General features: G+C 44.5%; 3 protein-coding genes across 6 annotated transcripts; 1 reads left to right on the top strand and 2 right to left on the bottom strand.

The window, feature by feature from the left end:
* Positions 1-41,899: 41,899 nt before the first annotated feature.
* On the bottom strand, positions 41,900-44,096 carry ndufa11 (NADH:ubiquinone oxidoreductase subunit A11). Of its 2 annotated transcripts, none has more exons than XM_034584086.1 (4): positions 43,937-44,096; positions 43,267-43,359; positions 42,426-42,548; positions 41,900-42,093 (listed from the first exon to the last, which is right to left on the bottom strand). In XM_034584086.1, exons 1-4 carry the CDS (start codon positions 44,013-44,015, stop codon positions 41,981-41,983), a joined length of 408 nt encoding a protein of 135 aa, XP_034439977.1. In that variant the 5' UTR covers positions 44,016-44,096; the 3' UTR covers positions 41,900-41,980. The 2 variants fall into 2 exon arrangements, with proteins under 2 accessions (XP_034439977.1, XP_034439978.1); XM_034584087.1 differs by lacking the exon at positions 41,900-42,093 and adding an exon at positions 42,244-42,275 and having other exon boundaries at positions 42,381-42,548.
* On the bottom strand, positions 43,538-48,839 carry mrpl55 (mitochondrial ribosomal protein L55). Its single transcript, XM_034584088.1, has 4 exons — positions 48,682-48,839; positions 48,247-48,436; positions 45,084-45,938; positions 43,538-43,548 (listed from the first exon to the last, which is right to left on the bottom strand). Exons 1-3 carry the CDS (start codon positions 48,717-48,719, stop codon positions 45,789-45,791), a joined length of 378 nt encoding a protein of 125 aa, XP_034439979.1. The 5' UTR covers positions 48,720-48,839; the 3' UTR covers positions 43,538-43,548; positions 45,084-45,788.
* A 2,053-nt stretch (positions 48,840-50,892) lies between these two features.
* ctns (cystinosin, lysosomal cystine transporter) lies at positions 50,893-58,029 on the top strand. 3 transcript variants are annotated; one of them, XM_034584074.1, is made up of 11 exons: positions 50,893-50,920; positions 51,920-52,022; positions 52,311-52,389; positions 53,079-53,169; positions 53,408-53,511; positions 54,469-54,606; positions 55,475-55,574; positions 56,101-56,220; positions 56,663-56,833; positions 57,149-57,266; positions 57,452-58,029. In XM_034584074.1, exons 2-11 carry the CDS (start codon positions 51,947-51,949, stop codon positions 57,595-57,597), a joined length of 1,143 nt encoding a protein of 380 aa, XP_034439965.1. In that variant the 5' UTR covers positions 50,893-50,920; positions 51,920-51,946; the 3' UTR covers positions 57,598-58,029. The 3 variants fall into 3 exon arrangements, with proteins under 3 accessions (XP_034439965.1, XP_034439963.1, XP_034439964.1); XM_034584072.1 differs by having other exon boundaries at positions 50,898-51,051; XM_034584073.1 differs by lacking the exon at positions 50,893-50,920 and adding an exon at positions 51,554-51,641.
* The last annotated feature ends 2,919 nt before the right edge of the window (positions 58,030-60,948 follow it).

The raw sequence follows: 60,948 nt of genomic DNA on the forward strand, positions 1-60,948 counted from the left end.
AGGAGAAAAGATCGAAGCAGACAACATCATCAGAGGTCAGCAAAGAAAAGGAGAACTCAGCATCATCAGACAGCAACTCCAGGGAGAAGATTGCAAAGATGCTGGCAGCAGACAGATGTAAAATGTATGTCAGTGTTCTCTTGGACCAGCTCATCACACGAAGCTATAATAAGGCAAAGGTGACCCGGACTGATGTCGACATAACAGACACAAGTCATCATCTGCTGGAGAGAATATGGGCCGAGGTCAAAGACATTGACTCAACTTTCAACCCCAACACAATCCTTGACAAGGTCATTTTCAAGGAGTTGTGTAAGAAGTGGCCTTGTCCAGAGATGCTATTGGTTTCCTTTCTTTTAAGAGATCCAGAACTTGAGATATCAATTATCTCCTCTTTGAAAAGACGCCTGTGCAAAAAGCCTGGCGTCTTCTCCTCTTTCAGAGCAGGCTTCTCTTCCTTCTTCCGGAGATAAAAGGTGGATGATGTTTTTCCGATAGCTTCACTTTCAAATTTAAATATGTTTTCTCCATGTGCTCCTGTTATCCCCACATTTATAATAATGAATAAAATGTATAAAATGGAATTATTTGCTCTCAGTATTTATTCCACTCAGACTTAAGTCTTGTTGTGGCTTTTCTCCAGGTGCTCCGGTTCCCTCCCATATTTAAAACAATTATTAAAAGATTCAAAATCGAATAATTTGTTCTCAGGATTTATTCCACTGGGACTAAAGTTTTGCTGTTTTACAAGCTGAAAATTCACTGTTTCACAGGTGCAAGTTTAGTTTCTTCCTTTAATTCATCAGCCATCAGCACCTTCACCTGAACTTAGCTCCAACAAGCTGTATAAGGCAGAGTAGAGTGACCTCATTATGGCTGGTGATCAAATAGCGATAGTAAGCCTCTAACTGTCAGATATTTTCAGAATAAGACACAGTTGCTGCTGACTATCACCGTAAATCAATACAGTGTTACTTGATTGTGTTTGTCTTAATTTTGAAGGAAATTTCAGATCTCAACTAATTCAATTTTGGAGTTAAATTTCTCCAGGAAGATGGAAATATTACAACTGCAACATATTTTTTATATCTCACTTATGTAAAAAGCAACAAGAGTTTATATGATTTAATATATAGGATAAGATGTAGAATATCCCTTGTACGTCTGAAGGTCTTCTGCACAAATTACCACAAAAAAAACATTAGATGTTAGCAGGTGTTAGGGGCCACCAGCGGATGTTAGGGACATAACTTCAGTTGTGCACCTTAGCGTCATCAAGTGTTTTGACCTTCTGATCAATGATACAGGCCGAACTTGAGGGTACACTGAGGATAAAGGTAAATCTGACTGGCTGCTGGGTATTATGGTAGTACTATGAAAGCCATGTGGCTGCTCAGTAGATCAGACATCATTACCCCTTTAGCCTTTTTAAACTAAACTCTGTACCATTTTAGAACATAGGACAAGATGGAGAATATTCCTTGTACGTTCGACCGCAGCAATTAATGCCTATTGCCAGTTGATGTTAGCGGATGTTAGTGACCACCAGCGGATGTTAGGGACATATCTTCAGTTGTGTACCTTAGCGTCATCAGGTGTTTAGGCCTTTTAATCACAAGACATCCTCTTTTAAGGCAGGCCCACCACAGGTTGATCAGACCTGGGTGCATGTCCCTAGTGTAGCCAGATGCGCGCTCCCTCCCTACCGCTGCGGGGTGCTCTACCTGTTATAATGGCGCACCAGTCATTAGGCGACGTCAGGCGTCCCGTATTTAAGGAGGCAGCCGTGTTTGGCTCGCCCTCCTTCCGTTTCCGCTCCTCTCCGGTGGGTCTTGGATAGCGTGGAGGAGCTACTTCTGTAGCCGCGGCGGAGTTTGGTCGTGGTTGTGCAACAGCCAGCGCCTCCCCTAAATATCCCCCCTCATACGCAGCGTGACTGACTGCTGGCGTGGGATCGCTCCGCCGGGGGACCTTCGGGGTGCAGTTGCGGGTCTGCTTTCTGGACTCATCCACGGCTGGGGGAGACTCCCACCCTCCAGGTTGCTGTGACGGTGCATTGGCTTGCAGGGTGAGGACCTGCTCCTTCGTCGGCCGCCATTGGCCACCACGCCTCAGACGGACCTGCTGTTTTGGCTTTTACTGGAAATTGCACTGTCCTAAACCACACTTGTAATGAACTGTTGCGGCTGATAAGAGCACGGCTCCACAGTTGAAGACTGCCTGGCTCAGGACCAAGGAAGTGTGTTCTTAAAAAGTATTGTCTCATGCACTGTGGCTCTCCACGCTACACCTTCATGGCGCGTGGAGTGATCACCACGGAGGGACGCATAGTTTTTAGCAACCTTTAAATCCCATTTACATTCTTTATATTGGTTGGTATTTTGTTGTTGTTTTGTTGTTCTGTTTTGTTTTGTTGTTTCAATTCGGACATGTTTTAATTATCCTTTTATTGTTGGTCAGGTGCTGTGGGCCTGAGGCGGTGACCCAATTCCTGGTGGCAGGGTTTTCTTCACAACCCGTTTTGTTGGTTTGCTGTGTCACGGGTGGCGAGTTTATTAATCCTTCCCCTTTTTCTTTGGTTGTCGTTGCCGTGGTAAGTCCCAGCCCTGTCCCTGTGTTGCTCATGTCAAATGTGTTTTATTGCATGTTAATTTGTGTTCTGTTTGTTTGTTTCATTTTGCTTGTTGATTTATGCATTTATTTGAGTTACATTAAAGTTATTTTTTTTTACTAGTTAAACACGTCTCTTGCCCCGTGATTTAAACGAACCTGTGCTGTTGCACTTACAATACTTGAGTTATTTCCTGGAGGTGAAATTCCCCAGGTGGCGTTGTGGCAACCTCTCACTATCCCCACTTTCCCACCACACTACATTCTGGCGTTGTTGGCAGGATATCACAGTTAAAGGGGCAGAGACGTGTTTTAGTTTTTTTTTCTCCTGTTATTTTGTTTAACTATTTATTGATGGGCGTCTTCTCTGTGGGTTGAGTGTTGTGTGTGTGTGTGTGTGTGTGCGTGTGTGTGTGTGTGTGTGTGTGTGTGTGTGTGTGTGTGTGTGTGTGTGTGTGTGTGTGTGTATATAAAGCCAGAACAGCAGTGTTTAGTCTGATTTAATTCAACGTACCATTTTGTCAGGCTTTGGTGCCGTTTCACCTTGTCAGTATGGAGGAGGAGATTCAGCAGCTCAGGGAGCTTGTGTTACAGCTTAAGGCAGATAACGAACAACTTCGGCAGGCACGTGCTGCATCTCCGTTGGACCCCGGTGGGGCTGTTTTCTTTCCCTCTGCTGCAGCTAGTCAGGCGCCGACCGCTGTCACAGAGCGACTGGTTGTGGTTCCTACAGACCGTAAGTGTCCCATGTTTAATGGCAAGGCAGGCATAGGAATAGCTGAGTGGATAGAGGAGATACAGGCATGTGTGCGTGCTCGCCATCTTTTTGCTGTGGACCAGGCCTTTTTTATGTTTGATCATTTGGAGGGAGAGGCAAAGGAGGAGATTAAGTTTCACCCTAGTGCGGAGCGGCGAGACCCAGTCCAGGTTCTTGCCATCTTAAAGGAGCTATATGGTTGTGCTCAGTCGTATGTGACCTTGCAGCAGGCTTTCTTTTCTCGGCGCCAACTCGAAGGAGAGACGTTGCAAGAGTTTTCCTTAGCTCTCATGGCTTCAATGGCACGGGTTAAGCAGTGTGCACCTGATGGGATGCCTAATTCAGATGTCCTCCTCAGGGATCAGTTCACTGAGCATGTTCTTGACAGCTCCCTTCGCCGGGAACTCAAGCAACTAGTCAGACGCCAGCCTACTGTCACCTTGTTGGAGCTTCGTGGTGAGGCAATTAGGTGGGAGAGGGAAGGTCTTCCAGGGGGTGATAGCTCCTCCTTGCCATCAGCTTATGGTCTCCAATATGGAGTGCAGGGTCGCTTTCAACCCGCCCCTCATGTTACTCCACCGGGGCCAGGTTTGAGTGAGTTGATTGACCTTATGAAGTGTCAACAGGAGCAGCTTAACCAGCTCACCCAGACAGTAGCCTCTCTGCAGGCCCCTCGCTCCCAAGGTCAGACTTTTCGTGGTGGTCCTTTAATCTGTAGAAGGTGCCAGCAGCCTGGACATTTTGCTCGGGAGTGTGATGGTGAGCGGGCTTCGTTTCGACGCCTTGCTAATTCAGTAGCTGGGTCGAACCAACGCACCACCGTACCGTCCCATTCCTCCCGCCAATCAGAAAACTGAAGCCCATTGAGCTGCAGAGTCACAGCACAGTTGGGGAGTCCACAGGCTCACGGGAAGGTGTAACAGCTGACTTAATTGCTGCTTGTCCAAACATTAATGTCTTGATTGGAGGAGTCACTGCTTTATGCTTGGTGGACACTGGTTCCATGGTGTCCACAGTTACTGAAAGCTTCTTTCTGGAGCAGTTTGAACCTTGGGGCCACGATCGCCTTCGGTCTTGTCACTGGCTACAGCTGCGAGCAGCGAATGGTCTAGCAATTCCATATATAGGCTACTTGGAGCTTGATGTGGAACTATGTGGCAAGGTGATGCCCCGTTGTGGGATTCTTGTTGTCAAAACCCCCCCTGGTTTTGTGTCTTCTGTCCCTGGCATCTTGGGGATGAACGTGATACGCAAATGCTATCGAGAGCTCTTCGGCGCATTCGGGCCCTCTCTTTTTGATTCACCCTCGGTGACGCAGGCGCCTGGTCCCGTTATTGCGGCCTTGCAGCAGTGCCATCAGTCTGCCGCCCAGGCTCCAGGGGGCCACACTGGCAGTGTGAGAGTCCGAGGCAAGCGAGCGGTGCGCATACCTGGAGGGGTGATGAAACTGGTTGCTAGTACCTGTCCAGAACAGTTCACTAGACAAAGTGCTCTGTTTGCTAGTTTCACCATGCCTTATACAGGTTGTCCGGGGTACAGTGTACATCCCAGTGGTCAATGTTGGGACCACCGAGGTTCTCCTTTACCCACGGACTACTCTGGGCGTCTTGAATGCCGCCCAGGTTGTCAGCCTGCCTGCAGGTGTAACTGAGGAGAGGTCAACCTTGGCAACTGTCTCCTCCCATACAATTGCCCCCTCAGTGTCAGATAGGTTAGAGTCACTAGATCTGTCTGAATTGACTGAGCATGAGCAAGCCAGTGTAAACTCTAATACGCAAGTATCAATCCATCTTTTCAACCCATGAAGGCGACTTGGGCTGCACCAACCTCCTCTCCCATGACATACCTCTGCTCGATGATGTCCCTGTCCGGCAGAGGTACCGGCGTATCCCTCCTCAGAGTACGAAGCAGTGAAGGTTCACATTAATCAGCTGCTGGAGTCCCGGGTCATTAGGGAGAGCAGTAGTCCATATGCATCACCCATAGTATTGGTAAGGAAAAAGGATGGGAACCTGCGCTTGTGCGTGGATTATCGCCTCCTTAACAGAAAGGATGCATTTCCTCTGCCTCGCATCGAGGAGAGCTTGGATGCACTCTCTGGGGCTTGTTGGTTTTCCACCCTTGATCTGGCCAGGGTTACAACCAGGTCCCTATGGCAGAACAGGACGGACCCAAAACTGCATTCTGTACACCATTTGGCCTTTTCGAGTTCAATTGCATGCCTTTGGCTTGTGTAATGCCCCAAGCACTTTCCAGCGTCTCAGGCAGAGGATGTTTGGTAACGAGCAGGGTCAGTCCTTGCTACTTTATCTGGATGATATTATTGTCTTCTCCTCCTCTGTTGAACAACATCTGCAGAGGCTGGAAATAGTGCTTGGTCGGCTCCAAAAGGAAGGCCTAAAGCAAAGCTCGAAAAGTGTGCATTCTTTCGACGGGAGGTTGGTTACTTGGGGCATGTCATCACAAGCCAGGGAGTCTCCACAGACCCCAAGAAAATCGAGGCTGTGGCTAATTGGCAGCGCCCCCCGTCACATATCGGAGCTGCGCTCCTTTTTGGGTTTCGCAAGCTACTACCGTCGCTTTGTAGAGGGTTTTGCAAAGCTGGCTGGCCCGCTGCATAAACTAGTGGCCGAGCTGGCAGTTACCAAGTCCAAGAAGGGACCAGGCCAAACTTTGGGTGCTGCATGGACACCTCAGTGTGAGGCGAGCTTTGAGGCCTTGAAATCAAAGTTGGTCTCGTCCCCAGTGCTAATATATGCTGACTTTTCGCGGCCTTTCATTTTAGAAAATTGACGCCAGCTATAGTGGGCTTGGTGGCTGTCCTCTCACAGCAGACTGACAATGGCGTGAAACCTGTGGCCTATGCAAGCAGAGGCCTTCGGCCCACCGAGCGCAACATGTCGAACTATAGTTCCATGAAGCTGGAATTCCTTGCACTCAAGTGGGCCATGACGGAGAAGTTCCAGGAGTATTGTTGGGGCATAAGTGCCTTGTCTATACCGACAACAACCCGTTGAGCTATATCCAATCAGCTAAATTGGGGGCCACAGAGCAACGATGGGCTGCTCAGTTGGCCGACTTTGACTTTGCCATCAAGTATCGTTCAGGTCACAGCAACAGGAACGCTGATGCGCTCTCACGGCAGTATGTTTCTGGCTCCAATTTAGTTGCTCATGTCTTGCCTGGCACTTCAGTCCCCCTAGGCTTTCAGCAAGGGCCACACCCAGATCGGTGATGTCTGCAACTCAGTCCCTTGTCTCAGCTCTTCCATCCCACTCTACATGGATGCATTCAATGTTTTGGATGGCAAGGCATTGGTAGCAGTTCACTTAGTTTCTAGTGTTGCTGCAAGGCATTATCGGTTGTGTATCAACGTATACCTACCTTAGGAGATACTTATTTTACAACCAGTGAGGATGTGCCTGACCCTAGCGTAATAATGTTAGTTAGTTGTCTCTATATGAATCCATTCATGACACAAAATGACTCGAGTGAAACTGATCTGACTTAAATGATCTTATTATTTACAACCGTAGACCATACAACAATTGACAGTCTGAAATAAAAGGATATCAAACTGAACAAATTTAACTTTTAAACATTCTTTAGTTTTCAACATGATTCTAAGCTGACTTCATGTTATCATTTGATGCAGTGTTAACCTTTAAACTCTGATGTTGGAACAACATACTGCAAATGTGAAGAGGAAAAATCGGACATTAGCTTTAGAGAACAAACAAATTCAGATTAAGAGAGCCAATGAAATACATTGTTTTATTTACATGGAAACATAACATTTTATAAGTTTTAGATCTTTTTCAGAAAGGCACTTGATCAAATTCTTGTTGCAAATTATCAACAAGATTAGGAAAATTCTATTTGGTAAAAGGCACAAAAAAAAAAAAACACACGAGGAAAAGACATGGAGGGTGTAAACAAACATGAACAGACCATTTTCAAACTTTGAATCACAGACAAAATGGCAATCACGACTCTATCCCAACACAGTGATGAAAAGTTGTCTTTCTGATGATGGTTTAAGAACTTCAATGTAAAGTTAAAGGTGCGAGGAGTATTAAAGGGCCCTCGTTCCTTGGATAGATCAGCAACATGTAGGTGAAACAATGGATTCTACTTCTAATCTACAAAACGTCTGCTTTGTAAATGCATTTTTACTTTGACGAACTTGTCCCAGGGCTTTCATCTGATCAACTTCAAATTGAGATAAGTGTCATCACAACAAGATGGAGATAAAAACTAACTCCAAAGATCGATTTTTCATCACACAGTGTGACCGTAGCGTGGCATCAAAGTTTGATTACACGCCATCAAAACACGAGGTTCTGTATCTCGACATACAAGGGTCCAATCGACTCCAAACTAGACATGTAAAACAAAAGTCCCGGCCTGATGACATCTACACAGAAATGTTGACTTAAAATCACAGCGCCCTCTGGTGGAAACAAGAAATGTCTTGTTTTTGGAACGTCTTACACTTGGAGGTATTCCTCCTCACCCACTGCTCGCAGCCATGTCAAACTGTATCAAATGGGTCTCAAGACATTGATAATGTAGGCATAACATTACTGTGACTTTTCGTCAAACGCCATAATAGTGGCGTGGCGTCAAAGTTCATCAACTCGCCGTGACACACGAAATTACTATAACTTCGGTGTTGGAGGTTCAACCTCCCTCAAACTACATTTGTGTAACAACAGCCCCCCCCCCCTGCAGACACTCAGATGGTTTTAAGGAATGGGCGTGGCAAAATAACTGACTAGCTCCCCCTCGGTGCTTGCGAGGTTGCATTTAGGCCATGAATTGTCCTTTTTCCATTTTGCCGTGGAATATGGGCTGCCACATATGGAGTGGTGTATGCTGGAAGCCTGTCCACATCCTCCGCTGCAACAAGGTCGGAGTCTGGATAGAGGTTAGGGACGGCTGGAGCTGCTGCCTGCGCCCTCTGCAGCGGTAGCAGCTGAGTGTCCGACTGGTCATCAGGCTGCACCACTGCTGGCTGTGGGTGTTCTCTTGGTGGAGCTGAGTCCAGATCAGGGGTGTAGTCGGAGACACTGAGACTGAGATTAGTTCAGTCCCTGATATTCACTTCAGTTAAACAACATTCATACGCTCCCCAATCCGGCACATTGCAGTTTAGTTTTGAGTTGCTATAACTGATTTAAACTCAGACTTCCCATGCTCGGAAAAACCACAGTCATCCTCTCTATTCTTAAACCTATTTCTCAAATAGGTTGTCTCAGCAGTTGTGAACCCGACTCTTATTTTTTATCAATTTAATCTCTGGTAATGTAATTATTTTTCCATCTTTAAATCTAAATGTGGATGCTTAGGATACTGAATACCTGGCCAATAGAATGTAGAAACCTTAAAGGTTTAGTGTGTAGAATGTACAGGCAGCATAATGTTCCCCATGTGTTCAGTGTGAACCTGCTCTTCAGCTTTTAGTTAGTTACTGGTTGGTACATATGCCACTACTGATATTTCTGTGAAGAGCTCGTATTGTTCAGGTTTTAACTTCTTGGCTTGTGCGATGCTGCGCTAAATCAACTTGCAACACAATCAGAATCAGATTTAGTGTCACTTCTATAATATTCACTCAGCATAAACAGGAATGATGAAGAAGAAAATGCCTTTCTCCACAGATCAGTCATACATAGTGTGGCATCACAAGGGGACAGGTTGTGGAGGGGCGCTACATCCTCACCCAGGATCAGTGCCCACAACCCAAAATGGCCGTCGGGCTAGAGACTACAGCTCCCAGACTGCCTCATCGTGCACCCAGCTGCAGGTGCTTAAGGCCCCTAATTGAGGCAGGGCTGGGAAACTGAATAAAGGGCAGAGGGGAGAGCACCACGAGAGAGGAGTTGGGCCCGGAGTAGGAGAGAGGACGCCTACATGGAGGAACAGCTACCGAGGACCTTGCAGGGTTGGATTACTTTTGTTTGGTGAAGAAATCACTTTCTCCTCCGGGACGCTTTATGTTTATTCATGGACTTTTTTAAATTTTTTTATTTAAAGGAACTGCCAGTGGGACGGACCAATAAACCTTTATTTTTCATTTATACTGTCTGATGGTGTCTGTTTTATGCTCTCTTTTGCACTGCCCCACCCTAGGGACAACCCGTGACACTACAGGTGGTGGAGAATGTGGGCACCGGGGCCGAAGTGCTGATGATTGAGAGTGAAGATGTGGAGGACTTGACACAAGTTTTTTCAGGACTTCAAACACCAGGCCACCAATCCAAATGGAGCCACTGATGCAGATGCTGTTGAGAGCCAGAGGGCCCAGCAAGAAATCAGCGGTGCCCTGTTGCAACAGCAAGTAAGGGCTAATGACCTGAAGGAGCAGGAGCTCCAGCAGGTGCCAAAATCGAGACCCAGGGCAGCTGATTTCATCCCTAAACTAGGGGTGACAGACGATGTGGAAGCATACCTTCATGCCTTTGAAGCTACTGCAGCTCGAGAAGAGTGGCCGAGGAGACAGTGGGTTGGGCTTCTGGCGCCTTTCCTATCCGGTGAGGCACTTAAAGCGTTTCAAGATGTAGAGGCCGATATTGCCCATGACTACGACCAGTTGAAGGGAGAGATTTTGAGTCGCCAGGGGCTCACTAAATTTAGCATGGCTCAACGTTTTCATAACTGGTCTTTCCTAAGTGGAGAGACGCCCCGGTCCCAAATGCATGTGTAGCGTGGTGGGAAAGCGGGGATAGTGAGAGGTTGCCACAACGCCACCTGGGGAATTTCACCTCCAGGAAATAACTCAAATATTGTAAGTGCAACAGCACAGGTTCGTTTAAATCACGGGGCAAGAGACGTGTTTAACTAGTAAAAAAGAACTTTAATGTAACTCAAATAAATGCATAAACCAACAAGCAAAATGAAACAAACAAACAGAACACAAATTAACATGCAATAAAACACATTTGACATGAGCAACACAGGGACAGGGCTGGGACTTACCACGGCGACGACAACCAAAGAAAAAGGGGAAGGATTAATAAACTCGCCACCCGTGACACAGCAAACCAACAAAACGGGTTGTGAAGAAAACCCCGCCACCAGGAATTGGGTCGCCGCCTCAGGCCCACAGCACCTGACCAACAATAAAAGGATAATTAAAACATGTCCGGATTGAAACAACAAAACAAAACAGAACAACAAAACAACAACAAAATACCAACCAATATAAAATGTAAATGGGATTTAAAGGTTGCTAAAAACTAGGCGTCCCTCCGTGGTGATCACTCCACGCGCCGTGAAGGTGTAGCGTGGAGAGCCACAGTGCATGAGACAATACTTTTTAGGAATGACACACTTCCTTGGTCCTGAGCCAGGCAGTCTTCAACTGTGGAGCCGTGCTCTTATCAGCAGCAACAGTTCATTAAAAGTGTGGTTTAGGACAGTGCAATTTCCAGTAAAAGCCAAAACAGCAGGTCCGTCTGAGGCGTGGTGGCCAATGACGGCCGACGAAGGAGCAGGGCCTCTAGGAAGGCGAAATAAACAAATTTAATAATTAATATGACAACATAACCGAATTTGGTGAATAATGGGGCCATACGCACCACCCTGCAAGCCAAGGCACCGTCACAGCAACCCGGAGGGTGGGAGTCTCCCACAGCTGTGGATGAGTCCAGCTGTAGCATGATATAAACAGTCAGCTGGGGTAGGATAAGCAAGAGACGGCAGACAACGTTACTTACAAAGCAGACCCGCAACTGCACCCCGAAGGTCCGGCGGCGGTGCGATCCCACGCCAGCAGTCAGTCACGCTGCGTATGAGGGGGGATATTTAGGGGAGGCGCTGGCTGTTGCACAACCACGACCAAACTCCGCCGCGGCTACAGAAGTAGCTCTTCCACGCTATCCAAGACCCACCGAGAGGAGCGGAAACGGAAGGAGGGCGAGCCAAACACGGCCGCCTCCTTAAATACGGGACGCCTGACGTCACCTAATGACTGGTGCGCCATTATAACAGGTAGAGCGCCCCGCAGCGGCAGGGAGGGAGCGCGCATCTGGCTACACATGAGTTGATAAGAGTGACGAAAAGGTGGCTAGAACCGGACAAACACAGCCCCGCAGACATTATAGAGACCCTGGTTATGGACAGGTATCTACGGGGTCTGCCTTATGAGGCCAAACGGGTAATCAGCCACCAAAAGTTAACGACGGCCACAGAGTTGGTAGAAGCGGTAGAGCAGTACCAGGCGGCCGAGGACATGCTCCGCCCACCCCTAAAAACCCCGTGGCTTCCCTCCCTGCCCGGCCACGTGTGCATCGCCAAAGTGGTCTTACACCGGCCAACCCTCACTCTAACCCACCCTTCAGAGGCAGTAGTCAACCTGGTCAGCACCGGGTGGTTCAGAACCCGGAGGTCCGCCAGTGCTATCGCTGTGGCGAATTGGGCCACATCTCGTGGCAGTGCGAAAGGCTAGCCGAGTCCGCCAGTGGACCACATGTCCACTTTGCTGCCCTGCTGGGGGAAAGTAGGGACAGGCGACCCACGTGCCCCTGTAAAAGTGAATCAGCGGGATGTAGAAGCCTTGCTCGACTCTGGAAGTGCCAGGACCCTGATCCAGGAGGCCGTCTTGGAGGCATCTTCCCTGGCTCAAGGCAACCTCGTCCCGGTGGTTTGTGTCCACGGAGACACCCATGAGTACCCAACCACCGTAGTGAAACTCACCACAACTAAGGGCACGTTTAATGTTGAGGTGGGAGTAATCCGGTCCCTTCCAGTCCCAGTCCTGATTGGGCGGGACTGCCCGGCCTTCCGGATGCTGTGGAGGGAAGCACTAAAGAAGCTCAGTCGAGAGCCACGGGAACGTAAGTCAAACAATTCTGAAATAAATAAATCATGGGTTAACGTTGTCAATCCCTGCCTTTACACCCCAGGGTCAGTCCAAGCCTTGGCAGAAGCCTCTAGTGGAGCTGAATCGGACGACTCCGAGCCACCACCTGGGCCAAGTGAGGATGTCTCTGATGGCCCTCAGGAACTGCCGCCCCTTAAAGGACAGTATGGAACAGCGCAGTTACAGGACCCAACCCTGGGAAATGCCTTAAGAAATGTCCAGGTCCTAGAGGGAACGTTGGTGGGAACCCGGTTGACTCCTTCCTACCCTCATTTTTCAGTGAAAAATGGCCTCTTGTATCAGGTAACAAGAAGTAAGGACCTAGTTGTTGAGCAACTACTTGTGCCCCGACCTCACCGCCCCACCGTTCTGCAGTTAGCCCACACACACTTGCTCACTTGGGGGTAGAGAAAACTAAAGAGAGGGTGTTACAGAGGTTTTTTTGGCCAGGAGTCCACAAGGAGGTAGAGAACTACTGCCGCAGTTGCCCAGATTGCCAGATAACCGCACCAAAACCAACTTACCGGAACCCCCTTATCCCTTTACCCATCATAGAAACCCCCTTTGAACGGTGGGTGGATATTGTGGGTCCACTGCCCAAGAGTGCCCGTGGACACCAGTACATCTTGGTCATAGTAGACTACACCACCCATTATCCGGAAGCTGTCCCCTTAAGAAAGGCAAATGCTAAACAAATAGCAAAGGAACTGTTCCTCTTCAGCAGCCGGGTAGGGATTCCAAAGGAGATTCTTACCGACCAAGGGACCCCCTTTATGTCCTTTATGAGTCACCAAGGAGTTGTGTGCGCTTTTGCACGTGAAACAGGTGAGAACCTCGGTGTACCACCCCAAGACGGATGGGTTAGTGGAGAGGTTTAACAAGACCCTGAAAGCCATGCTGAGGAAGGCCATCGACAAAGACGGAAGAAACTGGGACCTGCTGCTACCCTACCTGCGTTTGCGGTAAGAAAGTTCCTCAGGCTTCCACTGGTTTCTCACCCTTTGACCTGTTGTATTCTCACAAACCCAGGGGCCTTCTAGACATAGCCAAGGAGACGTGGAAGGAACAACCCTGTCCCCATCGTACCATGATTGAACACGTGGGGGCGATGCGAGACAGGATGGCAGCAGTGTTTCCCATTGTGAAGGAGAGCACATGGAGAGGCTCAGAGGGATTCAGAGGGCAGCTTATAACCGAGCAGGCTCAACCCCGGGAATTCAACCCTGGAGACAGAGTCCTAGTCCTGTCCCCACCGTGGAATGTAAGTTATTGCCACTTGGCAGGGACCATATGAAGTAATTGAAAAGGTTGGGGAAGTCAATTATAAGTAAGGCAACCGGGGAAGAGGAAAGGTGAGCAAATCTACCATATTAACCTCTTAAAGAAATGGCATGATCGAGAGGCGTTGTTCAATTGTCTTCCCCCCAGAGAGTTGAAAGATCCTGCCCGGGACGAAGTGCAGTTTGGCCCGGACCTCTCCCCTCACCAGTTGCAGCAGGCAAAGGAGCTTGTGGAAGGTAATCAGGATGTCTTTTCATGCCTCCAGGCTGCACCCACCTGGTGCAACATGAAGTACGTACCCAGCCAGGAAAAAACGGTAACCAAAAGCCTTATCAGGTACCGGAGGCCCGCAAGAAGCTGATTGATGAGGTAAGGAAGATGTTTGGCATTGAACTTGATTGAGGAGTCCAAGAGTGCCTGGTCAAGCCTATCGTCCTGGCAGACAAGCCGGACAAAACTATACGTTTTTGAATTTGATGCATACCCCATGCCTCGTGTCGATGAGCTGATTGAAAAACCTGGGCCAGGCACGATTCCTAACAACCCTGGATCTTACAAAAGGGTATTGGCAGGTTCCCTGTCTGCAGAATCAAAGGAGAAGACGGCCTTTGCCAACCCCGGGAGGTCTTTGGCAGTACCGTATGATGCCCTTTGGCCTGTTTGGAGCTCCCGCCACGTTCCAGCGCTTGATGGATCAGGTACTTAAACCCCATCGAGAGTATGCATCTGCCTATTTGGATGATGTGGTGATTCAGAGCCCAGACTGGGAAAGTCACTTACCGCGGGTGCAGAAGGTCCTAGACTCCCTCCGGCAGGCAGGCTTGACAGCGAACCCCAAGAAGTGTAAGCTGGCTTTCGGGGAGACCAACTACTTGGGGTATACCATCTGGCGGGGCCTTGTCAAACCCCAGGAGGCAAAACTCTGTGCAATCCAAGACTGGCCAAAACCGGTGACCAAGAAGCAGGTGAGATCTTTTTGGGCCTTGCCAATTATTACAGAAGGTTCATCCCTGACTTCTCTATGATAGCGGCCCCTCTCACAGAACTAACGACCAAGAAACACTCCCGTATGGTGACATGGTCCCCGGCGGCAGAAGAGGCATTTGGCGACCTGAAGAGGGCCTTGTGTTCGAAAGCAGTCCTTACTGCCCCCGACTTCGGCAAGGAGTTTGTGGTCCAGGCAGATGCTTCTGAGGTGGGTCTGGGTGCGGTGCTAGCCCAGATAAAGGAAGGTGAGGAACACCCCGTTCTGTATTTGAGTCGGAAGTTGCTGCCGAGAGAGAAGAACTATGCCACAGTGGAGAAAGAGTGCTTAGCCTTAAAATGGGCCCTGGAAACCCTCAAATATTACCTGCTTGGAAGGAGGTTCACTCTGGTGACCGATCATTCACCTTTGCAATGGATGGCAAAAAACAAAGAAACCAACAGCAGGGTAACGAGGTGGTTTTTAAGCCTCCAGCCTTTTAATTTCTCTGTCATTCACAGGCCAGGACAGCGCCATGGAAACGCAGATGCCCTGTCACGCCGTGATGCCTTCTGGTCCTCATTCACCCTGCCGAGGACGTCAGGCCCGGGGAGAGGGATATGTGGCATCACAAGGGGACAGGTTGTGGAGGGGCGCTACATCCTCACCCAGGATCAGTGCCCACAATCCAAAATGGCCGCCGGGCTAGAGACTACAGCTCCCAGACTGCCTCATCCTGCACCCAGCTGCAGGTGCTTAAGGCCCCTAATTGAGGCAGGGCTGGGAAACTGAATAAAGGGCAGAGGGGAGAGCACCACTAAGAAAGAGTTGGGCCCCGCCTCTCTGAGTAGGAGAGAGGACGCCTACATGGAGGAACAGCTACCGAGGGACCTTGCAGGGTTGGATTACTTTTGTTTGGTGAAGAAACCACTTTCTCCTCCGGGACGCTTTATGTTTATTCATGGACTTTTTTTATTTTTTATTTTTTGATTTAAAGGAACTGCCAGTGGGACGGACCAATAAACCTTTATTTTTCATTTATACTGTCTGATGGTGCCTGTTTTTACGCTCTCTTTTGCACTGCCCCACCCTAGGGACAACCCGTGACACTACAATAGTAAAAACTGACATTTTGAAAAAAGCAATAGAAAACAGGACTCAGAAGTCATTTGTATTTGGAGTTGACAAAGTGCTTTGTTAAATATATGCTTAATACAAACCATAAAACAAAATCGCAGATCTCAACTTGGTGCTGACACAGATCAGACAGTGACATTCATCACTTCTCCAAATTAAAAATATGTGAATTTTATTCACAATTTATCTTAAGTCATTTGTTTTTCAACTGCAGAACAAATCCCTGACAATGCACAAAGTATTATACAATGGACATGAAGGGTAACGTATTGCATAAGGAACTAAGTGAAGCAGTTTTTTAGGTACACCAAGCTAAAACTAATACAATCCAACACCAACAGCCCTAAAACATGTCCTACCTTCATGAAATGTACAATATTTATATAATATATGGCATTTTGTATGGGACTGCATTAGTTTCCACTCAGTGTACCTAGGCATTGGTTATTAAAGTAGGCATTGCTGTATTTCAAATAAACACATTTTCAAGGTACAACTGGAATTGAAGATCTCTCACCTAAGATGGAGCACAAAAATAAGGGAGCATCAAAATTCTATGATTATATTTATATACATTTCCAAAGTTGGAGGGCCTTAAAATATGTTGGGAAAGGGACTTTGATCATGTGATCCCAGAAGATAACTGTAAAAAAACGTCTTTGTGTCATGGTATTGTCATAGATTAAACAGAGTATTTTGGACTGATTACCGCCTTCTACTGAGTTGGTGCACTGTTCCTAGAGGTACTGCAATACAAGGTCGATCCAAGTGGATTCAAGATTCAAGAGTTTATTGTCAAATGCACAACAATTACATTAAGCAGTCGCTGGCAATGAAATGCTTGGGTCACAGGCTCTCTTATAGCTTAATGCTTAATGCTTAATTCTTAATGCTCCGAATATTACAAGCAAAAAAATATTGAATAAAATAGAATATAAAAAATTTAAAATAGAAAATAAAATATATATATCTAAATATATATATACACCTAAAGAAAAAAAAACAATAGTGCAATTATGTGCAATAGTGCAAATATGCTAAGGTGCTGGTTTAGTGGAGTTATTGCAGATTGGAGGAGTTTAAAGGTCTTATGGCCTGGGGGATGAAACTGTCTCTGAGCCTAGTGGTGAGGGCCCGGATGCTGCGGTACCGTTGGCCAGACGGCATCAGGCAAAACAGTTTATGGTTTCCTTTGTTCTATTAGTCACATCATAGTCCTTTAACCCCTTTGTTTGAATTTCTTAAACCTCCTTTGCTTCAATTCCTTTAACCCCCTTTGTTTCAATTCCTTTAAACTCCTTTGCTTCAATTCCCTTTCTATTCTTTAAAGATGCTCTTTATCTCAGAAAAATAAGAAGTGAAGAATCAGTCTGCACTAACCAGCGAATTGGTAGAACGAAGAAGATAAGAGATTTTTCATGAGAATTTGGAAAACACATCTTGAACAGCGAAAATAACAATTCGTAACACACATTGAAACAAACAACAGTCGCAATGGAGATCACTCGGAGAGTGAAACAAATGGATATAAAGGTAGAGACTGTCCGCCCGTACTTCGAGTCCTTTTTTACGAAGATCACTGCAGAGCAGTGGGAGCTGTTGAAGTCATGCAAACCGGATGAAGCTACAACATTTATGTTGGCAGATCTTCTGCTGAAGTTAATGACGACCGTTTCAAATGCCATTTCAAAGCGATGTCCCGATGCACCCTTGTCTGAGGAAGAAGTTCGGTCCATTCTGGGCGACACTCTCAACGACAGTCTTCACCAGGCACAACAAAGTCTAAGAGTTTGGATAAGCTCACAGACTTGGTTGTAGAGGAGGTGACGAAGACTGTCAACTCCACCTTGTCTGCAAGCTCCACCTGTGTGAGCTCTGAGAAGCCTATACCAACCCGTCTCATTAACCCCGCTAAAGTCCAGAAGATGATCTGTTATGCCTGCGAGACGTTAAAGGCAGATGCAAAAATCCAACTCTTGCTCGAGTCTCAATCGCGCAGGCGAAGTCGGGCCATTTTCTCAGAGGAACAGGACGCTTCAGATGATCCCATTCGGATGTGTAGGACCTCTTCAAGCTCCCACTCTTCAGGAGTCAGCTCCAAGTCAGGTAGTTCCTCAGAGGGAGGTTCAACAACAAGCAGTATGGACAGTGGGAAGATGCTTGTCCAGGAAACAATCAACAATAGTTTGACTGACATCACAGACTTCTTTAATGAGTTCAATGACAGCCTCTTTCTCAATTCATCGTTTTCTCCAGAGATTGATATGGCTTTAGATGAAATTATTGAGTCAATCAATAAGGAAAGCAAAATGGAAAGGAATCTCCACAGCCAAACCTCTCAATCAGTAAAGGAATGAGGACGATCAATAGTCTTTTCATAAAGACTTTTGCCACAGCAGGGACGCTTCAAATACTGACAGGGGTCGCGAAAAAATTCAAGGAGGAGACCAAAGTCAATAGGAGGCTGACGATACAGTCATTGATGGCTAGTATTGACGCTGTGCTTCTGGAGAAGGAGAAGCCGGGAGGTGGAAATGAAAGTTCTGCATTCCAAACACTGAAAAAGCCTCCATCTGAAAAGGTTCTTGTATTCACAAAACAGCTTTCAGATCTCATCTATGCGCACATCGCACCTGGAAGGAATTCAGACATTAGTTCAGGTCCAGTGAAAAAGGTGGCTGTTCCTAAGGCACACAGGGGCATATATGCAGACATTCAGACCAGGGTGTTTTGTTTTCTGTCCTTGATAAGCTGGTGGCTGAACAACCAAGTTAACTGCCACACAAAAAGGGTGTCAGAGGCTTTTATGGCCATCGACTCACTGGAAACAAACAAGCAGTCATCATCATCAGAGGTCAGCAGCATTGAGGAGAAAACATCGAAGCAGTCAACATCATTAGAGGTCAGCAGCGGAGGGAATGAAAGACCAAAGAAGTCAACACCAGCAGTGTTCAATGGAATTGAGGAGAAAGGATCGAAGCAGACTTCATCAGAGGTCAGCAGCAGTGAGAATAAAAGATCGAAGCGGTCAACACCAGCAGTGTTCAACGGAATTGAGGAGAGAGGAACTAAGCAGACGTCATCATCAGAGGTCAGCAGCGGAGGGAAGAAAAGACCGAAGCAGTCAACACCATCAGAGTTCAACAGCATTGAGGAGAAAACATTGAAGCAGTCAACATCATCAGTGGTCAGCAGCATTGAGGAGAAAACATTGAAGCAGTCAACATCATCAGTGGTCAGCAGCATTGAGGAGAAAACATTGAAGCAGTCAACATCATCAGTGGTCAGCAGCAGTGGGAATAAAAGATCGAAGCAGTCAACACCAGCAGTGGTCAGCAGCATTGAGGAGAAAAGATCGAAGCAGACAACATCATCAGAGGTCAGCAAAGAAAAGGAGAACTCAGCATCATCAGACAGCAACTCCAGGGAGAAGATTGCAAAGATGCTGGCAGCAGACAGATGTAAAATGTATGTCAGTGTTCTCTTGGACCAGCTCATCACACGAAGCTATAATAAGGCAAAGGTGACCCGGACTGATGTCGACATAACAGACACAAGTCATCATCTGCTGGAGAGAATATGGGCCGAGGTCAAAGACATTGACTCAACTTTCAACCCCAACACAATCCTTGACAAGGTCATTTTCAAGGAGTTGTGTAAGAAGTGGCCTTGTCCAGAGATGCTATTGGTTTCCTTTCTTTTAAGAGATCCAGAACTTGAGATATCAATTATCTCCTCTTTGAAAAGACGCCTGTGCAAAAAGCCTGGCGTCTTCTCCTCTTTCAGAGCAGGCTTCTCTTCCTTCTTCCGGAGATAAAAGGTGGATGATGTTTTTCCGATAGCTTCACTTTCAAATTTAAATATGTTTTCTCCATGTGCTCCTGTTATCCCCACATTTATAATAATGAATAAAATGTATAAAATGGAATTATTTGCTCTCAGTATTTATTCCACTCAGACTTAAGTCTTGTTGTGGCTTTTCTCCAGGTGCTCCGGTTCCCTCCCATATTTAAAACAATTATTAAAAGATTCAAAATCGAATAATTTGTTCTCAGGATTTATTCCACTGGGACTAAAGTTTTGCTGTTTTACAAGCTGAAAATTCACTGTTTCACAGGTGCAAGTTTAGTTTCTTCCTTTAATTCATCAGCCATCAGCACCTTCACCTGAACTTAGCTCCAACAAGCTGTATAAGGCAGAGTAGAGTGACCTCATTATGGCTGGTGATCAAATAGCGATAGTAAGCCTCTAACTGTCAGATATTTTCAGAATAAGACACAGTTGCTGCTGACTATCACCGTAAATCAATACAGTGTTACTTGATTGTGTTTGTCTTAATTTTGAAGGAAATTTCAGATCTCAACTAATTCAATTTTGGAGTTAAATTTCTCCAGGAAGATGGAAATATTACAACTGCAACATATTTTTTATATCTCACTTATGTAAAAAGCAACAAGAGTTTATATGATTTAATATATAGGATAAGATGTAGAATATCCCTTGTACGTCTGAAGGTCTTCTGCACAAATTACCACAAAAAAAACATTAGATGTTAGCAGGTGTTAGGGGCCACCAGCGGATGTTAGGGACATAACTTCAGTTGTGCACCTTAGCGTCATCAAGTGTTTTGACCTTCTGATCAATGATACAGGCCGAACTTGAGGGTACACTGAGGATAAAGGTAAATCTGACTGGCTGCTGGGTATTATGGTAGTACTATGAAAGCCATGTGGCTGCTCAGTAGATCAGACATCATTACCCCTTTAGCCTTTTTAAACTAAACTCTGTACCATTTTAGAACATAGGACAAGATGGAGAATATTCCTTGTACGTTCGACCGCAGCAATTAATGCCTATTGCCAGTTGATGTTAGCGGATGTTAGTGACCACCAGCGGATGTTAGGGACATATCTTCAGTTGTGTACCTTAGCGTCATCAGGTGTTTAGGCCTTTTAATCACAAGACATCCTCTTTTAAGGCAGGCCCACCACAGGTTGATCAGACCTGGGTGCATGTCCCTAGTGTAGCCAGATGCGCGCTCCCTCCCTACCGCTGCGGGGTGCTCTACCTGTTATAATGGCGCACCAGTCATTAGGCGACGTCAGGCGTCCCGTATTTAAGGAGGCAGCCGTGTTTGGCTCGCCCTCCTTCCGTTTCCGCTCCTCTCCGGTGGGTCTTGGATAGCGTGGAGGAGCTACTTCTGTAGCCGCGGCGGAGTTTGGTCGTGGTTGTGCAACAGCCAGCGCCTCCCCTAAATATCCCCCCTCATACGCAGCGTGACTGACTGCTGGCGTGGGATCGCTCCGCCGGGGGACCTTCGGGGTGCAGTTGCGGGTCTGCTTTCTGGACTCATCCACGGCTGGGGGAGACTCCCACCCTCCAGGTTGCTGTGACGGTGCATTGGCTTGCAGGGTGAGGACCTGCTCCTTCGTCGGCCGCCATTGGCCACCACGCCTCAGACGGACCTGCTGTTTTGGCTTTTACTGGAAATTGCACTGTCCTAAACCACACTTGTAATGAACTGTTGCGGCTGATAAGAGCACGGCTCCACAGTTGAAGACTGCCTGGCTCAGGACCAAGGAAGTGTGTTCTTAAAAAGTATTGTCTCATGCACTGTGGCTCTCCACGCTACACCTTCATGGCGCGTGGAGTGATCACCACGGAGGGACGCATAGTTTTTAGCAACCTTTAAATCCCATTTACATTCTTTATATTGGTTGGTATTTTGTTGTTGTTTTGTTGTTCTGTTTTGTTTTGTTGTTTCAATTCGGACATGTTTTAATTATCCTTTTATTGTTGGTCAGGTGCTGTGGGCCTGAGGCGGTGACCCAATTCCTGGTGGCAGGGTTTTCTTCACAACCCGTTTTGTTGGTTTGCTGTGTCACGGGTGGCGAGTTTATTAATCCTTCCCCTTTTTCTTTGGTTGTCGTTGCCGTGGTAAGTCCCAGCCCTGTCCCTGTGTTGCTCATGTCAAATGTGTTTTATTGCATGTTAATTTGTGTTCTGTTTGTTTGTTTCATTTTGCTTGTTGATTTATGCATTTATTTGAGTTACATTAAAGTTATTTTTTTTTACTAGTTAAACACGTCTCTTGCCCCGTGATTTAAACGAACCTGTGCTGTTGCACTTACAATACTTGAGTTATTTCCTGGAGGTGAAATTCCCCAGGTGGCGTTGTGGCAACCTCTCACTATCCCCACTTTCCCACCACACTACATTCTGGCGTTGTTGGCAGGATATCACAGTTAAAGGGGCAGAGACGTGTTTTAGTTTTTTTTTCTCCTGTTATTTTGTTTAACTATTTATTGATGGGCGTCTTCTCTGTGGGTTGAGTGTTGTGTGTGTGTGTGTGTGTGTGCGTGTGTGTGTGTGTGTGTGTGTGTGTGTGTGTGTGTGTGTGTGTGTGTGTGTGTGTGTGTGTATATAAAGCCAGAACAGCAGTGTTTAGTCTGATTTAATTCAACGTACCATTTTGTCAGGCTTTGGTGCCGTTTCACCTTGTCAGTATGGAGGAGGAGATTCAGCAGCTCAGGGAGCTTGTGTTACAGCTTAAGGCAGATAACGAACAACTTCGGCAGGCACGTGCTGCATCTCCGTTGGACCCCGGTGGGGCTGTTTTCTTTCCCTCTGCTGCAGCTAGTCAGGCGCCGACCGCTGTCACAGAGCGACTGGTTGTGGTTCCTACAGACCGTAAGTGTCCCATGTTTAATGGCAAGGCAGGCATAGGAATAGCTGAGTGGATAGAGGAGATACAGGCATGTGTGCGTGCTCGCCATCTTTTTGCTGTGGACCAGGCCTTTTTTATGTTTGATCATTTGGAGGGAGAGGCAAAGGAGGAGATTAAGTTTCACCCTAGTGCGGAGCGGCGAGACCCAGTCCAGGTTCTTGCCATCTTAAAGGAGCTATATGGTTGTGCTCAGTCGTATGTGACCTTGCAGCAGGCTTTCTTTTCTCGGCGCCAACTCGAAGGAGAGACGTTGCAAGAGTTTTCCTTAGCTCTCATGGCTTCAATGGCACGGGTTAAGCAGTGTGCACCTGATGGGATGCCTAATTCAGATGTCCTCCTCAGGGATCAGTTCACTGAGCATGTTCTTGACAGCTCCCTTCGCCGGGAACTCAAGCAACTAGTCAGACGCCAGCCTACTGTCACCTTGTTGGAGCTTCGTGGTGAGGCAATTAGGTGGGAGAGGGAAGGTCTTCCAGGGGGTGATAGCTCCTCCTTGCCATCAGCTTATGGTCTCCAATATGGAGTGCAGGGTCGCTTTCAACCCGCCCCTCATGTTACTCCACCGGGGCCAGGTTTGAGTGAGTTGATTGACCTTATGAAGTGTCAACAGGAGCAGCTTAACCAGCTCACCCAGACAGTAGCCTCTCTGCAGGCCCCTCGCTCCCAAGGTCAGACTTTTCGTGGTGGTCCTTTAATCTGTAGAAGGTGCCAGCAGCCTGGACATTTTGCTCGGGAGTGTGATGGTGAGCGGGCTTCGTTTCGACGCCTTGCTAATTCAGTAGCTGGGTCGAACCAACGCACCACCGTACCGTCCCATTCCTCCCGCCAATCAGAAAACTGAAGCCCATTGAGCTGCAGAGTCACAGCACAGTTGGGGAGTCCACAGGCTCACGGGAAGGTGTAACAGCTGACTTAATTGCTGCTTGTCCAAACATTAATGTCTTGATTGGAGGAGTCACTGCTTTATGCTTGGTGGACACTGGTTCCATGGTGTCCACAGTTACTGAAAGCTTCTTTCTGGAGCAGTTTGAACCTTGGGGCCACGATCGCCTTCGGTCTTGTCACTGGCTACAGCTGCGAGCAGCGAATGGTCTAGCAATTCCATATATAGGCTACTTGGAGCTTGATGTGGAACTATGTGGCAAGGTGATGCCCCGTTGTGGGATTCTTGTTGTCAAAACCCCCCCTGGTTTTGTGTCTTCTGTCCCTGGCATCTTGGGGATGAACGTGATACGCAAATGCTATCGAGAGCTCTTCGGCGCATTCGGGCCCTCTCTTTTTGATTCACCCTCGGTGACGCAGGCGCCTGGTCCCGTTATTGCGGCCTTGCAGCAGTGCCATCAGTCTGCCGCCCAGGCTCCAGGGGGCCACACTGGCAGTGTGAGAGTCCGAGGCAAGCGAGCGGTGCGCATACCTGGAGGGGTGATGAAACTGGTTGCTAGTACCTGTCCAGAACAGTTCACTAGACAAAGTGCTCTGTTTGCTAGTTTCACCATGCCTTATACAGGTTGTCCGGGGTACAGTGTACATCCCAGTGGTCAATGTTGGGACCACCGAGGTTCTCCTTTACCCACGGACTACTCTGGGCGTCTTGAATGCCGCCCAGGTTGTCAGCCTGCCTGCAGGTGTAACTGAGGAGAGGTCAACCTTGGCAACTGTCTCCTCCCATACAATTGCCCCCTCAGTGTCAGATAGGTTAGAGTCACTAGATCTGTCTGAATTGACTGAGCATGAGCAAGCCAGTGTAAACTCTAATACGCAAGTATCAATCCATCTTTTCAACCCATGAAGGCGACTTGGGCTGCACCAACCTCCTCTCCCATGACATACCTCTGCTCGATGATGTCCCTGTCCGGCAGAGGTACCGGCGTATCCCTCCCTCAGAGTACGAAGCAGTGAAGGTTCACATTAATCAGCTGCTGGAGTCCCGGGTCATTAGGGAGAGCAGTAGTCCATATGCATCACCCATAGTATTGGTAAGGAAAAAGGATGGGAACCTGCGCTTGTGCGTGGATTATCGCCTCCTTAACAGAAAGGATGCATTTCCTCTGCCTCGCATCGAGGAGAGCTTGGATGCACTCTCTGGGGCTTGTTGGTTTTCCACCCTTGATCTGGCCAGGGGTTACAACCAGGTCCCTATGGCAGAACAGGACGGACCCAAAACTGCATTCTGTACACCATTTGGCCTTTTCGAGTTCAATTGCATGCCTTTGGCTTGTGTAATGCCCCAAGCACTTTCCAGCGTCTCAGGCAGAGGATGTTTGGTAACGAGCAGGGTCAGTCCTTGCTACTTTATCTGGATGATATTATTGTCTTCTCCTCCTCTGTTGAACAACATCTGCAGAGGCTGGAAATAGTGCTTGGTCGGCTCCAAAAGGAAGGCCTAAAAGCAAAGCTCGAAAAGTGTGCATTCTTTCGACGGGAGGTTGGTTACTTGGGGCATGTCATCACAAGCCAGGGAGTCTCCACAGACCCCAAGAAAATCGAGGCTGTGGCTAATTGGCAGCGCCCCCGTCACATATCGGAGCTGCGCTCCTTTTTGGGTTTCGCAAGCTACTACCGTCGCTTTGTAGAGGGTTTTGCAAAGCTGGCTGGCCCGCTGCATAAACTAGTGGCCGAGCTGGCAGTTACCAAGTCCAAGAAGGGACCAGGCCAAACTTTGGGTGCTGCATGGACACCTCAGTGTGAGGCGAGCTTTGAGGCCTTGAAATCAAAGTTGGTCTCGTCCCCAGTGCTAATATATGCTGACTTTTCGCGGCCTTTCATTTTAGAAATTGACGCCAGCTATAGTGGGCTTGGGGCTGTCCTCTCACAGCAGACTGACAATGGCGTGAAACCTGTGGCCTATGCAAGCAGAGGCCTTCGGCCCACCGAGCGCAACATGTCGAACTATAGTTCCATGAAGCTGGAATTCCTTGCACTCAAGTGGGCCATGACGGAGAAGTTCCAGGAGTATTTGTTGGGGCATAAGTGCCTTGTCTATACCGACAACAACCCGTTGAGCTATATCCAATCAGCTAAATTGGGGGCCACAGAGCAACGATGGGCTGCTCAGTTGGCCGACTTTGACTTTGCCATCAAGTATCGTTCAGGTCACAGCAACAGGAACGCTGATGCGCTCTCACGGCAGTATGTTTCTGGCTCCAATTTAGTTGCTCATGTCTTGCCTGGCACTTCAGTCCCCCTAGGCTTTCAGCAAGGGCCACACCCAGATCCGGTGATGTCTGCAACTCAGTCCCTTGTCTCAGCTCTTCCATCCCACTCTACATGGGATGCATTCAATGTTTTGGATGGCAAGGCATTGGTAGCAGTTCACTTAGTTTCTAGTGTTGCTGCAAGGCATTATCTGGTTGTGTATCAACGTATACCTACCTTAGGAGATACTTATTTTACAACCAGTGAGGATGTGCCTGACCCTAGCGTAATAATGTTAGTTAGTTGTCTCTATATGAATCCATTCATGACACAAAATGACTCGAGTGAAACTGATCTGACTTAAATGATCTTATTATTTTACAACCGTAGACCATACAACAATTGACAGTCTGAAATAAAAGATATCAAACTGAACAAATTTAACTTTTAACATTCTTTAGTTTTCAACATGATTCTAAGCTGACTTCATGTTATCATTTGATGCAGTGTTAACCTTTAAACTCTGATGTTGGACAACATACTGCAAATGTGAAGAGGAAAAATCGGACATTAGCTTTAGAGAACAAACAAATTCAGATTAAGAGAGCCAATGAAATACATTGTTTATTTACATGGAAACATAACATTTTATAAGTTTTAGATCTTTTTCAGAAAGGCACTTGATCAAATTCTTGTTGCAAATTATCAACAAGATTAAGGAAAATTCTATTTGGTAAAAGGCACAAAAAAAAAAAAAAACACACGAGGAAAAGACATGGAGGGTGTAAACAAACATGAACAGACCATTTTCAAACTTTGAATCACAGACAAAATGGCAATCACGACTCTATCCCAACACAGTGATGAAAAGTTGTCTTTCTGATGATGGTTTAAGAACTTCAATGTAAAGTTAAAGGTGCGAGGAGTATTAAAGGGCCCTCGTTCCTTGGATAGATCAGCACATGTAGGTGAAACAATGGATTCTACTTCTAATCTACAAAACGTCTGCTTTGTAAATGCATTTTTACTTTGACGAACTTGTCCCAGGGCTTTCATCTGATCAACTTCAAATTGAGATAAGTGTCATCACAACAAGATGGAGATAAAAACTAACTCAAAGATCGATTTTTCATCACACAGTGTGACCGTAGCGTGGCATCAAAGTTTGATTACACGCCATCAAAACACGAGGTTCTGTATCTCGGACATACAAGGTCCAATCGACTCCAAACTAGACATGTAAAACAAAAGTCCCGGCCTGATGACATCTACACAGAAATGTTGACTTAAAATCACAGCGCCCTCTGGTGGAAACAAGAAATGTCTTGTTTTTGGAACGTCTTACACTTGGAGGTATTCCTCCTCACCCACTGCTCGCAGCCATGTCAAACTGTATCAAATGGGTCTCAAGACATTGATAATGTAGGCATAACATTACTGTGACTTTTCGTCAAACGCCATAATAGTGGCGTGGCGTCAAAGTTCATCAACTCGCCGTGACACACGAAATTACTATAACTTCGGTGTTGGAGGTTCAACCTCCCTCAAACTACATTTGTGTAACAACAGCCCCCCCCCCTGCAGACACTCAGATGGTTTTAAGGAATGGGCGTGGCAAAATAACTGACTAGCTCCCCCTCGGTGCTTGCGAGGTTGCATTTAGGCCATGAATTGTCCTTTTTCCATTTTGCCGTGGAATATGGGCTGCCACATATGGAGTGGTGTATGCTGGAAGCCTGTCCACATCCTCCGCTGCAACAAGGTCGGAGTCTGGATAGAGGTTAGGGACGGCTGGAGCTGCTGCCTGCGCCCTCTGCAGCGGTAGCAGCTGAGTGTCCGACTGGTCATCAGGCTGCACCACTGCTGGCTGTGGGTGTTCTCTTGGTGGAGCTGAGTCCAGATCAGGGTGTAGTCGGAGACACTGAGACTGAGATTAGTTCAGTCCCTGATATTCACTTCAGTTAAACAACATTCATACGCTCCCCAATCCGGCACATTGCAGTTTAGTTTTGAGTTGCTATAACTGATTTAAACTCAGACTTCCCATGCTCGGAAAAACCACAGTCATCCTCTCTATTCTTAAACCTATTTTCTCAAATAGGTTGTCTCAGCAGTTGTGAACCCGACTCTTATTTTTTATCAATTTAATCTCTGGTAATGTAATTATTTTTCCATCTTTAAATCTAAATGTGGATGCTTAGGATACTGAATACCTGGCCAATAGAATGTAGAAACCTTAAAGGTTTAGTGTGTAGAATGTACAGGCAGCATAATGTTCCCCATGTGTTCAGTGTGAACCTGCTCTTCAGCTTTTAGTTAGTTACTGGTTGGTACATATGCCACTACTGATATTTCTGTGAAGAGCTCGTATTGTTCAGGTTTTAACTTCTTGGCTTGTGCGATGCTGCGCTAAATCAACTTGCAACACAATCAGAATCAGATTTAGTGTCACTTCTATAATATTCACTCAGCATAAACAGGAATGATGAAGAAGAAAATGCCTTTCTCCACAGATCAGTCATACATAGTGTGGCATCACAAGGGGACAGGTTGTGGAGGGGCGCTACATCCTCACCCAGGATCAGTGCCCACAACCCAAAATGGCCGTCGGGCTAGAGACTACAGCTCCCAGACTGCCTCATCGTGCACCCAGCTGCAGGTGCTTAAGGCCCCTAATTGAGGCAGGGCTGGGAAACTGAATAAAGGGCAGAGGGGAGAGCACCACGAGAGAGGAGTTGGGCCCGGAGTAGGAGAGAGGACGCCTACATGGAGGAACAGCTACCGAGGACCTTGCAGGGTTGGATTACTTTTGTTTGGTGAAGAAATCACTTTCTCCTCCGGGACGCTTTATGTTTATTCATGGACTTTTTTAAATTTTTTTATTTAAAGGAACTGCCAGTGGGACGGACCAATAAACCTTTATTTTTCATTTATACTGTCTGATGGTGTCTGTTTTATGCTCTCTTTTGCACTGCCCCACCCTAGGGACAACCCGTGACACTACAGGTGGTGGAGAATGTGGGCACCGGGGCCGAAGTGCTGATGATTGAGAGTGAAGATGTGGAGGACTTGACACAAGTTTTTTCAGGACTTCAAACACCAGGCCACCAATCCCAAATGGAGCCACTGATGCAGATGCTGTTGGAGAGCCAGAGGGCCCAGCAAGAAATCAGCGGTGCCCTGTTGCAACAGCAAGTAAGGGCTAATGACCTGAAGGAGCAGGAGCTCCAGCAGGTGCCAAAATCGAGACCCAGGACAGCTGATTTCATCCCTAAACTAGGGGTGACAGACGATGTGGAAGCATACCTTCATGCCTTTGAAGCTACTGCAGCTCGAGAAGAGTGGCCGAGGAGACAGTGGGTTGGGCTTCTGGCGCCTTTCCTATCCGGTGAGGCACTTAAAGCGTTTCAAGATGTAGAGGCCGATATTGCCCATGACTACGACCAGTTGAAGGGAGAGATTTTGAGTCGCCAGGGGCTCACTAAATTTAGCATGGCTCAACGTTTTCATAACTGGTCTTTCCTAAGTGGAGAGACGCCCCGGTCCCAAATGCATGTGTAGCGTGGTGGGAAAGCGGGGATAGTGAGAGGTTGCCACAACGCCACCTGGGGAATTTCACCTCCAGGAAATAACTCAAATATTGTAAGTGCAACAGCACAGGTTCGTTTAAATCACGGGGCAAGAGACGTGTTTAACTAGTAAAAAAGAACTTTAATGTAACTCAAATAAATGCATAAACCAACAAGCAAAATGAAACAAACAAACAGAACACAAATTAACATGCAATAAAACACATTTGACATGAGCAACACAGGGACAGGGCTGGGACTTACCACGGCGACGACAACCAAAGAAAAAGGGGAAGGATTAATAAACTCGCCACCCGTGACACAGCAAACCAACAAAACGGGTTGTGAAGAAAACCCCGCCACCAGGAATTGGGTCGCCGCCACAGAACAACAAAACAACAACAAAATACCAACCAATATAAAGAATGTAAATGGGATTTAAAGGTTGCTAAAAACTAGGCGTCCCTCCGTGGTGATCACTCCACGCGCCGTGAAGGTGTAGCGTGGAGAGCCACAGTGCATGAGACAATACTTTTTAGGAATGACACACTTCCTTGGTCCTGAGCCAGGCAGTCTTCAACTGTGGAGCCGTGCTCTTATCAGCAGCAACAGTTCATTAAAAGTGTGGTTTAGGACAGTGCAATTTCCAGTAAAAGCCAAAACAGCAGGTCCGTCTGAGGCGTGGTGGCCAATGACGGCCGACGAAGGAGCAGGGCCTCTAGGAAGGCGAAATAAACAAATTTAATAATTAATGTGACAACATAACCGAATTTGGTGAATAATGGGGCCATACGCACCACCCTGCAAGCCAAGGCACCGTCACAGCAACCCGGAGGGTGGGAGTCTCCCCCAGCTGTGGATGAGTCCAGCTGTAGCATGATATAAACAGTCAGCTGGGGTAGGATAAGCAAGAGACGGCAGACAACGTTACTTACAAAGCAGACCCGCAACTGCACCCCGAAGGTCCGGCGGCGGTGCGATCCCACGCCAGCAGTCAGTCACGCTGCGTATGAGGGGGGATATTTAGGGGAGGCGCTGGCTGTTGCACAACCACGACCAAACTCCGCCGCGGCTACAGAAGTAGCTCTTCTACGCTATCCAAGACCCACCAGAGAGGAGCGGAAACGGAAGGAGGGCGAGCCAAACACGGCCGCCTCCTTAAATACGGGACGCCTGACGTCACCTAATGACTGGTGCGCCATTATAACAGGTAGAGCGCCCCGCAGCGGCAGGGAGGGAGCGCGCATCTGGCTACACATGAGTTGATAAGAGTGACGAAAAGGTGGCTAGAACCGGACAAACACAGCCCCGCAGACATTATAGAGACCCTGGTTATGGACAGGTATCTATGGGGTCTGCCTTATGAGGCCAAATGGGTAATCAGCCACCAAAAGTTAACGACGGCCACAGAGTTGGTAGAAGCGGTAGAGCAGTACCAGGCGGCCGAGGACATGCTCCGCCCACCCCGTAAAAACCCCGTGGCTTCCCTCCCTGCCCGGCCACGTGTGCATCGCCAAAGTGGTCTTACACCGGCCAACCCTCACTCTAACCCACCCTTCAGAGGCAGTAGTCAACCTGGTCAGCACCGGGTGGTTCAGAACCCGGAGGTCCGCCAGTGCTATCGCTGTGGCGAATTGGGCCACATCTCGTGGCAGTGCGAAAGGCTAGCCGAGTCCGCCAGTGGACCACATGTCCACTTTGCTGCCCTGCTGGGGGAAAGTAGGGACAGGCGACCCACGTGCCCCTGTAAAAGTGAATCAGCGGGATGTAGAAGCCTTGCTCGACTCTGGAAGTGCCAGGACCCTGATCCAGGAGGCCGTCTTGGAGGCATCTTCCCTGGCTCAAGGCAACCTCGTCCCGGTGGTTTGTGTCCACGGAGACACCCATGAGTACCCAACCACCGTAGTGAAACTCACCACAACTAAGGGCACGTTTAATGTTGAGGTGGGAGTAATCCGGTCCCTTCCAGTCCCAGTCCTGATTGGGCGGGACTGCCCGGCCTTCCGGATGCTGTGGAGGGAAGCACTAAAGAAGCTCAGTCGAGAGCCATGGGAACGTAAGTCAAACAATTCTGAAATAAATAAATCATGGGTTAACGTTGTCAATCCCTGCCTTTACACCCCAGGGTCAGTCCAAGCCTTGGCAGAAGCCTCTAGTGGAGCTGAATCGGACGACTCCGAGCCACCACCTGGGCCAAGTGAGGATGTCTCTGATGGCCCTCAGGAACTGCCGCCCCTTAAAGGACAGTATGGAACAGCGCAGTTACAGGACCCAACCCTGGGAAATGCCTTAAGAAATGTCCAGGTCCTAGAGGGAACGTTGGTGGGAACCCGGTTGACTCCTTCCTACCCTCATTTTTCAGTGAAAAATGGCCTCTTGTATCCGGTAACAAGAAGTAAGGACCTAGTTGTTGAGCAACTACTTGTGCCCCGAACTCACCGCCCCACCGTTCTGCAGTTAGCCCACACACACTTGCTGGGAGCTCACTTGGGGGTAGAGAAAACTAAAGAGAGGGTGTTACAGAGGTTTTTTTGGCCAGGAGTCCACAAGGAGGTAGAGAACTACTGCCGCAGTTGCCCAGATTGCCAGATAACCGCACCAAAACCAACTTACCGGAACCCCCTTATCCCTTTACCCATCATAGAAACCCCCTTTGAACAGGTGGGCATGGATATTGTGGGTCCACTGCCCAAGAGTGCCCGTGGACACCAGTACATCTTGGTCATAGTAGACTACACCACCCATTATCCGGAAGCTGTCCCCTTAAGAAAGGCAAATGCTAAACAAATAGCAAAGGAACTGTTCCTCTTCAGCAGCCGGGTAGGGATTCCAAAGGAGATTCTTACCGACCAAGGGACCCCCTTTATGTCCTTTATGAGTCACCAAGGAGTTGTGTGCGTTTTTGCACGTGAAACAGGTGAGAACCTCGGTGTACCACCCCAAGACGGATGGGTTAGTGGAGAGGTTTAACAAGACCCTGAAAGCCATGCTGAGGAAGGCCATCGACAAAGACGGAAGAAACTGGGACCAGCTGTTACCCTACCTGCGGTAAGAGAAGTTCCTCAGGCTTCCACTGGTTTCTCACCCTTTGACCTGTTGTATTCTCACAAACCCAGGGGCCTTCTAGACATAGCCAAGGAGACGTGGGAGGAGCAACCCTGTCCCCATCGTACCATGATTGAACACGTGGGGGCGATGCGAGACAGGATGGCAGCAGTGTTTCCCATTGTGAAGGAGCACATGGAGAAGGCTCAGAGGGATCAGAGGGCAGCTTATAACCGAGCAGCTCAACCCCGGGAATTCAACCCTGGAGACAGAGTCCTAGTCCTGGTCCCCACCGTGGAATGTAAGTTCTTGGCCACTTGGCAGGGACCATATGAAGTAATTGAAAAGGTTGGGGAAGTCAATTATAAAGTAAGGCAACCGGGGAAGAGGAAAGGTGAGCAAATCTACCATATTAACCTCTTAAAGAAATGGCATGATCGAGAGGCGTTGTTCAATTGTCTTCCCCCCAGAGAGTTGAAAGATCCTGCCCGGGACGAAGTGCAGTTTGGCCCGGACCTCTCCCCTCACCAGCTGCAGCAGGCAAAGGAGCTTGTGGAAGGTAATCAGGATGTCTTTTCATGCCTCCCAGGCTGCACCCACCTGGTGCAACATGAAGTACGTACCCAGCCAGGAAAAACGGTAAACCAAAAGCTTTATCAGGTACCGGAGGCCCGCAAGAAGCTGATTGATGAGGAGGTAAGGAAGATGTTGGCATTGAACGTGATTGAGGAGTCCAAGAGTGCCTGGTCAAGCCCTATCATCCTGGCAGACAAGCCGGACAAAACTATACGTTTTTGAATTTGATGCATACCCCATGCCTCGTGTCGATGAGCTGATTGAAAACCTGGGCCAGGCACGATTCCTAACAACCCTGGATCTTACAAAAGGGTATTGGCAGGTTCCCTTGTCTGCAGAATCAAAGGAGAAGACGGCCTTTGCCACCCCGGGAGGTCTTTGGCAGTACCGTATGATGCCCTTTGGCCTGTTTGGAGCTCCCGCCACGTTCCAGCGCTTGATGGATCAGGTACTTAAACCCCATCGAGAGTATGCATCTGCCTATTTGGATGATGTGGTGATTCAGAGCCCAGACTGGGAAAGTCACTTACCGCGGGTGCAGAAGGTCCTAGACTCCCTCCGGCAGGCAGGCTTGACAGCGAACCCCAAGAAGTGTAAGCTGGCTTTCGGGGAGACCAACTACTTGGGGTATACCATCTGGCGGGGCCTTGTCAAACCCCAGGAGGCAAAACTCTGTGCAATCCAAGACTGGCCAAAACCGGTGACCAAGAAGCAGGTGAGATCTTTTTTGGGCCTTGCCAATTATTACAGAAGGTTCATCCCTGATTTCTCTATGATAGCGGCCCCTCTCACAGAACTAACGACCAAGAAACACTCCCGTATGGTGACATGGTCCCCGGCGGCAGAAGAGGCATTTGGCGACCTGAAGAGGGCCTTGTGTTCGAAAGCAGTCCTTACTGCCCCCGACTTCAGCAAGGAGTTTGTGGTCCAGGCAGATGCTTCTGAGGTGGGTCTGGGTGCGGTGCTAGCCCAGATAAAGGAAGGTGAGGAACACCCCGTTCTGTATTTGAGTCGGAAGTTGCTGCCGAGAGAGAAGAACTATGCCACAGTGGAGAAAGAGTGCTTAGCCTTAAAATGGGCCCTGGAAACCCTCAAATATTACCTGCTTGGAAGGAGGTTCACTCTGGTGACCGATCATTCACCTTTGCAATGGATGGCAAAAAACAAAGAAACCAACAGCAGGGTAACGAGGTGGTTTTTAAGCCTCCAGCCTTTTAATTTCTCTGTCATTCACAGGCCAGGACGGCGCCATGGAAACGCAGATGCCCTGTCACGCCGTGATGCCTTCTGGTCCTCATTCACCCTGCCGAGGACGTCAGGCCCGGGGAGAGGGATATGTGGCATCACAAGGGGACAGGTTGTGGAGGGGCGCTACATCCTCACCCAGGATCAGTGCCCACAATCCAAAATGGCCACCGGGCTAGAGACTACAGCTCCCAGACTGCCTCATCGTGCACCCAGCTGCAGGTGCTTAAGGCCCCTAATTGAGGCAGGGCTGGGAAACTGAATAAAGGGCAGAGGGGAGAGCACCACTAAGAAAGAGTTGGACCCCGCCTCTCTGAGTAGGAGAGAGGACGCCTACATGGAGGAACAGCTACCGAGGACCTTGCAGGGTTGGATTACTTTTGTTTGGTGAAGAAACCACTTTCTCCTCCGGGACGCTTTATGTTTATTCATGGACTTTTTTTTATTTTTTATTTTTTGATTTAAAGGAACTGCCAGTGGGACGGACCAATAAACCTTTATTTTTCATTTATACTGTCTGATGGTGCCTGTTTTACGCTCTCTTTTGCACTGCCCCACCCTAGGGACAACCCGTGACACTACAATAGTAAAAACTGACATTTTGAAAAAAGCAATAGAAAACAGGACTCAGAAGTCATTTGTATTTGGAGTTGACAAAGTGCTTTGTTAAATATATGCTTAATACAAACCATAAAACAAAATCGCAGATCTCAACTTTGGTGCTGACACAGATAAGACAGTGACATTCATCACTTCTCCAAATGAAAAATATGTGAATTTTATTCACAATTTATCTTAAGTCATTTGTTTTTCAACTGCAGAACAAATCCCTGACAATGCACAAAGTATTATACAATGGACATGAAGGGTAACGTATTGCATAAGGAACTAAGTGAAGCAGTTTTTTAGGTACACCAAGCTAAAACTAATACAATCCAACACCAACAGCCCTAAAACATGTCCTACCTTAATGAAATGTACAATATTTATATAATATATGGCATTTTGTATGGGACTGCATTAGTTCCACTCAGTGTACCTAGGCATTGGTTATTAAAGTAGGCATTGCTGTATTTCAAATAAACACATTTTCAAGGTACAACTGGAATTGAAGATCTCTCACCTAAGATGGAGCACAAAAATAAGGGAGCATCAAAATTCTATGATTATATTTATATACATTTCCAAAGTTGGAGGGCCTTAAAATATGTTGGGAAAGGGACTTTGATCATGTGATCCCAGAAGATAACTGTAAAAAAACTTCTTTGTGTCATGGTATTGTCATAGATTAAACAGAGTATTTTGGACTGATTACCGCCTTCTACTGAGTTGGTGCACTGTTCCTAGAGGTACTGCAATACAAGGTCGATCCAAGTGGATTCAAGATTCAAGAGTTTATTGTCAAATGCACAACAATTACATTAAGCAGTCGCTGGCAATGAAATGCTTGGGCCACAGGCTCTCTTATAGTTTAATGCTTAATGCTTAATTCTTAATGCTCCGAATATTACAAGCAAAAAAATATTGAATAAAATAGAATATAAAAAATTAAAAATAGAAAATAAAATATATATATCTAAATATATATATACACCTAAAGAAAAAAAACAATAGTGCAATTATGTGCAATAGTGCAAATATGCTAAGGTGCTGGTTTAGTGGAGTTATTGCAGATTGGAGGAGTTTAAAAGTCTTATGGCCTGGGGGATGAAACTGTCTCTGAGCCTGGTGGTGAGGGCCCGGATGCTGCGGTACCGTCGGCCAGACGGCAGCAGGCAAAACTGTTTATGGTTTCCTTTGTTCTATTAGTCACATCATAGTCCTTTAACCCCCTTTGTTTGAATTTCTTAAACCTCCTTTGCTTCAATTCCTTTAACCCCCTTTGCTTCAATTCCTTTAAACTCCTTTGCTTCAATTCCCTTTCTATTCTTTAAAGATGCTCTTTATCTCAGAAAAATAAGAAGTGAAGAATCAGTCTGCACTAACCAGCGAATTGGTAGAACGAAGAAGATAAGAGATTTTTCATGAGAATTTGGAAAACACATCTTGAACAGCGAAAATAACAATTCGTAACACACATTGAAACAAACAACAGTCGCAATGGAGATCACTCGGAGAGTGAAACAAATGGATATAAAGGTAGAGACTGTCCGCCCGTACTTCGAGTCCTTTTTTACGAAGATCACTGCAGAGCAGTGGGAGCTGTTGAAGTCATGCAAACCGGATGAAGCTACAACATTTATGTTGGCAGATCTTCTGCTGAAGTTAATGACGACCGTTTCAAATGCCATTGCAAAGCGATGTCCCGATGCACCCTTGTCTGAGGAAGAAGTTCGGTCCATTCTGGGCGACACTCTCAACGACAGTCTTTCACCAGGCACAACAAAGTCTAAGAGTTTGGATAAGCTCACAGACTTGGTTGTAGAGGAGGTGACGAAGACTGTCAACTCCACCTTGTCTGCAAGCTCCACCTGTGTGAGCTCTGAGAAGCCTATACCAACCCGCCTCATTAACCCCGCTAAAGTCCAGAAGATGATCTGTTATGCCTGCGAGACGTTAAAGGCAGATGCAAAAATCAAACTCTTGCTCGAGTGTCAATCGCGCAGGCGAAGTCGGGCCATTTCCTCAGAGGAACAGGACGCTTCAGATGATCCCATTCGGATGTGTAGGACCTCTTCAAGCTCCCACTCTTCAGGAGTCAGCTCCAAGTCAGGTAGTTCCTCAGAGGGAGGTTCAACAACAAGCAGTATGGACAGTGGGAAGATGCTTGTCCAGGAAACAATCAACAATAGTTTGACTGACATCACAAACTTCTTTAATGAGTTCAATGACAGCCTCTTTCTCAATTCATCGTTTTCTCCAGAGATTGATATGGCTTTAGATGAAATTATTGAGTCAATCAATAAGGAAAGCAAAAATGGAAAGGAATCTCCACAGCCAAACCTCTCAATCAGTAAAGGAATGAGGACGATCAATAGTCTTTTCATAAAGACTTTTGCCACAGCAGGGACGCTTCAAATACTGACAGGGGTCGCAAAAAAATTCAAGGAGGAGACCAAAGTCAATAGGAGGCTGACGATACAGTCATTGATGGCTAGTATTGACGCTGTGCTTCTGGAGAAGGAGAAGCCGGGAGGTGGAAATGAAAGTTCTGCATTCCAAACACTGAAAAAGCCTCCATCTGAAAAGGTTCTTGTATTCACAAAACAGCTTTCAGATCTCATCTATGCGTACATCACACCTGGAAGGAATTCAGACATTAGTTCAGGTCCAGTGAAAAAGGTGGCTGTTCCTAAGGCACACAGGGGCATATATGCAGACATTCAGACCAGGGTGTTTTGTTTTCTGTCCTTGATAAGCTGGTGGCTGAACAACCAAGTTAACTGCCACACAAAAAGGGTGTCAGAGGCTTTTATGGCCATCGACTCACTGGAAACAAACAAGCAGTCATCATCATCAGAGGTCAGCAGCATTGAGGAGAAAACATCGAAGCAGTCAACATCATTAGAGGTCAGCAGCGGAGGGAATGAAAGACCAAAGAAGTCAACACCAGCAGTGTTCAACGGAATTGAGGAGAAAGGATCGAAGCAGACTTCATCAGAGGTCAGCAGCAGTGAGAATAAAAGATCGAAGCGGTCAACACCAGCAGTGTTCAACGGAATTGAGGAGAAAGGAACTAAGCAGACGTCATCATCAGAGGTCAGCAGCGGAGGGAAGAAAAGACCGAAGCAGTCAACACCATCAGAGTTCAACAGCATTGAGGAGAAAACATTGAAGCAGTCAACATCATCAGTGGTCAGCAGCATTGAGGAGAAAACATTGAAGCAGTCAACATCATCAGTGGTCAGCAGCAGTGGGAATAAAAGATCGAAGCAGTCAACACCAGCAGTGGTCAGCAGCATTGAGGAGAAAAGATCGAAGCAGTCAACATCATCAGTGGTCAGCAGCATTGAGGAGAAAAGATCGAAGCAGTCAACATCATCAGAGGTCAGCAAAGAAAAGGAGAACTCAGCATCATCAGACAGCAACTCCAGGGAGAAGATTGCAAAGATGCTGGCAGCAGACAGATGTAAAATGTATGTCAGTGTTCTCTTGGACCAGCTCATCACACGAAGCTATAATAAGGCAAAGGTGACCCGGACTGATGTCGACATAACAGACACAAATCATCATCTGCTGGAGAGAATATGGGCCGAGGTCAAAGACATTGACTCAACTTTCAACCCCAACACAATCCTTGACAAGGTCATTTTCAAGGAGTTGTGTAAGAAGTGGCCTTGTCCAGAGATGCTATTGGTTTCCTTTCTTTTAAGAGATCCAGAACTTGAGATATCAATTATCTCCTCTTTGAAAAGACGCCTGTGCAAAAAGCCTGGCGTCTTCTCCTCTTTCAGAGCAGGCTTCTCTTCCTTCTTCCGGAGATAAAAGGTGGATGATGTTATTCCGATAGCTTCACTTTCAAATTTAAATATGTTTTCTCCATGTGCTCCTGTTATCCCCACATTTATAAGAATGAATAAAATGTATAAAATGGAATTATTTGCTCTCAGTATTTATTCCACTCAGACTTAAGTCTTGTTGTGGCTTTTCTCCAGGTGCTCCGGTTCCCTCCCATATTTAAAACAATTATTAAAAGATTCAAAATCGAATAATTTGTTCTCAGGATTTATTCCACTGAGACTAAAGTTTTGCTGTTTTACAAGCTGAAAATTCACTGTTTCACAGGTGCAAGTTTAGTTTCTTCCTTTAATTCATCAGCCATCAGCACCTTCACCTGAACTTAGCTCCAACAAGCTGTATAAGGCAGAGTAGAGTGACCTCATTATGGCTGGTGATCAAATAGCGATGGTAAGCATCTAACTGTCAGATATTTTCAGAATAAGACACAGTTGCTGCTGACTATCACCGTAAATCGATACAGTGTTACTTGATTGTGTTTGTCTTAATTTTGAAGGAAATTTGAGATCTCAACTAATTCAATTTTGGAGTTAAATTTCTGCAGGAAGATGGAAATATTACAACTGTAACATATTTTTTATATCTCACTTATGTAAAAAGCAACAAGAGTTTATATGATTTAATATATATGATAAGATGTAGAATATCCCTTGTAAACAAACATGAACAGACCATTTTCAAACTTTGAATCACACACAAAATGGCAATCACGACTCTATCCCAACACAGTGATGAAAAGCTGTATTTCTGATGATGGTTTAAGAATTTCAATGTAAAGTTAAAGGTGCGAGGAGTATTAAAGGGCCCTCGCTCCTTGGATAGATCAGCACATGTAGGTGAAACAATGGATTCTACTTCTAATCTACAAAACTTCTGCTTTGTAAATGCATTTTTAGTTTGACGAACTTGTCCCAGGGCTTTCATCTGATCAACTTCCAATTGAGATGAGTGTCATCACAACAAGATGGAGATAAAAACTAACTCAAAGATCGATTTTTCATCACACAGTGTGACCGTGGCGTGGCATCAAAGTTTGATTACACGCCATCAAAACATGAGGTTCTGTACTTCGGACATACAAGGTCCAATCGACTCCAAACTAGACATGTAAAACAAAAGTCCCGGCTTGATGACATCTACACAGAAATCATTTCTTAAAATCACAGCGCCACCTGCTGGCTACAGGAATTGACATGTTTTATACTTTGATGCACTGCTCCTGGCTGCTTAACATTATACAGCTCAAATGAGCTGAGACAAGTCATTGGATCATGGTCAGAATTGTGACATTTCCTCAAACCGTGTAAACATTGCGGTGCGGCGAAGGATCATCCTTCGCCAAAGGACACGATGTTGTCGTAACTCCAGTGTGCATAGTCCTATTACTACCAAACTTCTGTCACATGATTAGAGTCCAAGCCTGAACAGCTCTGTGTCAATATTTCCTCAGTGTCATAGCGCCACCTACTGGCAACAGGAAGTACGCTTTGTTTTACAACTATCATTCGATTTACATAAAATTTTCACAATTGATAGCGTGGACCGTAATGAGCAATTAGCAGGCAAGGATCGACATCGCTCGACAGACGCAGGAAGTGAAGCGCTTGTCCTTGCCGCAGTGCGCAAAACACATGCAACGCGGAGACGTGCGCTTGGTCATTGATTGCTCTCTCCACTAACCGCAACAGGCTTCAAAATGCCTGTGCTCGGGCCCATTAGTGCTACAACGTAGCCCTAGTTTTTTTTTATCCCAGTTGGGAAATTATTGTATCACAACAGCCTGACAAGGGCAAAATATTTCACATAGAGCAAAGCAAAAAAGGCTAGATATAAAAGACGACAAAAGAGACAAGCATGCAAAATTGCAGTATTTGTTTGAAACATGTATAAATGACATAAATAAATGACTATTAGATGTGCAGTAAAAATGAATATGAATACAATATGTGCAAGAAAAAACAAGTTCACAGTTATTGCAGGATTACTCCGAGAGTTTTGGTGTGGATAGAAACTATAAGAGGTGAGAATTGTGAGAAAAGTCCTTTTCCTCCTGAAGTCGATCACCATCTCTCTGGTCTTGGCCACATTCAGAAGCAGATGATTTCTACAGGCCAACTCCACAAAACTGTCCACCAGCGCTCTGTACTTAGCCTCCCTCCCATCACTTATACACCCAACCACTGCAGAGTATTCAGAGAACTTCTGCAAGTGGCATGACTCAGAGTTGTACTGAAAGTCAGAGGTGTACAGTGTGAAGAGGAAGGGCGACAGTACAGTCCCCTGTGATTCTCACTGTGCGACCAGCCTGATCCAGATGTGAGTGGGCTTGCTGCAGCAGGTAGATAGTTGCATCATCCACTCCCAGATGAGGCTGGTAGAAGAACTGTAGAGGGTCCAGCGATGATTTCACCTGTGGTCTGAGAGTGGCCAGGACCAGTCTCTCCAGTACCTTCATTACATGAGATGTGAGGGCAACTGGTCGATAGTCATTGAGGCCAGATGGAGTCTTCTTCTTGTGGTCTGGAACCAGGCAGGACGTGGAGAATAGCAGCGAGCTGGCTGGCACAGGTTCTCAGAACCCTAGAGCTGATACTGTCTTGTCCTGAGGCCTTGTGTTGATGAAGCCTCTCCAGCTGTCTCCTCACCTGGCCAGATATGCATTTGAAAATATGCTTTTGATTTGCTTTATCTAGAAGGTTGGTATGGCTGGTTCGCAATCATTTCAGACTTACGGTTGAAATGTTCATAAAGATGCTGCATGATGAACAGGATGAGGAAAATGAGGAGGCAATTCTTGGTCTTGATTCTGAGTCTGAAATCTCTGATGCTTACCTAGATACAGGATCAAGCTGTAGGTTGTTGTGTCTTGGAATCCAGCTCTCCTAAATAAAGAAGGTTCCTTGGATGACATAGATCTTCAGTTTTCATAGCATTCTCTCACTAACATAGACTAGTGCAGGTGGCTGTTTTCTGAAAAATCTATGTGATGTATTTTTCAAGTTTTGATCCCAATTTAAAATTATGACCAGAAGACCACACACTTAGGTCAGTAACTATCTGTTGACCGTTCAAATAGCCTATGATCTACATTTCAAGGTGCAATCTGTCCCCACAAATGTCATTATTACTATCTCTTCCACTATGTCCTGTACCAATTAAAAATGCTCAGGGACATGAATAAAGTGTTTTTTCAGTATGCTGTTTTCTAGTGGAGCACACCAGGTGGTATATCCAGGTTTCTCAAATCTGGATATCTTGTCTGATCCAGGGTGCTGAAACCAGGATAAGAATAATAACCAAAAGCCTAATCATAACCAGGATAATACTAATGAATCCGTACATGCCTTTATGATAAAATAATAATAAAAGATCTGTAAAGGCACAAACACTTAACTCCAAACAGCTATTTTATTGTAAACTTCTACATTTCTTAACTTTTCAAATTATTTAACTCCCCTAAACGGTGACGCTCCGGGATTAAACCAGTATTGTTCTCAACAACTGAGATGAAATCAAATGCACTGACTCGTTTATTTGATCTTTTTTATAATAACTTTATTTCATGAACTCTTTTTACAGCATATAGGTTATTTTACAGTGCTCTTGCTCCTCACAGTTTGGGTGGTCCGACAAGCCTCCATCCCTCCACCTTGCTGACTTTTGTGAAGAAGGCCAGTGTTCCCAGACCGAGACAAGCTGACGTACCCGTTATAGCACTGTGGGCTGGATATGGACACAAAGAGCAGACAATATGGATTCACTTAGGTAAAAGATGAAATAGATTAAAATAAACCCGTAATAACCAGTACTACTAAAAAATTATTTATAATAGTCTATTTGTGTCTAAATGGTAAATTTAGCTTGTTTGCTGGTGTGTTGAAACATTTCTTAAACAAAACAGACATCTTGCTTTCAAAGACGCAGATTGCGTGGACACGAAGTGGAGGTGAGCCTCATTGAACGCTGACCCTCATTAAATTCCATCACTCCGTTGACTATACATACTGGACATGATGTGCAGTGAGTGACTCCTCGCTGCCAGAACAGATACTTACTTCTGGCTCCCAGGAAGATCCCAGAGGTGCAGCCCCCAATGAAGTAATTAAGTGGTTCATCTGGAGCTTCACGGGCCTGAGCAGTGAGACATGTCGCCATACCAAAAATAGCCCCCATGGTGGCTGATAGAAAAGAGACAGAAACCCATGTCAGCATTATAAAGTTTGATGCATATACATGTAATATCAAACTATGAGGTACCTCCTTCCAGCTTTCATTTTAGGATAGTGCAGCAAGTCTATAAAAATAATAATAATAATAATAATAATAATAATAGACACTGTTTTAATCCATAATATTCCCACAATCACTGACCTGATAAGTAGTAGTTACAGAACAAAGCATGTGCTGATGTCAGACACATCAAGTCTTTGCAAACGATTTGTAACCAAATAGCAAATATTAGTGTCTTCTTCTTCTTTATTCCTACACTCTTCATATACAGCTCAAATTAACATTTAAAGATAAGTGTATAACCTTGGTTATTGTTTAATTTTGAATTGAGTGTGCTGAACTCCAGAACAGAAATAACGATAAAACAAGTGGAATAAAGGAACATTTACATTTGTTACTGCTGAGTTCACAGCTCAGGAGTATGATGTCGGACATTACTGGTGTAAGCAAACCAAAAAAATATCTTTAAAACATTAACATGTGACAAGCACATTTTCAAAAATAATATTAATCTCTCTAGTGTTTACATTATTGGATAATATCAGTGGATCAGCAGGAGAAATCGGTCATTTCCATGATTTTCTCCAGTGGAATTGGACCTCTTATGATCAAGAACACAACACGTAAGACTTCACAGCTCTTTACTTGACTAATATCAAAATGTACCCATGGTGACAGTTCTGCTGGTCGCGCTCTGCACTGCTGCCAACGCAGAATCAGGCTGGAATGCCACTATGTGATAGGCTGAACCCACCAGACCTGAAGAAAAACACACAAAGACAAGCATACATTAACAAGGTTGAAATCAACAATAGGTCACACAGGGCTGACTATGGGAACTATAGTCATGTAGAAAGCATCACACTGAACAGTGTCTGTGATAGACTGCTGGAGTCTTAGTCAGACTCAGTCTTACTAATTAGATCACACAACTGCACACAAATATAACTGTAAATATAACACAACTTGCATAGCTTGTGTATCAAAGGCATGAAGTGTGGAAGAGTATTTCCTCTTCTACAATGAACATGGTATTGCCATCAACGTAAAAAAAATCCAGTGCTAGAAATTCAAAGGCTTTAAAATGTCTAAATCTGATTAGACTGATTTACTTCCATAAATCTGCGACAGAGTCTGCAAACGACCAGCAACATCTGGAATAAAGACAACATTTCACCAGTTGCCATGATCACCAGTTAAACTGGAACACAAGGCTAACCTGCTAGCTTCGTTAGCCTGTACGCCAGTTCAACACTTTGCATTCACGACTCAACACGAGCGTCTACATCTACAACCTGCACGGCTCAAAACTGGTTTGATTGGTACTGATATTTACCCAGAGCTGTGCCCAGTTTGGTGGTTATCCATGTTTTTTCCACGCAGCCTGTGCCCTCTGGAACGTCCCAGTAGCCCATTTCTGCTTTAGCAAGGACACACACTTACGGAAGTTTCGCGAGGAATACACTCCTCGTATGTTTTTGTCGGCTGGCGGCCCGGTTTATGTTGTATTACCGCCACCTACTGGATGGAGTAGGAAGACTTGAATAAAGCCAGAATAAGAATAAATATACTTTTCCTTTTCCTTTACTTTTCATGGTTAGTTAAATGACTTTCTGTAATTAAAACCACATTCCTTATTTTGCTTCCTTTGGTCAATAAGTTCCCTCCATTTGTTATATGCATTAAAAATAGCCCATTTTATCTTATACTGGTTTGTACCTTTACCATGTGTGTAAGAGAGTGATGCTCTGATTTTTAATGGATGGTACTTTCTTGTAAATGTTTCCTGTTTCAGTATGTATGTGCATAATTACTTCCAGGAAGGTACAGAGATCATCCATAACCAATGAAATCTGTTGAGTCAGTGTAACCAGAAGGAAGGTGACAAGCTGCTGCCTCGGTCTTCTTTAACGGCCTGTATCAAGGCTATTTAACTTCGATAGCAAGTAGCCAAATTCAACTTTTTCCGACAGGTCCATATCCACAAATGTAGAAAAGAAGATGAATGTAGATTAACAGTATCCACTGAGACTTAACAACTCTGATTGAAGTAGCTCAGAGCAGACATGGCTTTCCATCCACAAGGATACAAGTAACCAGCCACTGGGAAAAACTAACCAGCTACAGGAGTCCAGGGGTATGCTTAAATATTGCACATTATATTTAGTTTTTTACCCAACTGTTAATATGTAGTGGTATTATTTAAAAGGGAAATTTGAAATTTAAGAATTATCATTCACTTTGTTTCAGACAGCAGAAGACAACCAAGAGACAAGATAATGTGTAAAACCATGAATAAAATGTATTCTTGAAATAAATGTATGGATCCTGTGTTATTGAAGGAACATACATTATATTATATTAGCTGTATAAAACATGATTTGGAGAACCTGCCATGACAATTAAATAGTTTGTAGAGGAGCAATATGTCTGTAGGTACCACAGTTAGACATTAAGAGGGGAGGGGCTGGTTTGTCTCATACATTATATAAGTTTATAAGAGTTTAACCAGATTTATGACAAACTAACATCATCATTCAGACTACAGACAGCTTTTGATTTAGCTTTTTCATAAATATTCGCTATTAACTTAAACAGCGCAGTGTTTGTTGTGATCACACCATGTGTGAGTGTGTGTTTGCACACATAGGCAGCCCCAGGAAGAGAAAATCAGGGAGCGGATCTGTCTGCAAAGAGAAAGACCTTAGTTTTAATATAACACACATACACACACATATCAGCCAGAGTCTTGCGGGCAATAGGAAAACTCAGAAGGGACGCAGCAGGCCCGCGGGCTGTTAGTTGCGCAGGCACTGGCCAGGCCACGAGCAGGCCCAAAAACATTTTCCAACAAGTTTGTGTATTTGATGGAAATTCATCAAATGGATACTCAGCTTTAAAATGATTTATTAACTGATCATTGCTAGAGTTTTCAGCTTCAATAGGTTGTTTTATATTTTTTAGAAGAAAAACTAGAGTCACAGTAAAACTCAATAGCAGAGTTTATCGTGCCATAAAAACGTCATTACACTGGGTTTCAGTATCCTGTTGGAAACTTCTGCAGGAATCCCTTTACTGGAATGAAAATGAACCAAATTTAAATACACTGCATACGGACACATGGAAGCTTCAAGTGAGAGTCTGATTTTTAGGGTTGTTGCCTCAGCCGTGCTTCACTGTATGAGAGGTCATTTCTTCTTCCAGAAGTGGCTATATTTATCAGCTTCGAAATCGTCTTCGTAGTGGACCGGCTTCTCTTTTTTGAGCTTCTTCACTTCCCTCTTTTTCTGTCGTGCTCGGCGCTCCTCTTCAGACAGAGTGGACAGATTGACTGGCATCTTTAAAAACACACAGAGACACAAATCAACTTACAAAACATGAACAATGGAGTAACACCCTTATAGACAAGAAGCTTATGACTTTGGTGATAGAGATGTGTAAGTTTAACATGATAAAGGATACATTTTCTTTACCAAAATATGTTTTAAGATGTGGCTGAAAATCAGACCAAATTTACACACTCACAGAACAAGAATTGCACTTTCTAAGATAGTGTCTGCAGCGTATCTTTAGCTCTGTACATCTGTTAACTTTATCACTTTACTAGAATGGCACTCAGTTAGTCCAAAATCGAATACTTCAGTCAGTCTCTCACATAAGCTGCTTTCAGACATGCAAATGTCCCTAACCCAGGAGTTTCTCTGAAGGAGATCCCCCACTGGAGTGGGAAGGTTGATGGTGCTTCTAACCCGCGACAGATGCAAAAAAGAAAAAAAAGAAAGAAAGAAAAGACAACTGTCGGTAATTATTGGTGGTAGGGCCTAGTTATTAATTTATTTTATGTTTAGTTTGCCCCTTCTTAATAGTTTCACTTTGGCACCCCCTCCACAGTCCACACATACATATAAGCGTCACTTGAGGCCCCAACAGGCATGCAGTGCACTTTCACACCCTGACCAATTCACTGGCATATAAGCAATGAACTGTGCAGTGGCGCACCAGGACAGGACCCTATGTTTTCATTGACTAGTAATAACAAATGTTTCCATCACAGTGTGGCCTCAATCAGAGTCAAACTAAAGCGCATAGAGCAGTCATTCCCAAAGTGTGGGCCGCGGCCCCCTGGTGGGCCGTGAAGCCACTGCGGGTGGGCCGTGAGAGGTCATCAGAAAATAAATAGATAAAAAAGTTTCAGATTTGTAAGTAAGCGTTGATTACCACCAAACATTTATGATTGATTTAAAAAAAAGTAATCATCACAGGTAATGAAACAAAGACAAGAGATTTAAATTCCACGTTGTTCTTATTTTATCTGACCTATATAGAAGGTGTCGTTGTTTTTGCTGACCGTCACATTAACACTTGAACGCATCATTAGCGGGTGAATCACAGGTGAGGGAGAACTTTGTTGTGAGCTGGGTCGAGCAAGATGGAGCAGAGGAAAGCTGCTGATGACGAAGGGGAATCAGGAAGTCCAACTGAATCATTCAAAACTAAAAAGAGGACTCAAGTGAGGACCTGTCGCTGGCCCAGAGGACAACCCCCAAGCCTGTGTGTGTGCTGTGCGCTGAGATGCTAGCTAACAAGACCCTGGGACCATGTAAAGTGCGCCGCCGCCATTTAGAAACTAAACATGGACAATATTTATCCAAGCTTCGAGAATCTTTTAAAAATACGCTGAGAGAGCCTTAAGTATATTTGGTTATGCCTCAAATGTGTTTGTCTTCTCCCAGATATTCTTGTTGTGCTCTGTTATACAAACAGTAAGAATATATTTTTAACAATACACTATTTGCACTTCATGTTTTTTTACATTGGTTGCTTTGCAAATTGTTACGATTAAATGTGGATGTTATTGGATTTGCACTGCATATGCCTGCGTTCATATACAATTATTTTTGCTATCAAATTAATAATATGTATGATTCTAGTCCTGTGTGTGGATCATATAGTTGTGATTAAAGGTGTGGGTGGGCCGCACACATTTTTCAGTTTTCAAATTGGGCCGCGGCATTCTTAAGTTTGGGAATGGCTGGCATAGAGGATACAACATGTGATTAAGTGAAACATTTCATCTCTCATTCTTCAGTTAAGTTAGCCAGGTCTTGTACAAGAACAAGAACTTGTTAAAGAACAGATTCATAACTCGACTTAATGCTGCTGCTGTTTGTTTTTTCCTCCTCTTGCTTTTTATTTACACATTTTAAAATTCAGTCTTGACTTTTTAGGCAGCCACGCTAGCTTCACTGAGCAGCCATGTATGCCTATACTGTCACACATGTGCGGTATGTTTATCCTGCTATAACATGACACTGAATGTGCGGACTCTCGTGGCCGACACACGCAATCAGTGAGTCTGCCCTTAAACTATTAAAATAACGATCAAGATATCATGGTGGATGCTTGATATGACACAGCCCAATGTCAGCTATCCATTCAGCCATTCTGCATACTGTTTTCCACTGTAGCATTGAGCTTGCCTATGGAGTCCCCTTTATAAGGTGCCTTAACTTGACTCATTTTCAGCACCTGCTTAAAAGAAGACAACTAACACAGTCACACTGGTACCGACAATGAGGCATTTACATGTTATTGAACAGATCAGAGCGCTGTAAAGAGAGAGTGGAGGCCAGGACCGACACTGACCATGAGGATGCGTCTGGGTTCTTTGTATCTGATGTTGACTGTGGAGCCGTCAGGACGGACCAGCATCACCGGGTACAGCCTCTCATATCTCTGCCGACCACAGCGCACCACGGACGTCCTGTTCGAGTCCAGCTGAGCTGTGTGCGTGTGGAGCGGCGACACTGTCCGCGTGACCACGGGGCAAACACACCTGCGAGTGCGCGCAGAGAGAGACAGAGAGAGTAAATGTGGGATCCGCCACTAGAGAACAAGGTTAAATAACATGCATCTCCGTTTGTGTGCTTTGTACTTGCACCAAGCACATTCACCACCAGGTTGTATGTTAGTTACTGTATGAACTGTGAGTTATTTAACATTATTCCTCTCCGTCAAATGACAGAGGCTTTGGAATGGAACAAGCCTGAGTGGACAGAGAAACATGTCTGGAGGTCTTACCGCGGTATCAGAGGAGCACACAGCCTCGTCAGAAACATGGTGACAGCTCCCAGGACTCAGTCTCCACAGTCTGCTGCTGGAGAGGAAGCCACACAGCCAGACAGGAAGCACTTCAAAGGTCAAGCCCCTGGAGTTCACTCAGTAAGTGTCCCACTGAAACTAAGTACAGCGCAGGATAGTTCCGACAATCATTCGAGTGTGGGCACAAGAAGCGCTGAATGGTCTTCTTCTTCGTTCGTTATTTTTTATCGGGTGGCATCCAACGTTAAGGTGCATTATCGCCACCTACTGTGTTGGAATGTGAGTCACAGTGCCTGTATATAGTATCAATCTAACCCTAACCCTAAGTTTCCCTCAAAAAGATGAGTTATTTTTAATTGACCAAATCCAACATTTCCAGGACTGAAAAACACATCATCAATTAACGCATTGTTTTAGCCAAATTGTCCATTCATAAAATGGACAGTTTGACTTTGTCTGATTTCGGTGGGGAACATGCTTATTGGTAAGTTAGCTCAAGAGTAAAGAAAGGTACTGTGTTTGTTAGTGGGTAAACTGAGGTGTAGGCTTGCTCATTTGTGGTTGGTGTATTGTGAAATATATGTGAAGGTAGAATTCAATGTTTGACATGTCTAAATTCTGTTCTACACTTATAATGTGAGTATACATTTTGTAACTGTGTACAGGTTTATTAACTTTGTGGGAAGTTTATTGATAATAGCTCATACCAGCATGTACCCTCATTGCTAAGGTGCCTTTTGACACTAAACATTTGCACAATAGTTTCAATTATTCACAAATGTCCTATATTAGTGACTTTAGTTAACTATATACATAACTTACGATAATCATCTAATGAACTGTTAATATTATAACTAAAGTTGTGGAATTTCATTAGTTGTCATTATCAAGATTTTTTGTTGCTGATGGGACAAGTGACGACAAATGGCATTAGCGTCTGAGACTGATGTGATATGAGTTCATGTAAAGTTGTTTAATTTCCTTGATTGTCTTTCAGATACAGAGATGTAAAAAACTACATATATATGTGGATTACTACTACTAGTGATAGCAACATAGATAATGGTATGAGAGGAGCAGTTATATGCTGTAAAGACTATAGAGGATATAGAAGAGATCACAGGGCCCCCAGCTGAGGCTACGGGTCGGGTACACTGGCAAGGACTATGGAAGCACTGGCAATCACCACTTTGACGTCAGTTGGTGCTGTGAATAAGTCAGCAGAACACCATTAGAACCTGGCAGCAGGTGGCAACGGTAGACATGACAACATTATGTTCAAACAATGGAAAAAGTGGGCATTGATTCGATCAGCATTTTTTTATAAGAAAGAGCTGGGGTATTTTCAGAGCCACCAGAGCATAATGGAGGATGTATTAAAGTCTGTATTTCTTTTCTGCTCCGGAACTTGCTCAGGTTTATCCATGTTGACTGCAACAATACAAATTCTGCTCGATTCCAGTGAGGTTCTTTGAGGTTTTGTCTGTCTCTCATAGATATTGATGAAAACAGGAGCTTCACTGGCCCAGTTCTAAGATTCTGGAACCAAACACCCCCTTTCCTGATTTATTTTATTTTTTGTATATTTGTCACACTTTGCTACAGCAACCCTAACCCTAACCCATATTTTTGTTTTGGGTGTAAATAACGTATCCTCCAACCAGTGAGGGTATGGTGATGCCAGGTTGGCATCAATCAGTCAATCAATCAATCAATCCAATTTTATTGTTAAAGCCCATAATCACAATGTGTCTATATGGCTCAACAAGGTGCAGCACCCTCTGCCCTTAACCCTCAGCAAGAGTAAGGACAAACTCTGTTAACAGGGAGGAAACCATAGAGACCCCAGAGAGAGCCAGGTGTGAGGGATCCTTCTATCAGGACGGACTGATGCTGCTTGGAACAGAGCATGTCACCTTTTTATTTACAGTCGATGTTTCACCATGAACCATAGAAGGTCTGAATACAGGCGCACTTCACAGTTAGGGGCGTCTGGTCTGACTGGAGATTTGTCAGTAGACCAACTTGATGATATTAGTGGAATATCTGTATTATTGTATCAGACACACAAAAAATACTAATGACTGTTAAAGGACCTTTCATAACTGACAGTAGAGGGCAGTGTTACGCCATTGAAGCGTCTAGTCTGTCTCGTCCAAACAAGATCAGGAGGTTTGTCTCGTGACCAATGCGGAAGTAGTGGAACATCACAGCTGCAGTAAGTTTGATCATTGTTCTGGTTCAGATCAAGTAAATGTCCGTGTTCCACCTGCGACCACTTCCCCCTCCTGACGGTCAGTGTGTCACCCGAGGCCCAGTGGAGAAGAGAATGAGCTAAGTTTATTCAGGGTGAGTTTTGTTGTCAAACCTCCTCTTGTTGTTTGCCACAGAATGTGGTCACCTGCCGAGTAAAGCTTTTCTTTTGGGACGAGAAATTTCTAAAATCACGTTTCGACAACACATAGCAGAAAAGCTTTGGGTCTTACGTTAGTATCGTTAGCCTTTGTCTTATTTCTCTGTTAAACTATAAGGTTTATATTAGTCATTACTTTCTTAAATTAACTTTTTTTTTTTTCAAATGCTGAAACCATAAAAGAATGTGAAATATTTAACATTTAATCCACACACAGAATGTGTAAGTGTACTTATCACAATAACTACCTTTTATATGTTTACTTGACAATATCCCATGAAAGCAGATTTCGTCTAAACCATAACCTCTGTTAATATTGAGCAGGACATATGCTCAAAACACCGGGTTTCTAAAGAGTCTTGTAAACGAAATAAGAAGCATGTTATTAGAGCGGAAGGGAGGATTATGTTAGATTCCACAGAAGGAATGTGCTATATGGTGTTCCACCTGCGATCACTTCCCTCTCCTGACGGTTAGTGTTTCACCCGAGGCCCAGTGGAGAAGAGACTGAGCGAGTTTATTCTGTGTGAGTTTTGTCGTGTATATATATCTCTCTCTCTCTCTCTCTCTCTCTCTCTCTCTCTCTCTCTCTCTCTCTCTCAGTTTGGGTTAGGGATTGCTGGACTTAGTGTATTTGACATTTGCACTGTATGTGTGAAATCAGATGGTGAAGGTCCCACTTACTTTCTCTTTTCTCTTGTAGTTTGATGTGCACCACATTTCTCCTGCATTTCTCATTTATTAGTGTTGAAGAGTTGGCTGTATGTGATTCCTGAGATGCTTTGTGTGTCTTTTGTTCTTCAGGCAGGCAGCACCCATCATTTTGCAGAGATGGTTGGTCTGGGCTTGGCCAAGAGATTGTTATCTGTTCAGCTCCTGCTCCTGTGGACACTGCCCAACATCTCTGGTGATGAACTCTTATTGTCTCATGTCTTCACTTTAAAAGTCTCAATGAGGTCATGTGGGTTTGTTTAATTCATAAAACAGAAAAAACAAGATGTAGGGTTTCATCTACATGTTCAGTCCCCATTGAAGTATGTAATCACCTCATGACGATCATGATGAAGTGAATAGATGGGCTTTAAAGTAATTTACTAATTGATTAAATATGCTTTATGATCATGCCACACTACAACCTTTTTTGTGAGCATCTTGGATTGATAGCTTTTTTAAATGTCCTTGTTTTTTCCTACAGACTCCAGAGTGGATTTGTTTGCTCCTGCTGCCGTCACAATTGAGGAATACTCTACAGCTAACATCACCATTACTTCCAGGTAACATCGAGACAGTCTACAAAAGTTGTATTCACATTATATTGTGGCTAAAACCCTTGCAATGAGGTTACTGCTTGGATCTCGTCATTATTCTTTGGGGGAATACAAGAGATGGGGAAACAATTTCCGTAACTTGGGGGCAAATTCCAATTTGCTAATATGGATCTTTACCTATAAGTAATTTGCAGTTTGTGTAGCCTGTCATAGTCTCCTCTAAGCCTTTCAACATCTTACAGGCATCAGTTGTATCAACAGAACAGTTAAAGTAATTTGGCTTAACAAGGTGTGACATGACATCCTCTCCCCTGAACCCCCTTTTTGCAGAAAAAAAAAAAAAAAAGGTACAAAGAGAGAGAATCACATGTGAGGATCTCTCTCCCAGGACGGACAGATTTGTATTAGATGCTGTGTGTAACAGAAACCTCTGTACAAATGAAAGTAGACTGTGTAGGTGAAAAAGTGGATGTCACTCTGCAGTTACTCTAGCTTAAACTGAAAAACATGTCAGACAGCCAGGCGTTTCTCAGTGTTGACTGCACAGCAGAACTGGAACTGCTGCTGAACCTCTGCCTTTAGCAAAGAAGCAAGTTATAGAGGTACAATCCAAATCCTGGTAGCCCCTAATGTTCTTGTAAAAGCAGCCGTCAGGATCAGTGTTGTTCTGACTGAATGTTTGTGTCTGTCTCCAGTTCCCCTGTCAACCAGTCAGCTGTGATTCAGTTAAACGTCACCTACAGCTCCAAGTCCAACTACACATCCGTAATCACAGTGCCTGAGCAGGTAACCTATCACACCAAATACAAACTAGTCGTCCTCTGGGTGAGCCTCTGTGCAGGTTTTATGTTTACACTTTGGTCCATAAGTATTTGGACAGTGACACAATTTTTGTAAATTTGCCTCTGTACACAACCACAATGGATTTGCAATCAAGATGTAATTGAAGTGTAGATTTCAGCTTTAATTCAAGTGGTTCAACAAACATATCACATCACCCGTTCATGTTGTTGTTCTTGTTTAGGTGTTGCTGCCAGTTGAAGCAACCTCTGTCAATTTCAATGTGACAGCCCGTGCTGCCGGTCAGGTGACCACCCACCTGATTAGCAACAACACTGACTTCAACAGGTGGGTATCAGCACAGCAACAGCATGCACGGACACAAGTGGGCAAGGACAGGTTCACATCCAAATTTGATCTAATTTTCAAACGGCATTGACGAAGCCATATGTGTGTTTGAAGAGACAAAACCTACATATATATTCTACAGTTCAGCAGAAGCTAATATGAGCCCTCAGACCTCTTCCAAAGTTAGTGTTTTCATTAGAAACTTCCCTCTCTCTACTCTCTACATACAACTTTTCTTACTGAAACCCAGTAAAACAAAGCAGGAATCTGCAGATATATTGGAAGATAAGCACTTGAATAGTCTAACATACACGACTAAAGCCTTGTAATAGCTTTAGTGGAATCCTGCAGTGCATTGTAATGACTTTGGATTGTGTCCTGTCTGTTAGAATGAAATTGCCTCAGCAACAAGGAACAATTATAGCAGTACAATGGCTTTGGGATTATTATTTTACTGACATGAACTTAAAAAAATATGTGTACTTATTTTTCCCCACCAAAGACAGGCCAGCTTTCATATGTCATTGTGTGTGGTACAATTCAGATAATCCTTATGTGTCACCACAGAAGACGAAGCTCAACTCCCCAAGCTTTTTAGTTGTGTATTGAGCATTAATGAGATTAAGACCCTTTTTTAAAAATCGCGTCTTAGACACTAGTATGCGTTGAGCACAGATCAGACTGTACTTGTTACATGAATACATTTAGGATCAGTGAACATGGACTGAACGGCTGATTATAGGCTTGACCAGGCTCAATGATGTTGGCTGTGCTCAGAGTGAGAGGCAGGGATCTACCAGAACACCTGGGTGTGGGGGGTTTTGTGTTTTGTATACTGCACACTGAAACTGAAACTCTAGGACTATGTATGGCCTGTTTTATATGATAATGCAACGATGATGGTACATTTCTACAGTCCCAGTTCTTTGTGTGTAAGCCGGACTCTCTCTCTTTCAGCTTGTCGGTCAGGATCCATTTTATGGTTATCCATAGCAACATCCTGTTGGTAATCAGTCAGGTTATTGGCTGGATTTACTTCGTGGCCTGGTCGGTGTCCTTCTATCCACAAGCATGGGACAACTGGAAGAGAAAAAGGTAGTGTTCTGTCTGTTCTCTTCATTTATGTCGCTTTTCTTGAATATTTTCTCTGTGGAGAAATATGTATTTTCTTGTACTGCTTGATTTTTGCATCACAATATTTGGTTATGTAGCATCAGATAATGTACAGTATGCATGCACTCAGATTTAGTCTTGCTTTGACAGACCAGGTGAAAACACAGATTAATTTAATGCTGTGTGTATATAAATGGTCTGTATTTGTACAGCGCTTTTCTAGTCTTCATGACCACTCGAAGCACTTTACAGTGCAGTTTTGTTATTCACACACACATTCATACAGTGCATCTAGGGGCAGCACTTTTTCTATGAGGGGCCATTCAGTGTTCAGTATCTTGCCCAAGGGCACTTCGGCATGCAGGAAGGGAATACTGGGATCAAACTGAGATGATGCCACTGAGATATATATATATATATATATATATATATATATATATATATATATATATATATATATATATATATATATATATATATATATATCTACAGCACCTGTTGCTTCTTCTTGCAACATTGTTGAAGAAAGTGCTGTATAAATAGTTTATTATTAATATTGTAGTAATACATGATACAAAAATTAAGAAACATTGAACATGTTTCCCATGTTAATATTAAAAGTGATAATTTATTTTAAGTATAAATTGGGGCACTTTTTCTTTATTTGTCATATGGTCAAGAAAACAGACATGTAGATGTGTTAAACAACTTAGGACATTGCACCATTTATTTGACTCCACCCATTTTTGGAGCAGATGATGCCTGATTTGGATGTACATGAAAGAACTGTATATAAAATTGAGAAAAATAAATGGCCTCAGACCAATAATTCAAACATATTTGTTTTCAGTGTTGTAGGTCTCAACTTCGACTTCCTGGCTCTCAACCTAACAGGCTTCATCGCTTACAGTGTCTTCAACATAGGGCTGTTCTGGGTGCCATATATAAAGGTAACCAACCCCCTACTTTAAAAGGGGGCTCAGCAGGTTATACATGTGGTATGTGCAGCAACAGGAGCACATCAGCAAACAGCATGTTACGATACACATCTAAAGTGAAAATTGAAATAAAGGTCACATTGGCCATATGGCACATGTCGCAGTTTACAGGTGATTTCAGTCATGTTTATGTTTATTTCTTAATGGTAAATGGTCAGGTTGGGTTTTTTGGCCATTCATACAGTGCATCTATGGGCAGCACTTTCTTTTTTATATGAGGGGCAATTTGGGGTTCAGTATCTTGCCCAAAGACACTTGCATGCAGATGGGGGAATTTCCCTCTCAGGTCTCTGTTTGGGATTTGAGTCTCAAGTCAGTTCAGAGTGAAACCCAATGTTTTTCTGTGTATTTGAGTTGATTGAGTTAAGAGCTGTCTTGCAGTAGCTGAACCTTTACATACCTTGCCTATGTTTGGAGATACAGTAGACTTTGAGTGATGAATGATTCCCTGATACGTTTCTGTGTGTCTGCCCTGCAGGAGGAGTTTCTGATGAGAAACCTTAATGGAATTAACCCTGTCAATGCTAATGACGTCTTCTTCAGTCTCCATGCTGTCTTGTTTTGTTTGGTGTACATTATCCAGGCTGCCATGTATGAGGTGAGCTCCCGTGAAAGAGTGGATGTTTAACAAATGTATCTTTTATATTCCGGGACTTGAAGAATCAATGAAGGATCAGAAATGGCTACTCTATGGCTTAATGATGCTGGATACTGTCTTCTCTCTCTGTCTTTTCCAAACTAAACCAGTTTTTTGTTTGTATTTGTCACTTCTGTCTGAAGTATGTGAAGCAGGAAAAAGAATGCTATGTTTTCCCTCTACTAATATTCACTATTCAGGAGAGTTGTGTGCTATGTACAGCCATTGGATTAGCACAACAACATTATCACACAACAAATATCAACAAAACGACAAATGAGAATATTACTCCAGCTTAGAGTAGTTGATTTCATATGCGTGTAAATGTGTGGACATGCAATTGTTCTGACAAGACATAATGGATTTTGTGTCTGTGTAAACCTCTGTGTGGTCTCTCTTTCAGAGGGGGGGTCAAAAGGTTTCCTGGACGGCCGTGTGTTTGTTGCTGGTTGCCTGGGTGTTTGCTCTGGTCAGCTTGTTTCTAGCTGTAGCAAAACAGATCACCTGGCTGGACTACCTCTACTATTTCTCCTACATTAAACTAGCAGTCACTCTGATCAAATATGTGCCTCAGGTAAGCAACTTTCATACACACTGAGTCCAAAAGAAGGAAAGACAGTGAGAATAAAAAGCTGTACAAAAGTGTATTTGGTCAAATGTTTCAAATATTCTCAAAATATATGAATAGCAATATAATACAAATGTGTATGTGTATAGAAAATACACTGATAAAAACCGAATGTAATTCAGTTTCACTGATTCCATGTTTCTTGTAAAATCTTATCAACACATCCTATGCTACTCCACAAAACTCATGTTGTTGTATATGTGATTCTTTAACACGAGCAGGTCTCACTGACTGTTGGTGGCTTTGTGGATGTGTTTGCAGGCATACATGAACTACAGTAGACAGAGCACTGATGGGTGGAGTATTGGCAATGTGTTGTTGGACTTCATTGGAGGAAACCTCAGCATTCTACAGATGATTTTACAGTCTTACAACAACGGTAACTACAGTCGTTTGTCCTGTTTTATACTTTTTGCCATATTGACATCCACATCTGGTGTCCTCTTTTAGAGGATTGAATTACAGTTTGCAATTACCACATGCTGCACATAAAGCGCGCACACACACATCCACACTCGCTTGTCTCACAAACTTATTGACTGACTGCACTGTGTCTCTCCTCAGATGAGTGGAGGCTGATATTTGGCGATCCTACAAAGTTTGGTCTGGGCTTGTTCTCCGTGGTGTTTGACATCCTTTTCATGATTCAGCACTACTGTCTCTACAGACAGAAACCACAGTACGAGGTTGTCACACAGCAAGCAGACTGACGCTGACTCACTGCTGTGTGGACAGACTGTTTACAAATGGAATCACAAGGGAGCACAGGACCGATTTCTGTCCGTCAACAAGAATGAGCACGCCTGATCGACTCTGTTTCTGAAGAGCAGCAGTTCTGAGCTCCAAAATATCTCAGGATCATCAATTGTATTTTTTTTTTTACCACTGTATCAATATTTTGCTTAAAAAATTGATTATTATTAAATTCAGTCACATGTAATCTGACTTGTCAGTGTTTTGCTAAAGGTCTGATTGTACTGATTACAGCCCTCTGTCACAACAACAATCCCATTTTTATTTAGGAGGTATCTCATGTCTCTCAATGCTGACTGCAGCCATTTGACAGCCTGTGAACACAGGTGATACTGATCGCATTGATCCAGGCTCTTTGACTGACTAAAAACAGAGCTCGGTAAATTCTCTTTATTAGCATTGATCTAAGCTTTTTCCTCATCTCATCAATAATTTAGCTTTAGTTTCCAGAGCAGGGGTCTTCAATGTTTTTCAGGCCAAGGACCCCCACACTGATGGAGAGATGGAGCAGGGACCCCCTACTATATATATTGTATAAAATCGTGTTTTATATTAAACTGGGCCTAGTGCCATGTATAAACATAGCTACCCTGTTATTGTGCATTCAATACTAAGCTATTCAAATAATACACAGGTTCATATATTCATGTTTTTATATATGTCGCTGAATGTGTCTGAACGTCTTCTGCCTCCATTTATCCGTTCGCTACAATATGTTGGATTCATGTTAATGTGTATTTAAAGACATTTAAATTTGTGGGAACAAAATTGGTTGAAAATTTAAAAAATATAAGCAATTGTCTAATCAACCAAAAATTTCGCGACCCCCCCCCCCCCCCCCCCTGCAGTACCTCCGGACCCCCTGTTGAAGACCTCTGTTCTAGAGCATCATGTTTCTTCATGATGGTGATGACCATAAAGAAACCTTTTCTTTGACTGGGACGTTATAGACATGAGGTGTTACAATCTTTAGGAGGAAAAAGTTATTAATTTAGGTTCAAAGAACCGAAGTCGCAGAGAACCACTCAGTCACTTTGTTAGCAATGAGCACTGACTGGCATTCACACAAGTTGACTTATAATATCTAACATGTTCAATATGATCTGCTATTTTTAATGAGATAAGTTGTAAAGAGAATAAAGATGCAGATGCTGGACAGCCCTGACTGATGCTACTTTTTAGATCAAATCTCCATCAGCATCTAGCTGTCATCAGGACGTACAATAGTAATGTGTGTGTATGCAAAATTTCTGTAACAAGGCATGGCTGGATTTTCACCAGACTTCATGGTACATGTAATATTAATTGTGCAAGTATTTCCAGATGAAAAAGCTTCAACTGAAGAAATGATCCTGCATCATGCTCTCATATGATTTGTGACGTCATGGAGCCATGCGTAATTCAAAAGTGCATTTCCAAGTATCTCTATCCTACAAGACTATAGAAACGACATAAAGCCTACAATAGATTAAAAACTAGTTTATGATCATATGGTAGAAAGTACGTCATAAGGTCATGTAGTGTAGTCATGTTCTTCTGCAACCAATATGATTAGAGATCTGGTTCCACAACATATTTAGATGAACCATCATCATTCATGATCATGTGGTATACATGGCATCATCCCATGACATCATTCAGTCCTCTGAACCAAAAGATCATAAAGCTTCTGAAAATTGTTTCTTCTGTAAAAGAATGTAAGTGGAGAGGGATGCAGATGGAGACTGCATGCGTATCTATTAATGGCATTGAGAGTTATTCAGTGGGTTGAATATGATTCTCTGATGTGTCAAGATGTTTCTCACTCTCAGATTCGGACTTACAGCTATATAGCCTGGTAGAGAAAATGAGAAAGTATATTTTAAAGTGGCAACTCCATGAGCCAGCCATAAATGATCTCACAGGGCCGTATGTGATCTTAAATCACCGGTAACCAAGTGCGACTGTTGAATAAAACAATATTAACTACACCCTGGCATTAAGACTAATCACAGACAAATATGTAGGCACAACAACATCAACAAAAAAACGAACAGAATAAGTTCAAAAGAAAATAGAAACTAACTGTCAAGGGTCACAACCTTGAATTTTTAGAAGATATCTTTTCAAAGAGCAAATATTAGTCAAACAGAGCTTTTAGTAACAGTAAACTGTATTATTCATCTTAGCAGTTTTGCTTGTGCTTATCAAACTTTCAGAGTAACGAATTGTTCCATGAAAAATATTATTGAGTAATGTCAGATCCTGATCCTAAAGCTCTGGAGTCAGAAATACCTGCAGACTATGAGAGAGAGAGATGATATGAGTTCCCCCAGCAGTCTAGTGCTATTGCAGCCTAACTAAGGGATGGCTCCCAAGCTTTAAGCTGTATCAAAGAGGAATGCTTTAAGTCTAACCTTAAATGTAGAGATGATGTCTGTCTCCTGAACCCAGAGTGGGAGCTGGTTCCACAGGCTCTACCCTCCATACTCTTACAGACTCTAGGAACCACAAATGAGCCTGTGTTTAGGGAACAAAGTGATTTATTGGGACAATATATGCCCTGAGCTCTTTGATATGTGGGCTTGATGATGATATGTGGGCTTGATGTGTTTGAGAAGCAGGACTTTGAAATCCGTTCTGTATTTTACAGGGAACTCTTGCCCACTCTCACCACAGCCAGCAGAATCATTGCCAAACTTTATTTGCCAACCACTCTACTCTCCAGTTGTGCAGGGTGTGGCCTTTTCAACATAAAAAGCACACCTACAGTGGATATAAAAGGTCTACACACCCCTGTTAAAATGCCAGGTTTTTGTGATGTAAAAAAATGAGACCAAGATCATGTCAGAACTTTTTCCACCATTAATGTGACCTATAACGTGAACAATTCAATTGAAAAACAAACTGAAATATTTTAGGGGGAAAAATAAAAAATAAAAAACTAAAATAATGTGGTTGCATAAGTGTGCACACCCTCTTATAACTGGGGATGTGGCTGTGTTCAGAATTAACCAATCACATTCAAACTCATGTTAAATAGTAATCAGTACACTCCTGCCATCATTTAAAGTGACTCTGAATAATCCCAAATAAAGTTCAGCTGTTCTAGTAGGATTTTCTGGACATTTTCTGAGTTGCATCTTACAGCAGAAGCCATGGTCTGCAGAGAGCTTCCTAAGCATCAGAGGGATCTCATTGTTGAAAAGTATCAGTCAGGAGAAGGGTACAAAAGAATTTCCAAGGCATTAGATATACCATGGAACACAGTGAAGACAGCCATCATCAAGTGGAGAAAATATGGCACAACCGTGACATTACCAAGAACT

This window comes from Hippoglossus hippoglossus, chromosome 4, assembly GCF_009819705.1.
Source record: "Hippoglossus hippoglossus isolate fHipHip1 chromosome 4, fHipHip1.pri, whole genome shotgun sequence".
Classification (NCBI taxonomy): domain Eukaryota; kingdom Metazoa; phylum Chordata; class Actinopteri; order Pleuronectiformes; family Pleuronectidae; genus Hippoglossus; species Hippoglossus hippoglossus.

What these genes read in the sequence shown, in the direction of transcription:
- ndufa11 (XM_034584086.1), bottom strand. Translation starts at nt 44,015, where the DNA reads ATGGGCTACTGGGACGTTCCAGAGGGCACAGGCTGCGTGGAAAAAACA. An exon ending in CAGCAGAACTGTCACCATGG is followed by an intron (nt 42,549 to 43,266) that starts GTACATTTTGAT and finishes CTTTTCTATCAG; the next exon opens with CCACCATGGGGGCTATTTTT. An exon ending in GATCTTCCTGGGAGCCAGAA is followed by an intron (nt 42,094 to 42,425) that starts GTAAGTATCTGT and finishes GTCCATATCCAG; the next exon opens with CCCACAGTGCTATAACGGGT.
- mrpl55 (XM_034584088.1), bottom strand. Translation starts at nt 48,719, where the DNA reads ATGTTTCTGACGAGGCTGTGTGCTCCTCTGATACCGCG. An exon ending in TGTGCTCCTCTGATACCGCG is followed by an intron (nt 48,437 to 48,681) that starts GTAAGACCTCCA and finishes GCGCACTCGCAG; the next exon opens with GTGTGTTTGCCCCGTGGTCA. An exon ending in AACCCAGACGCATCCTCATG is followed by an intron (nt 45,939 to 48,246) that starts GTCAGTGTCGGT and finishes GTGTTTTTAAAG; the next exon opens with ATGCCAGTCAATCTGTCCAC.
- ctns (XM_034584074.1), top strand. Translation starts at nt 51,947, where the DNA reads ATGGTTGGTCTGGGCTTGGCCAAGAGATTGTTATCTGTTCAGCTCCTG. An exon ending in GACACTGCCCAACATCTCTG is followed by an intron (nt 52,023 to 52,310) that starts GTGATGAACTCT and finishes TTTTTCCTACAG; the next exon opens with ACTCCAGAGTGGATTTGTTT. An exon ending in TTTACAGTCTTACAACAACG is followed by an intron (nt 57,267 to 57,451) that starts GTAACTACAGTC and finishes GTCTCTCCTCAG; the next exon opens with ATGAGTGGAGGCTGATATTT.